This window comes from Dendrobates tinctorius, unplaced genomic scaffold (assembly GCF_039654945.1).
Source record: "Dendrobates tinctorius isolate UK_male_01 unplaced genomic scaffold, ASM3965494v1 ptg000010l, whole genome shotgun sequence".
Lineage (NCBI taxonomy): Eukaryota > Metazoa > Chordata > Amphibia > Anura > Dendrobatidae > Dendrobates > Dendrobates tinctorius.
In genome coordinates this window covers 14,891,940-14,963,800 of record NW_027361678.1, presented here as the reverse complement: position 1 = coordinate 14,963,800, position 71,861 = coordinate 14,891,940, and the positions used below count along the sequence as shown (strand labels likewise).

General features: G+C 49.1%; 4 protein-coding genes across 6 annotated transcripts; 2 read left to right on the top strand and 2 right to left on the bottom strand.

Moving 5' to 3' along the window:
- Positions 1-18,035: 18,035 nt before the first annotated feature.
- EIF2B2 (eukaryotic translation initiation factor 2B subunit beta) lies at positions 18,036-31,170 on the top strand. The gene is made up of 8 exons (XM_073587684.1): positions 18,036-18,259; positions 27,664-27,784; positions 28,209-28,357; positions 29,656-29,819; positions 30,021-30,116; positions 30,191-30,328; positions 30,850-30,916; positions 30,988-31,170. Exons 1-8 carry the CDS (start codon positions 18,097-18,099, stop codon positions 31,143-31,145), a joined length of 1,056 nt encoding a protein of 351 aa, XP_073443785.1. The 5' UTR covers positions 18,036-18,096; the 3' UTR covers positions 31,146-31,170.
- Positions 31,169-47,558, bottom strand: MLH3 (mutL homolog 3). 2 transcript variants are annotated; one of them, XM_073587673.1, is made up of 12 exons: positions 43,580-47,558; positions 43,379-43,471; positions 43,250-43,314; positions 42,584-42,688; positions 42,320-42,386; positions 42,131-42,202; positions 41,952-42,057; positions 41,723-41,882; positions 40,775-40,798; positions 31,661-31,739; positions 31,326-31,477; positions 31,169-31,249 (listed from the first exon to the last, which is right to left on the bottom strand). In XM_073587673.1, exons 1-12 carry the CDS (start codon positions 47,514-47,516, stop codon positions 31,184-31,186), a joined length of 4,926 nt encoding a protein of 1,641 aa, XP_073443774.1. In that variant the 5' UTR covers positions 47,517-47,558; the 3' UTR covers positions 31,169-31,183. The 2 variants fall into 2 exon arrangements, with proteins under 2 accessions (XP_073443774.1, XP_073443764.1); XM_073587663.1 differs by having other exon boundaries at positions 31,326-31,739.
- A 13,431-nt stretch (positions 47,559-60,989) lies between these two features.
- On the bottom strand, positions 60,990-63,956 carry ACYP1 (acylphosphatase 1). 2 transcript variants are annotated; one of them, XM_073587649.1, is made up of 3 exons: positions 63,820-63,956; positions 61,615-61,748; positions 60,990-61,516 (listed from the first exon to the last, which is right to left on the bottom strand). In XM_073587649.1, exons 2-3 carry the CDS (start codon positions 61,693-61,695, stop codon positions 61,301-61,303), a joined length of 297 nt encoding a protein of 98 aa, XP_073443750.1. In that variant the 5' UTR covers positions 61,696-61,748; positions 63,820-63,956; the 3' UTR covers positions 60,990-61,300. The 2 variants fall into 2 exon arrangements, with proteins under 2 accessions (XP_073443750.1, XP_073443756.1); XM_073587655.1 differs by lacking the exon at positions 63,820-63,956 and adding an exon at positions 63,708-63,813.
- ZC2HC1C (zinc finger C2HC-type containing 1C) lies at positions 63,867-67,766 on the top strand. The gene is made up of 3 exons (XM_073587639.1): positions 63,867-64,000; positions 64,265-65,504; positions 67,320-67,766. Exons 2-3 carry the CDS (start codon positions 64,266-64,268, stop codon positions 67,572-67,574), a joined length of 1,494 nt encoding a protein of 497 aa, XP_073443740.1. The 5' UTR covers positions 63,867-64,000; position 64,265; the 3' UTR covers positions 67,575-67,766.
- Positions 67,767-71,861: the final 4,095 nt, after the last annotated feature.

Genomic DNA, 71,861 nt, shown 5'->3' with positions numbered 1-71,861 from the left:
ACTGAGAATGCCACCTATCCATCACTAGAAATCAGAGGTGACATCACTGAGAATGCCTCCTATCCATCACTAGAGATCAGCAGTGACATCACTGAGAATGTCTCCTATGCATCCCCAGAGATCAGCGGTGACATCACTGAGAATGCCTTCTATCCATCACTAAATCTCAACGATGACATAACTGAGAATGCATCCTATCTATCAAAACAGATCAGCAGTGACATCACTGAGAATGCCACCTACATCCCTAGAGATCAGCAGTGACATCACTTGAGAATGCCTCCTATTCATCACTAGATATCAGACGTGACATCACTGAGAATGCCTCCTATCCATCACTGGAGCTCAGCAGTGACATCACTGAGAATGTCTCCTATGCATCCCCAGAGATCAGCGGTGACATCACTGAGAATGCCTTCTATCCATCACTAAATCTCAACGATGACATCACTGAGAATGCATCCTATCTATCAATAGAGATCAGCAGTGACATCACTGAGAATGCCACCTACATCACTAGAGATCAGCAGTGACATCACTTGAGAATGCCTCCTATTCATCACTAGATATCAGACGTGACATCACTGAGAATGCCTACTATCCATCACTGGAGCTCAGCAGTGACATCACTGAGAATGCCTCCTATTCATCACTAGAGATCAGAGGTGACATCACTGAGAATGCCTCCTATCTATCACTAGAGATCAGCAGTGACATCACTGAGAATGCCACCTATCCATCACTTGAGATCAGCGGTGACATCACTGAGAATGCCTGCTATCCATCACTAGAGATCAGCGGTGACATCACTGAGAATGCCTCCTATCCGTCACTAGAGATCAGCAGTGACATCACTGAGAATGCATCCTATCTATCACTAGAGATCAGCAGTGACATCACTGAGAATGCCTCCTATTCTTCACTAGAGATCAGAGGTGACATCACTGAGAAATCCTCCTATCCATCACCAGAGATCAGCGGTGACATCACTGAGAATGCCTCCTATCCATCACTAGAGATCAGCGGTGACATCACTGAGAATGCCTCCTATCCATCACTAGAGATCAGAGGTGACATCACTGAGAATGCCTCCTATCCATCACTAGAGATCAGAGGTGACATCACTGAGAATGCCTCCTATCCATCACTAGAGATCAGATGTGACATCACTGAGAATGCCAACTATCTATCACTAGAGATCAGCAGTGACATCACTGAGAATGCCTCCTATCCATCACTAGAGATCAGCGGTGACATCACTGAGAATGCCTCCTATCCATCACTAGAGATCAGCAGTGACATCACTGAGAATGCCTCCTATCCATCACTAGAGATCAGCGGTGACTTCACTGAGAATGCCTCCTATCCATTACTAGATATCAGCGGTGACATCACTGAGAATGCCTCCTATCCATTACTAGATATCAGCGGTGACATCACTGAGAATGCCTCCTATCCATCACTAGAGATCAGCGGTGACATCACTGTGAATGTGTCCTATCCATCACTAGACATCAGCGGTGACATCACTGAGAATGCCTCCTATCCATCACTAGAGATCAGCGGTGACATCACTGAGAATGCCTCCTATCCATCACTAGAGATCAGCAGTGACATCACTGAGAATGCCTTCTATTCATCACTAGATATCAGACGTGACATCACTGAGAATGCCTCCTATTCATCACTAAAGATCAGCGATGACATCACTGAGAATGCCTCCTATCCATCACTAGAGCTCAGCGGTGACATCACTGAAAATGCCTCCTATCCATCACTAGAGCTCAGCGGTGACATCACTGAGAATACCTTCTATCCATCCACAGAAATCAGCGGTGACATCACTGAGAATGCCTCCTATCCATCACTAGAGAGCAGCGCTGACATCCCTGAGAATGCCATCTATCCATCACTAGAGATCAGCGGTGACATCACTGAGAATGCCTCCTATCCATCACTAGAGATCAGCAGTGACATCACTGAGAATGCCTCCTATCCATCACTAGAGATCAGCAGTGACATCACTGAGAATGCCTCCTATCCATCACTAGAGATCAGCAGTGACATCACTGGGAATGCCTCCTATCCATCACTAGAGATCAGTGGTGACATCACTGAGAATGCCTCCTATCTATCACTAGAGATCAGCAGTGACATCACTGAGAATGCCTCCTATCCATCACTAGAGATCAGCAGTGACATCACTGAGAATGTCTCCTATGCATCCCCAGAGATCAGCGGTGACATCACTGAGAATGCCTTCTATCCATCACTAAATCTCAACGATGACATCACTGAGAATGCCACCTATCCATCACTAGAGATCAGCAGTGACATCACTTGAGAATGCCTCCTATTCATCACTAGATATCAGACGTGACATCACTAAGAATGCCTCCTATCTATCACTAGAGATCAGCAGTGACATCACTGAGAATGCCTCCTATCCATCACTAGAGATCAGCAGTGACATCACTGAGAATGTCTCCTATGCATCCCCAGAGATCAGCGGTGACATCACTGAGAATGCCTTCTATCCATCACTAAATCTCAACGATGACATCACTGAGAATGCCACCTATCCATCACTAGAGATCAGCAGTGACATCACTTGAGAATGCCTCCTATTCATCACTAGATATCAGACGTGACATCACTGAGAATGCCTCCTATTCATCACTAGAGATCAGAGGTCACATCACTGAGAATGCCACCTATCCATCACTAGAGATCAGCGGTGACATCACTGAGAATGCCTCATATCCATCACTAGAGATCAGAGGTGACATCACTGAGATTGCCTCCTATCTATCACTAGAGATCAGTAGTGACATCACTGAGAATGCCACCTATCCATCACTTGAGATCAGCGGTGACATCAGTGAGAATGCCTCCTATCCATCACTAGAGATCAGAGGTGACATCACTGAGAATGCCTCCTATCCATCACTAGAGATCAGCGGTGACATCACTGAGAATGCCTCCTATCCGTCACTAGAGATCAGCAGTGACATCACTGAGAATGCATCCTATCACTAGAGATCAGCAGTGATATCACTGAGAATGCCTCCTATTCTTCACTAGAGATCAGAGGTGACATCACTGAGAATGCCATCTATCCATCACTAGACATCAGCAGTGACATCACTGAGAAAGCCTCCTATCCATCACCAGAGATCAGCGGTGACATCACTGAGAATGCCTCCTATCCATCACTAGAGATCAGCGGTGACATCACTGAGAATGCCTCCTATCTATCACTAGAGATCAGCGGTGACATTACTGAGAATGCCTCCTATCAATCACCAGAGAGCAGAGGTGACATCACTGAGAAAGCCTCCTATCCATCACTAGAGATCAGCGGTGACATCACTGAGAATGCCTCCTATCCGTCACTAGAGATCAGCAGTGACATCACTGAGAATGCATCCTATCTATCACTAGAGATCAGCAGTGACATCACTGAGAATGCCTCCTATTCTTCACTAGAGATCAGAGGTGACATCACTGAGAATGCCACCTATCCATCACTAGAGATCAGAGGTGACATCACTGAGAATGCCCCCTATCCATCACTAGAGATCAGAGGTTACATCACTGAGAATGCCACCTATCCATCACTAGACATCAGCAGTGACATCACTGAGAAAGCCTCCTATCCATCACCAGAGATCAGCGGTGACATCACTGAGAATGCCTCCTATCCATCACTAGAGATCAGCGGTGACATCACTGAGAATGCCTTCTATCCATCACCAGAGATCAGCGTTGACATCACTGAGAATGCCCCCTATCCATCATCAGAGATCAGCGGTGACATCACTGAGAATGCCTCCTATCCGTCACTAGAGATCAGCAGTGACATCACTGAGAATGCAACGTATCTATCACTAGAGATCAGCAGTGACATCACTGAGAATGCCTCCTATTCTTCACTAGAGATCAGAGGTGACATCACTGAGAATGCCTCCTATTCTTCACTAGAGATCAGAGGTGACATCACTGAGAATTCCTCCTATCCATCACTAGAGATCAGAGGTGACATCACTGAGAATGCCTCCTATCCATCACCAGAGATCAGCGGTGACATCACTGAGAATGCCTCCTATCCGTCACTAGAGATCAGCAGTGACATCACTGAGAATGCCTCCTATTCTTCACTAGAGATCAGAGGTGACATCACTGAGAATGCCTCCTATTCTTCACTAGAGATCAGAGGTGACATCACTGAGAATGCCACCTATCCATCACTAGACATCAGCAGTGACATCACTGAGAAAGCCTCCTATCCATCACCAGAGATCAGCGGTGACATCACTGAGAATGCCTCCTATCCATCACTAGAGATCAGCGGTGACATCACTGAGAATGCCACCTATCCATCACTAGAGATCAGCGGTGACATCACTGAGAATGCCTCCTATCCATCACTAGATATCAGCGGTGACATCACTGAGAATACCTCCTATCCATCCCCAGAAATCAGCGGTGACATCACTGAGAATGCCTCCTATCCATCACTAGAGATCAGCGGTGACATCACAGAGAATGCCACCTATCCATCACTAGAGATCAGCGGTGACATCACTGAGAATGCCACCTATCCATCACTAGAGATCAGAGGTGACATCACTGAAAATGCCTCCTATCCATCACTAGAGCTCAGCGGTGACATCACTGAGAATACCTCGTATCCATCCCCAGAAATCAGCGATGACATCACTGAGAATGCCTCCTATCCATCACTAGAGATCAGCAGTGACATCACTGAGAATGCCTCCTATCCATCACTAGAGATCAGCAGTGACATCACTGAGAAAGCCTCCTATCCATCACTAGAGATCAGCAGTGACATCACTGAGAATGCCTCCTATCCATCACCAGAGATCAGAGGTGACATCACTGAGAATACCTCCTATCCATCACTAGAGATCAGCAGTGACATTACTGAGAAAGCCTCCTATCCATCACTAGAGATCAGCAGTGACATTACTGAGAATGCCTCCTATCCATCACTAGAGATCAGCGGTGACATCACTGAGAATGCCTCCTATCCATCACTATAGATCAGCAGTGACATCACTGAGAATGCCTCCTATGCATCACTCATGATCAGAGGTGACATCACTGAGAATGCCTCCTATCCATCACTAGAGATCAGAGGTGACATCACTGAGAAAGCCTCCTATCCATCACTAGAGATCAGCAGTGACATTACTGAGAATGCCTCCTATCCATCACTAGAGATCAGCGGTGACATCACTGAGAATGCCTCCTATCCATCACTATAGATCAGCAGTGACATCACTGAGAATGCCTCCTATCCATCAGTAGAGATCAGAGGTGACAGTATTGAGAATGCCTCCTATCCATCACTAGAGATCAGAGGTGACATCACTGAGAATGCCTCCTATCCATCACTAGAGATCAGAGGTGACATCACTGAGAATGCCTCCTATCCATCACTAGAGATCAGCAGTGACATCACTGAGAATGCCTCCTATCCATCACTAGAGATCAGCAGTGACATCACTGAGAATGCCTCCTGTCCATCACTAGAGATCAGCGGTGACATCACTGAGAATGCCGCCTATCCATCACTAGAGATCAGCAGTGACATCACTGAGAATGCCTCCTATCCATCACTGGTGACATCACTGAGAATGCCTCCTATCCATCACTAGAGATCAGCGGTGACATCACTGAGAATGCCTCCAATCCATCACTAGAGATCAGCAGTGACATCACTGAGAATGCCTCCTATCCATCACTAGAGATCAGCGGTGACATCACTGAGAATTCCTCCTATTCATCACTAGAGATCAGCGGTGACATCACTGAGAATGCCTCCTATCCATCACTAGAGATCAGCAGTGACATCACTGAGAATGCCGCCTATCCATCACTAGAGATCAGAGGTGACATCACTGAGAATGCCTCCTATCCATCACTAGAGATCAGCAGTGACATCACTGAGAATTCCTCCTATTCATCACTAGAGATCAGCGGTGACATCACTGAGAATGCCTCCTATCCATCACTAGAGATCAGCAGTGACATCACTGACAATGCCTCCTATCCATCACTAGAGATCAGCGGTGACATCACTGAGAATGCCGCCTATCCATCACCAGAGATCAGCGGTGACATCACTGAGAATGCCTCCTATCCATCACTAGAGATCAGCGGTGACATCAATGAGAATGCCTCCTATCCATCCCCAGAGATCAGCGATGACATCACTTAGAATGCCTCTTATCCATCACTAGAGATCAGCAGTGACATCACTGAGAATGCCTCCTATCCATCACTAGAGATCAGCGGTGACATCACTGAGAATGCTTCCTATCCATCACTAGAGATCAGCAGCGACATCACTGAGAATGCCTCCTGTCCATCACTAGAGATCAGCGGTGACATCACTGAGAATGCCTCCTATCCATCACTAGAGATCAGCGGTGACATCACTGAGAATGCCTCCTATCCATCACTAGAGATCAGCAGTGACATCACTGAGAATGCCTCCTATCCATCACTAGAGATCAGAGGTGACATCACTGAGAATGCCTCCTGTCCATCACTAGAGATCAGCGGTGACATCACTGAGAATGCCTCCTATCCATCACTAGAGATCAGCGGTGACATCACTGAGAATGCCTCCTATCCATCACTAGAGATCAGCAGTGACATCACTGAGAATTCCTCCTATTCATCACTAGAGATCAGCGGTGACATCACTGAGAATGCCTCCTATCCATCACTAGAGATCAGCAGTGACATCACTGACAATGCCTCCTATCCATCACTAGAGATCAGCGGTGACATCACTGAGAATGCCGCCTATCCATCACCAGAGATCAGCGGTGACATCACTGAGAATGCCTCCTATCCATCACTAGAGATCAGCGGCGACATCAATGAGAATGCCTCCTATCCATCCCCAGAGATCAGCGATGACATCACTTAGAATGCCTCTTATCCATCACTAGAGATCAGCAGTGACATCACTGAGAATGCCTCCTATCCATCACTAGAGATCAGCGGTGACATCACTGAGAATGCTTCCTATCCATCACTAGAGATCAGCAGCGACATCACTGAGAATGCCTCCTGTCCATCACTAGAGATCAGCGGTGACATCACTGAGAATGCCTCCTATCCATCACTAGAAATCAGCGGTGACAACACTGAGAATGCCTCCTATCCATCACTAGAGATCAGCAGTGACATCACTGAGAATGCCTCCTATCCATCACTAGAGATCAGAGGTGACATCACTGAGAATGCCTCCTGTCCATCACTAGAGATCAGTGGTGACATCACTGAGAATGCCTCCTATCCATCACTAGAGATCAGCGGTGACATCACTGAGAATGCCTCCTATCCATCACTAGAGATCAGCAGTGACATCACTGAGAATGCCTCCTGTCCATCACTAGAGATCAGCGGTGACATCACTGAGAATGCCTCCTATCCATCACTAGAGATCAGCGGTAACATCACTGAGAATGTCTCCTATCCATCACTAGAGATCAGCAGTGACATCACAGAGAATGCCTCCTATTCATCACTAGATATCAGACGTGACATCACTGAGAATGCCTCCTATCCATCACTAAAGATCAGCGATGACATCATTGAGAATGCCTCCTATTCATCACTAGAGATCAGCAGTGACATCACTGAGAATGCCTCCTATCCATCACTAGAGATCAGCGGTGACATCACTGAGAATGCCTCCTATCCATCACTAGAGATCAGCAGTGACATCACTGAGAATGCCTCCTATTCATCACTAGAGATCAGACGTGACATCACTGAGAATGCCGCCTATCCATCACTAGAGATCAGCAGTGACATCACTGAGAATGCCTCCTATCCATCACTAGAGATCAGCGGTGATATCACTGAGAATATCTCCTATCCATCACTAGAGATCAGCAGTGACATCACTGAGAATGCCTCCTATCCATCACCAGAGATCAGAGGTGACATCACTGAGAATGCCTCCTATCCATCACTAGAGATCAGCAGTGACATCACTGAGAATGCCTAATATCCATCACTAGAGATCAGCGGTGACATCACTGAGAATGCCTCCTATCCATCACCAGAGATCAGCGGTGACATCACTGAGAATGTCTCCTATCCATCACTAGAGATCAGCGGTGACATCACTGAGAATGCTTCCTATCCATCACTAGAGATCAGAGGTGACATCACTGCGAATGTCTCCTATCCATCACTAGAGATCAGCGGTGACATCACTGAGAATGCTTCCTATCAATCACTAGAGATCAGAGGTGACATCACTGAGAATATCTCCTATCCATCACTAGAGATCAGCAGTGACATCACTGAGAATGCCTCCTGTCCATCACTAGAGATCAGCGGTGACTTCACTGAGAATGCCGCCTATCCATCACTAGAGATCAGCAGTGACATCACTGAGAATGCCTCCTATCCATCACTGGTGACACCACTGAGAATGCCTCCTATCCATCACTAGAGATCAGCGGTGACATCACTGAGAATGCCTCCTATCCATCACTAGAGATCAGCAGTGACATCACTGAGAATGCCTCCTATCCATCACTAGAGATCAGCGGTGACATCACTGAGAATTCCTCCTATTCATCACTAGAGATCAGCGGTGACATCACTGAGAATGCCTCCTATCCATCACTAGAGATCAGCAGTGACATCACTGAGAATGCCGCCTATCCATCACTAGAGATCAGAGGTGACATCACTGAGAATGCCTCCTATCCATCACTAGAGATCAGCAGTGACATCACTGAGAATGCCTCCTATCCATCACTAGAGATCAGCGGTGACATCACTGAGAATTCCTCCTATTCATCACTAGAGATCAGCGGTGACATCACTGAGAATGCCTCCTATCCATCACTAGAGATCAGCAGTGACATCACTGAGAATGCCTCCTATCCATCACTAGAGATCAGCGGTGACATCACTGAGAATGCCTCCTATCCATCCCTAGAGATCAGCGGTGACATCACTGAGAATGCCTCCTATCCATCACTAGATATCAGAGGTGACATCACTGACAATGCCTCCTATCCATCACTAGAGATCAGCGGTGACATCACTGAGAATGCCGCCTATCCATCACCAGAGATCAGCGGTGACATCACTGAGAATGCCTCCTATCCATCACTAGAGATCAGCGGTGACATCACTGAGAATGCCTCCTATCCATCCCCAGAGATCAGCGATGACATCACTTAGAATGCCTCTTATCCATCACTAGAGATCAGCAGTGACATCACTGAGAATGCCTCCTATCCATCACTAGAGATCAGCGGTGACATCACTGAGAATGCTTCCTATCCATCACTAGAGATCAGAGGTGACATCACTGAGAATGCCTCCTATCCATCACTAGAGATCAGCAGTGACATCACTGAGAATGCCTCCTATCCATCACTAGAGATCAGCGGTGACATCACTGAGAATTCCTCCTATTCATCACTAGAGATCAGCGGTGACATCACTGAGAATGCCTCCTATCCATCACTAGAGATCAGCAGTGACATCACTGAGAATGCCTCCTATCCATCACTAGAGATCAGCGGTGACATCACTGAGAATGCCTCCTATCCATCCCTAGAGATCAGCGGTGACATCACTGAGAATGCCTCCTATCCATCACTAGAGATCAGAGGTGACATCACTGACAATGCCTCCTATCCATCACTAGAGATCAGCGGTGACATCACTGAGAATGCCGCCTATCCATCACCAGAGATCAGCGGTGACATCACTGAGAATGCCTCCTATCCATCACTAGAGATCAGCGGTGACATCACTGAGAATGCCTCCTATCCATCCCCAGAGATCAGCGATGACATCACTTAGAATGCCTCTTATCCATCACTAGAGATCAGCAGTGACATCACTGAGAATGCCTCCTATCCATCACTAGAGATCAGCCGTGACATCACTGAGAATGCTTCCTATCCATCACTAGAGATCAGCAGTGACATCACTGAGAATGCCTCCTGTCCATCACTAGAGATCAGCGGTGACATCACTGAGAATGCCTCCTATCCATCACTAGAGATCAGCGGTGACATCACTGAGAATGCCTCCTATCCATCACTAGAGATCAGCAGTGACATCACTGAGAATGCCTCCTATCCATCACTAGAGATCAGCGGTGACATCACTGAGAATGCCTCCTATCCATCACTAGAGATCAGAGGTGACATCACTGAGAATGCCTCCTATCCATCACTAGAGATCAGCGGTGACATCACTGAGAATGCCTCCTATACATCACTAGAGATCAGAGGTGACATCACTGAGAATGCCTCCTATCCATCACTAGAGATCAGAGGTGACATCACTGAGAATGCCTCCTATCCATCACTACAGATCAGAGGTGACATCACTGAGAATGCCTCCTGTCCATCACTAGAGATCAGCAGTGACATCACTGAGAATGCCTCCTATCCATCACTAGAGATCAGCGGTGACATCACTGAGAATGCCTCCTATCCATCCCTAGAGATCAGCGGTGACATCACTGAGAATGCCTCCTATCCATCACTAGAGATCAGAGGTGACATCACTGACAATGCCTCCTATCCATCACTAGAGATCAGCGGTGACATCACTGAGAATGCCTCCTATCCATCACTAGAGATCAGCGGTGACATCACTGAGAATGCCTCCTATCCATCCCCAGAGATCAGCGATGACATCACTTAGAATGCCTCTTATCCATCACTAGAGATCAGCAGTGACATCACTGAGAATGCCTCCTATCCATCACTAGAGATCAGCGGTGACATCACTGAGAATGCTTCCTATTCATCACTAGAGATCAGCGGTGACATCACTGAGAATGCCTCCTATCCATCACTAGAGATCAGCGGTGACATCACTGAGAATTCCTCCTATTCATCACTAGAGATCAGCGGTGACATCACTGAGAATGCCTCCTATCCATCACTAGAGATCAGCAGTGACATCACTGAGAATGCCTCCTATCCATCACTAGAGATCAGCGGTGACATCACTGAGAATGCCTCCTATCCATCCCTAGAGATCAGCGGTGACATCACTGAGAATGCCTCCTATCCATCACTAGAGATCAGAGGTGACATCACTGACAATGCCTCCTATCCATCACTAGAGATCAGCGGTGACATCACTGAGAATGCCGCCTATCCATCACCAGAGATCAGCGGTGACATCACTGAGAATGCCTCCTATCCATCACTAGAGATCAGCGGTGACATCACTGAGAATGCCTCCTATCCATCCCCAGAGATCAGCGATGACATCACTTAGAATGCCTCTTATCCATCACTAGAGATCAGCAGTGACATCACTGAGAATGCCTCCTATCCATCACTAGAGATCAGCGGTGACATCACTGAGAATGCTTCCTATCCATCACTAGAGATCAGCAGTGACATCACTGAGAATGCCTCCTGTCCATCACTAGAGATCAGCGGTGACATCACTGAGAATGCCTCCTATCCATCACTAGAGATCAGCGGTGACATCACTGAGAATGCCTCCTATCCATCACTAGAGATCAGCAGTGACATCACTGAGAATGCCTGCTATCCATCACTAGAGATCAGCGGTGACATCACTGAGAATGCCTCCTATCCATCACTAGAGATCAGAGGTGACATCACTGAGAATGCCTCCTATCCATCACTAGAGATCAGCGGTGACATCACTGAGAATGCCTCCTATACATCACTAGAGATCAGAGGTGACATCACTGAGAATGCCTCCTATCCATCACTAGAGATCAGAGGTGACATCACTGAGAATGCCTCCTATCCATCACTAGAGATCAGCAGTGACATCACTGAGAATGCCTCCTATCCATCACTACAGATCAGAGGTGACATCACTGAGAATGCCTCCTGTCCATCACTAGAGATCAGCAGTGACATCACTGAGAATGCCTCCTATCCATCACTAGAGATCAGCGGTGACATCACTGAGAATGCCTCCTGTCCATCACTAGAGATCAGCGGTGACATCACTGAGAATGCCTCCTATCCATCACTAGAGATCAGCGGTGACATCACTGAGAATGCCTCCTATCCATCACTAGAGATCAGCAGTGACATCACTGAGAATGCCTCCTATCCATCACTAGAGATCAGAGGTGACATCACTGAGAATGCCTCCTGTCCATCACTAGAGATCAGCAGTGACATCACTGAGAATGCCTCCTATCCATCACTAGAGATCAGCGGTGACATCACTGAGAATGCCTCCTGTCCATCACTAGAGATCAGCGGTGACATCACTGAGAATGCCTCCTATCCATCACTAGAGATCAGCGGTGACATCACTGAGAATGCCTCCTATCCATCACTAGAGATCAGCAGTGACATCACTGAGAATGCCTCCTGTCCATCACTAGAGATCAGCGGTGACATCACTGAGAATGCCTCCTGTCCATCACTAGAGATCAGCAGTGACATCACTGAGAATGCCTCCTATCCATCACTAGAGATCAGCGGTGACATCACTGAGAATGCCTCCTATCCATCACTAGAGATCAGCAGTGACATCACTGAGAATGCCTCCTATCCATCACTAGAGATCAGAGGTGACATCACTGAGAATGCCTCCTGTCCATCACTAGAGATCAGCAGTGACATCACTGAGAATGCCTCCTATCCATCACTAGAGATCAGCGGTGACATCACTGAGAATGCCTCCTGTCCATCACTAGAGATCAGCGGTGACATCACTGAGAATGCCTCCTATCCATCACTAGAGATCAGCGGTGACATCACTGAGAATGCCTCCTATCCATCACTAGAGATCAGCAGTGACATCACTGAGAATGCCTCCTGTCCATCACTAGAGATCAGCGGTGACATCACTGAGAATGCCTCCTGTCCATCACTAGAGATCAGCAGTGACATCACTGAGAATGCCTCCTATCCATCACTAGAGATCAGCGGTGACATCACTGAGAATGCCTCCTATCCATCACTAGAGATCAGCAGTGACATCACTGAGAATGCCTCCTATCCATCACTAGAGATCAGAGGTGACATCACTGAGAATGCCTCCTGTCCATCACTAGAGATCAGCAGTGACATCACTGAGAATGCCTCCTATCCATCACTAGAGATCAGCGGTGACATCACTGAGAATGCCTCCTGTCCATCACTAGAGATCAGCGGTGACATCACTGAGAATGCCTCCTATCCATCACTAGAGATCAGCGGTGACATCACTGAGAATGCCTCCTATCCATCACTAGAGATCAGCAGTGACATCACTGAGAATGCCGCCTATCCATCACCAGAGATCAGCGGTGACATCACTGAGAATGCCTCCTATCCATCACTAGAGATCAGCGGTGACATCACTGAGAATGCCTCCTATCCATCCCCAGAGATCAGCGATGACATCACTTAGAATGCCTCTTATCCATCACTAGAGATCAGCAGTGACATCACTGAGAATGCCTCCTATCCATCACTAGAGATCAGCCGTGACATCACTGAGAATGCTTCCTATCCATCACTAGAGATCAGCAGTGACATCACTGAGAATGCCTCCTGTCCATCACTAGAGATCAGCGGTGACATCACTGAGAATGCCTCCTATCCATCACTAGAGATCAGCGGTGACATCACTGAGAATGCCTCCTATCCATCACTAGAGATCAGCAGTGACATCACTGAGAATGCCTCCTATCCATCACTAGAGATCAGCGGTGACATCACTGAGAATGCCTCCTATCCATCACTAGAGATCAGAGGTGACATCACTGAGAATGCCTCCTATCCATCACTAGAGATCAGCGGTGACATCACTGAGAATGCCTCCTATACATCACTAGAGATCAGAGGTGACATCACTGAGAATGCCTCCTATCCATTACTAGAGATCAGAGGTGACATCACTGAGAATGCCTCCTATCCATCACTACAGATCAGAGGTGACATCACTGAGAATGCCTCCTGTCCATCACTAGAGATCAGCAGTGACATCACTGAGAATGCCTCCTATCCATCACTAGAGATCAGCGGTGACATCACTGAGAATGCCTCCTATCCATCCCTAGAGATCAGCGGTGACATCACTGAGAATCCCTCCTATCCATCACTAGAGATCAGAGGTGACATCACTGACAATGCCTCCTATCCATCACTAGAGATCAGCGGTGACATCACTGAGAATGCCGCCTATCCATCACCAGAGATCAGCGGTGACATCACTGAGAATGCCTCCTATCCATCACTAGAGATCAGCGGTGACATCACTGAGAATGCCTCCTATCCATCCCCAGAGATCAGCGATGACATCACTTAGAATGCCTCTTATCCATCACTAGAGATCAGCAGTGACATCACTGAGAATGCCTCCTATCCATCACTAGAGATCAGCGGTGACATCACTGAGAATGCTTCCTATTCATCACTAGAGATCAGCGGTGACATCACTGAGAATGCCTCCTATCCATCACTAGAGATCAGCGGTGACATCACTGAGAATTCCTCCTATTCATCACTAGAGATCAGCGGTGACATCACTGAGAATGCCTCCTATCCATCACTAGAGATCAGCAGTGACATCACTGAGAATGCCTCCTATCCATCACTAGAGATCAGCGGTGACATCACTGAGAATGCCTCCTATCCATCCCTAGAGATCAGCGGTGACATCACTGAGAATGCCTCCTATCCATCACTAGAGATCAGAGGTGACATCACTGACAATGCCTCCTATCCATCACTAGAGATCAGCGGTGACATCACTGAGAATGCCGCCTATCCATCACCAGAGATCAGCGGTGACATCACTGAGAATGCCTCCTATCCATCACTAGAGATCAGCGGTGACATCACTGAGAATGCCTCCTATCCATCCCCAGAGATCAGCGATGACATCACTTAGAATGCCTCTTATCCATCACTAGAGATCAGCAGTGACATCACTGAGAATGCCTCCTATCCATCACTAGAGATCAGCGGTGACATCACTGAGAATGCTTCCTATCCATCACTAGAGATCAGCAGTGACATCACTGAGAATGCCTCCTGTCCATCACTAGAGATCAGCGGTGACATCACTGAGAATGCCTCCTATCCATCACTAGAGATCAGCGGTGACATCACTGAGAATGCCTCCTATCCATCACTAGAGATCAGCAGTGACATCACTGAGAATGCCTGCTATCCATCACTAGAGATCAGCGGTGACATCACTGAGAATGCCTCCTATCCATCACTAGAGATCAGAGGTGACATCACTGAGAATGCCTCCTATCCATCACTAGAGATCAGCGGTGACATCACTGAGAATGCCTCCTATACATCACTAGAGATCAGAGGTGACATCACTGAGAATGCCTCCTATCCATCACTAGAGATCAGAGGTGACATCACTGAGAATGCCTCCTATCCATCACTAGAGATCAGCAGTGACATCACTGAGAATGCCTCCTATCCATCACTACAGATCAGAGGTGACATCACTGAGAATGCCTCCTGTCCATCACTAGAGATCAGCAGTGACATCACTGAGAATGCCTCCTATCCATCACTAGAGATCAGAGGTGACATCACTGAGAATGCCTCCTGTCCATCACTAGAGATCAGCGGTGACATCACTGAGAATGCCTCCTATCCATCACTAGAGATCAGCGGTGACATCACTGAGAATGCCTCCTATCCATCACTAGAGATCAGCAGTGACATCACTGAGAATGCCTCCTATCCATCACTAGAGATCAGAGGTGACATCACTGAGAATGCCTCCTGTCCATCACTAGAGATCAGCAGTGACATCACTGAGAATGCCTCCTATCCATCACTAGAGATCAGCGGTGACATCACTGAGAATGCCTCCTGTCCATCACTAGAGATCAGCGGTGACATCACTGAGAATGCCTCCTATCCATCACTAGAGATCAGCGGTGACATCACTGAGAATGCCTCCTATCCATCACTAGAGATCAGCAGTGACATCACTGAGAATGCCTCCTGTCCATCACTAGAGATCAGCGGTGACATCACTGAGAATGCCTCCTGTCCATCACTAGAGATCAGCAGTGACATCACTGAGAATGCCTCCTATCCATCACTAGAGATCAGCGGTGACATCACTGAGAATGCCTCCTATCCATCACTAGAGATCAGCAGTGACATCACTGAGAATGCCTCCTATCCATCACTAGAGATCAGAGGTGACATCACTGAGAATGCCTCCTGTCCATCACTAGAGATCAGCAGTGACATCACTGAGAATGCCTCCTATCCATCACTAGAGATCAGCGGTGACATCACTGAGAATGCCTCCTGTCCATCACTAGAGATCAGCGGTGACATCACTGAGAATGCCTCCTATCCATCACTAGAGATCAGCGGTGACATCACTGAGAATGCCTCCTATCCATCACTAGAGATCAGCAGTGACATCACTGAGAATGCCTCCTGTCCATCACTAGAGATCAGCGGTGACATCCCCTATCTTTATCACTGGGGACGCAGGCCGTGCGTAGTATGCATTTGGCGGCGCATACGTTCTTTTGACGGTGCGCCGAGCGCGGCCTGCGTCCCCAGTGATAAAGATAGGGGATACAGGACACATGCAGCGTCATGCACCCGCAGGCGGAGCTGCCGGAAGAGGCGCAGCAGGGGGTGGGGCTTAGTGGCAGCCGTGCGCAGGTCGTCGCTGCGCCCTGAAATGCTAATGTGAAACCACCCTTACAGGAGTTGTGCGGTGTTGGGGGGGATTGTGCGGTACTGGGGGCTGTCACACTACATTTAGGGACACATTGACTCTGCTGACATTACATTTTATGGCCCCATCAGTGTACATCGCTTTATGGGGGCTCTGATGTTTACCTCAACAGGACCACAAATGCCTCCTTAAAAAACCCGTGACAGACCCCAACACCGATCGCCCCCCCCAACACCAGGCAACATCCGCCAACATCAGACAGCACCCCCCTAAAAAACAAGAAAAATGGCACACGTGGGGAGGTTGAGCTGGATACGGTTCTGTCTGTAGTGGGAGACAGAGAGATTGACATAAGGTGTCATTTGGCAGTCTGCCCATCAGAGGTCACTGGAGAGCACTGACGGCAATTGTTATGTAACTGTCATAGGAAGGTTACATAACTGTCAGAGGTCAAGGTGACTCTGATTGGGCAAAGGTGACAGTGGGCGGGGCTACCTGAACTGGCTGAATAAATACTGAGGTAAGCTTCTAGAAGCTTCAGTCAGCCAGGGGAGCTCACAAAGAAGCAGGGTCTGTCACACAGAGGAGACCCCTCAGAGACTTTCTGACGGTAGAAAACGGTCACGGGGGGGTGACCTGACAGCACATTGGTCACAGGTAGAGACGGCCTGTGAGGGCCTGATGTACGGTGGACTTTGAAAGGTGAAACGCCATGGTGGATTGGCCTAGGGCAGCCACGGTGGATAGAGCCGCGAAGAAACGGAGACGGAGAAAGTGGACAAGTGAAGGTACCCGAGTCTGCAGGAGGATAACAGTGTGAAACATCTGTCATATATGGTGCGGGTCGTCGTGAGGACGGCCAATAAAAGCAAACCTGTTGAATACAATTCCTGCCTCTGTCTCGTGCCTGTCGACGTCAAGAAGCGGGTCACCCCCCCATTCCCATGAGTACAGCACACCTCCGCCGCCTACCAGCCATACCTCCTAAATACCACAGCACGCTACCCTCCTCCCTAGCCTGCCACCCGAAGCCCTACACACACACCTCTAACAGCAGGCAAGACCCCCTTTCCCCCCAACACCGGAACACCCCTGTAACTCAATACAATGCAGGCATTTCTTCACATCAGTACAAAATTGCAGTTTGCTCGCTTTGACGCCTGTTTTTATGCCGGTTCACACCAGATTCCGCGCTGCATTTTTTTTTTAATTGTCACTTAGTTGTTTAACTTCGAAAGAAGAGAGCAAAACAGAAAAACAAAACAACTGCTGCGGCCCGTGGCGCCGAGAGACGTGAGGCGGTGCGAGCATGACGTAACGCCCCACGTGCCCGCAGCTCCCACTCAGGTCGCAGGCGGCTGCTGCCATCTTCCTGCTCTCGATAACATGCCGGCCGCCAACGAGAAGGAGACGGAGCTGTCAGAGCGGATAGAGACCTTCATCACAGGCCTGAAGCGGGGAGGCGGGCGGCAGAGCTCGGAGGAGACGGCGCGGGAAACGGTGTCACTACTGCGCAGAATCATCGCCCAGGCCAGATGGGGAAATGCCGGTGAGCAAGACGCACGTGACCAAGGGCGCGCAGCCCGTGCACATTAGTGTGTATACACCGCACAGTACCACCGCTCCAGCATACATACACCGCACAGTACCACCGCTCCAGCATACATACACCGCACAGTACCACCGCTCCAGCATACATACACCGCACAGTACCACCGCTCCAGCATACATACACCGCACAGTACCACCGCTCCAGCATACATACACCGCACAGTACCACCGCTCCAGCATACATACACCGCACAGTACCACCGCTCCAGCATACATACACCGTACAGTACCACCGCTCCAGCATACATACACCGCACAGTACCACCGCTCCAGCATACATACACCGCACAGTACCACCGCTCCAGCATACATACACCGCACAGTACCACCGCTCCAGCATACATACACCGCACAGTACCACCGCTCCAGCATACATACACCGCACAGTACCACCGCTCCAGCATACATACACCGCACGGTACCACCGCTCCAGCATACATACACCGCACAGTACCACCGCTCCAGCATACATACACCGCACAGTACCACCGCTCCAGCATACATACACCGCACAGTACCATCGCTCCAGCATACATACACCGCACAGTACCACCGCTCCAGCATACATACACCGCACAGTACCACCGCTCCAGCATACATACACCGTACAGTACCACCGCTCCAGTATACATACACCGCACAGTACCACCGCTCCAGCATACATACACCGCACAGTACCACCGCTCCAGCATACATACACCGTACAGTACCACCGCTCCAGCATACATACACCGCACAGTACCACCGCTCCAGCATACATACACCGCACAGTACCACCGCTCCAGCATACATACACCGCACAGTACCACCGCTCCAGCATACATACACCGCACAGTACCACCGCTCCAGCATACATACACCGCACAGTACCACCGCTCCAGCATACATACACCGTACAGTACCACCGCTCCTGTATATATACACCGCACAGTACCACCGCTCCTGTATATATACACCGCACAGTACCACCGCTCCAGCATACATACACCGCACAGTACCACCGCTCCAGCATACATACACCGCACAGTACCACCGCTCCAGCATACATACACCGCACAGTACCACCGCTCCTATATATATACCGCACAGTACCACCGCTCCAGCATACATACACCGCACAGTACCACCGCTCCTGTATATATACACCGCACAGTACCACTGCTCCTGTGTATATACACCGCACAGTACCACCGCTCCAGCATACATACACCGCACAGTACCACCGTTCCTGTATATATGCACCGCTCTTGTATATATACACCGCACAGTACCACCGCTCCTGTATATATACACCGCACGGTACCACTGCTCCTGTATATATGCACTGCACGGTACCACCGCTCCTGTATATATGCACCGCACGGTACCACCGCTCCTGTATATATACACCGCACGGTACCACCGCTCCTGTATATATACACCGCACGGTACCACCGCTCCTGTATATATACACCGCACGGTACCACCGCTCCTGTATATATACACTGCACGGTACCACCGCTCCTGTATATATACACCGCACGGTACCACCGCTCCTGTATATATGCACCGCTCCTGTATACAGTGCCTACAAGTAGTGTTCAACCCCCTGCAGATTTAGCAGGTTTACACATTCGGAATTAACTTGGCATTGTGACATTTGGACTGTAGATCAGCCTGGAAGTGTGAAATGCACTGCAGCAAAAAAGAATGTTATTTATTTTATTTATTTATTTTTTTTAAATTGTGAAAAGTTTATTCAGAGGGTCATTTATTATTCAACCCCTCAAACCACAAGAATTCTGTTTGGTTCCCCTAAAGTATTAAGAAGTATTTCAGGCACAAAGAACAATGAGCTTCACATGTTTGGATTAATTATCTCTTTTTCCAGCCTTTTCTGACTAATTAAGACCCTCCCCAAACTTGTGAACAGCACTCATACTTGGTCAACATGGGAAAGACAAAGGAGCATTCCAAGGCCATCAGAGACAAGATCGTGGAGGGTCACAAGGCTGGCAAGGGGTACAAAACCCTTTCCAAGGAGTTGGGCCTACCTGTCTCCACTGTTGGGAGCATCATCTGGAAGTGGAAGGCTTATGGAACTACTGTTAGCCTTCCACGGCCTGGACAGCCTTTGAAAGTTTCCACCCGTGCCGAGGCCAGGCTTGTCCGAAGAGTCAAGGCTAAGCCAAGGACAACAAGGAAGGAGCTCCGGGACGATCTCATGGCAGTGGGGACATTGGTTTCAGTCAATACCATAAGTAACGTACTCCACCGCAATGGTCTCCGTTCCAGACGAGCCCGTAAGGTACTTTTACTTTCAAAGCGTCATGTCAAGGCTCGTCTACAGTTTGCTCATGATCACTTGGAGGACTCTGAGACAGACTGGTTCTAGGTTCTCTGGTCTGATGAGACCAAGATCGAGATCTTTGGTGCCAACCACACACGTGACGTTTAGAGACTGGATGGCACTGCATACGACCCCAAGAATACCATCCCTACAGTCAAGCATGGTGGTGGCAGCATCATGCTGTGGGGCTGTTTCTCAGCCAAGGGGCCTGGCCATCTTGTCCGCATCCATGGGAAGATGGATAGCACGGCCTACCTGGAGATTTTGGCCAAGAACCTCCGCACCTCCATCATGGATCTTAAGATGGGTCGTCATTTCATCTTCCAACAAGACGACCCAAAGCACACAGCCAAGAAAACCAAGGCCTGGTTCCAGAGGGAAAAAATCAAGGTGTTGCAGTGGCCTAGTCAGTCTCCTGACCTTAACCCAATTGAAAACTTGTGGAAGGAGCTCAAGATTAAAGTCCACATGAGACACCCAAAGAACCTAGATAACTTGGAGAAGATCTGCATGGAGGAGTGGGCCAAGATAACTCCAGAGACCTGTGCCGGCCTGATCAGGTCTTATAAAAGACGATTATTAGCTGTAATTGCAAACAAGGGTTATTCCACAAAATATTAAACCTAGGGGTTGAATAATAATTGACCCACACTTTTATGTTGAAAATTTCTTAAAATTTAACTGAGCAACATAACTTGTTGGTTTGTAAGATTTATGCATCTGTTAATAAATCCTGCTTTTGTTTGAAGTTTGCAGACTCTAACTTATTTGCATCTTATCAAACCTGCTAAATCTGCAGGGGGTTGAATACTACTTGTAGACACTGTATATACACCGCACAGTGCCGCCGCACCTGTATATATACACCGCACAGTGCCGCCGCACCTGTATATATACACCGCACAGTGCCGCCGCACCTGTATATATACACCGCACAGTGCCGCCGCACCTGTATATATACACCGCACAGTGCCGCCGCACCTGTATATATACACCGCACAGTGCCGCCGCACCTGTATATATACACCGCACAGTGCCGCCGCACCTGTATATATACACCGCACGGTGCCGCCGCACCTGTATATATGCACCGCACAGTACCGCCGCTCCTGTATATATGCACCGCACAGTACCGCCGCTCCTGTATATATACACTGCACAGTACCGCTGCTTCTTTATATATACACCGCACAGTACCGCCGCACCTGTCCTGTATATATACACTGCACAGTACCACTCCTGTCCTGTATATATACACTGCACAGTACCCCTCCTCCTGTCCTGTATATATACACTGCACAGTACCCCTCCTCCTGTCCTGTATATATACACTGCACAGTACCACTCCTCCTTTCCTGTATATATACACTGCACAGTACCACTCCTCCTTTCCTGTATATATACACTGCACAGTACCACTCCTCCTATCCTGTATATATACACTGCACAGCACCACGCCTGTCCTGTATATATACACTGCATAGTACCAATCCTCCTGTCCTGTATATATACACTGCACAGTACCACTCCTCCTGTCCTGTATATACACACTGCACAGTACCACTTCTCCTGTCCTTTATATATACACTGCACAGTACCACTCCTCCTGTCCTGTATATATACACTGCACAGTACCACTTCTCCTGTCCTTTATATATACACTGTACAGTACCATTCTCCTGTCCTGTATATATACACTGTACAGTACCACTCCTCCTGTCCTGTATACACTGCACAGTACCACTCCTGTCCTGTATATATACACTGCACTGTACTACTCCTCCTGTCCTGTATATATACACTGCACTGTACCACTCCTCCTGTCCTGTATATATACACTGCACTGTACCACTCCTCCTATCCTGTATATATACACTGCACTGTACCACTCCTCCTATCCTGTATATATACACTGCACAGTTCCACTCCTCCTGTCCTGTATATATACACTGTAGAGTACCACTCCTCCTGTCCTGTATATATACACTGTAGAGTACCACTCCACCTGTCCTGTATATATACACTGTAGAGTACCACTCCACCTGTCCTGTATATATACACTGCACAGTACCACTCCTCCTGTCCTGTATATATACACTGCACAGTACCACTCCTCCTGTCCTGTATATATACACTGCACAGTACCACTCCTCCTGTCCTGTATATATACACTGCACAGTATAACTTCTCCTGTCCTTTATATATACACTGCACAGTACCACTTCTCCGGTCTTTTATATATACACTGCATAGTACCACCGCTCCTGTATATATACACTGCACAGTATCACCGCTTCTGTACGTATACCCTGCACAGTACCACCACTCCTGTATATATACACTGCACTGTACCACTCCTCCTGTCCTGTATATATACACTGCACTGTACCACTCCTCCTATCCTGTATATATACACTGCACTGTACCACTCCTCCTATCCTGTATATATACACTGCACAGTGCCACTCCTCCTGTTCTGTATATATACACTGCACAGTACCCCTCCTCCTGTCCTGTATATATACACTGCACAGTACCCCTCCTCCTGTCCTGTATATATATACACTGCACAGTACCCCTCCTCCTGTCCTGTATATATATATATATACACTGTACAGTACCCCTCCTCCTGTCCTGTATATATACACTGTACAGTACCACTCCTCCTGTCCTGTATATATACACTGCACAGTACCACTCCTGTCCTGTATATATACACTGCACTGTACTACTCCTCCTGTCCTGTATATATACACTGCACAGTACCACTCCTCCTATCCTGTATATATACACTGCACAGTGCCACTCCTCCTGTCCTGTATATATACACTGCACAGTGCCACTCCTCCTGTCCTGTATATATACACTGCACAGTACCACTCCTCCTGTCCTGTATATATACACTGCACAGTACCCCTCCTCCTGTCCTGTATATATATACACTGCACAGTACCCCTCCTCCTGTCCTGTATATATATACACTGTACAGTACCCCTCCTCCTGTCCTGTATATATACACTGTACAGTACCACTCCTCCTGTCCTGTATATATACACTGCACAGTACCACTCCTGTCCTGTATATATACACTGCACTGTACTACTCCTCCTGTCCTGTATATATACACTGCACAGTACCACTCCTCCTATCCTGTATATATACACTGCACAGTGCCACTCCTCCTGTCCTGTATATATACACTGCACAGTGCCACTCCTCCTGTCCTGTATATATACACTGCACAGTACCACTCCTCCTGTCCTGTATATATACACTGCACAGTTCCACTCCTCCTGTCCTGTATATATACACTGTAGAGTACCACTCCTCCTGTCCTGTATATATACACTGTAGAGTACCACTCCTCCTGTCCTGTATATATACACTGCACAGTACCACTCCTCCTGTCCTGTATATACACACTGCACAGTATAACTTCTCCTGTCCTTTATATATACACTGCACAGTATAACTTCTCCTGTCCTTTATATATACACTGCACAGTACCACTTCTCCGGTCCTTTATATATACACTGCACAGTACCACCGCTCTTGTATATATACACTGCACAGTATCACCGCTTCTGTACGTATACCCTGCACAGCAGGGCTGTGGAGTCGGTAAGCCAAACCTGCGACTCCGACTCCTCAATTTCCCTTTCTCCGACTCCGACTCCACGACTCCGACTCCCACACATATTGCTTATATTTAAGTGAAAAATTTATTGTAGTACAATGTGAACCTCAGACATTTAATCATTTCTATGATACAATAATCATGACATTTAGATAGAACAGAATATATATTGGTGTACTACCCGATTTTCATTCTTTTTGGTACAGATACGATATGGATAGACAGATATGGATAAATGGATAGAGCAGATTTCTAATCTGCTTTTGCTATTGAAAACATTATCTATGAGCTCAAAAACCTTTCAGGTGATGCAGTTTTTTAAAAAGATGATCAGCTTTTGCAGCTGAAAAACGTATCCTCAAAAAACACAGGAAAAACGCTGTGTGTGAATGTAGCCTTAGATCAGGAATAGAACAGCCATTTATAGGACATTTCATAACTTTCCCAAACTCCTATGAAAAAATATTCAGCACATCCTGCATTGAATTACTGTACCCAATTTATTATATATTTTAGGAGTCGGTCCATTTTATACCGACTCCGACTCCACCAAAATGAGCTCCGACTCCGACTCCACGACTCCGACTCCACAGCCCTGCTGCACAGTACCACCGCTCCTGTATAAACTGCACAGTACCACCTCTCCTGTATGTATACACTGCACAGTATCACCGCTCCTGTGTATGTACACTGCACAGTTTCACCGCACCTGTATAAAGTGGGTACGGAAAGTATTCACATCCCTTTTAATTTTTCACTTCTCATTGCAGCCATTTGGTAAATTCAAAAAAGTTCATTTTTTTCTCATTAATGCACACTCTTCACCCCATCTTGACTGAGAAAATAAACAGAAATGTAGAAAATTTTGCAAATTTATTAAAAAAGAAAAACTGAAATATCACATGGTCATAAGTATTCAGACCCTTTGCTCAGACACTCATATTTAAGTCACATGCTGTCCATTTCCTTGTGATCCTCCTTGAGATGGTTCTACTCCTTCATTGGAGTCCAGTTGTGTTTAATTAAACTGATAGGACTTGATTTGTAAAGGCACACACCTGTCTATATAAGACCTCACAGTGCATGTCAGACCAAATGAGAATCATGAGGTCAAAGGAACTGGCCAAGGAGCTCAGAGACAGAATTGTGGCAAGGTACACATCTGGCCAAGGTTACAAAAGAATTTCTGCAGTACTCAAGGGTCCTAAGAGCATAGTGGCCTCCATAATCCTTAAATGGTAGTTTGGGACCACCTGAAGTCTTCCTAGATCTGGCCATCCAGCCAAACTGAGCAATCATGGGAGAAGAGCTTTGGTGAGAGAAGTAAAGAAGAATCCCAATGTCATGTACCAACTTCTCAACACGTGACTTGGGGTTGCACCTGCAGGGGTTGCGCCTGCAAGGGTTAGTCTACTCTCGCTTAGTCCAGTATTCAACCTCTGTAGTATGCTGCAGTGGGAGCATAAATGACACCCCCAACACAGACCACATACCCCATTTCATACAATCTGCCACCACTCACCGAACACACAGGCAATGAATCACGGAAATACTACTACTACTGTCTGCCAATCACCAGGATCACACTCTCTAAGGCTATGGATTCTTTAGAGCATACATGGTTCAAACTTATTAACGTTTTAAGCTTTAATAGAAAAGGTACAGTGCTTACAATAAAAGGATAGAAAAAATATGGAAATAAAAAGTGACATACAATATGCAAAATGGTTATAAAAAAAAGTGAGAAACTTACAGAAATATCTAAACTTGGCAGTCTGGCATTCTGCTCCCTGAGGGGGGGAATGCATATGGAATAGGTCACAGCAGCTTGGCTGTCCCTCAGTTTGTGAACATCTTTTTATGTGTAAAGGCCCAATTTATAGATTTAACCTGGAGATCAGATTTCTAGACCAGCTTCTTAGGTTAATATTCTAATTCCTGGTTTGTGACTGGACTGTGGTTACTTTGCCAATGAATACATTATTTTTCTCTGAACGCTGTTTGTATAACTTTTCTTTCTCATAGTAAATAGTGTCAGGCTGTAATTTGGCGTCTCCCTATCAAAGACACTAGTAGGTGTGAAATATTTTCAATTCTGTGTGTGTTCTCAGGAAGCCCCCTGGGGTTGAGACCAGGAAAACTGTATTTTTCTCAGGATAACATAGGTCATGACCTTTTGTGTAGAGCTGCAGCCTAGAACGGATGCTAAGTTACTTCTGGTCATACATCCATACAAATACATATTTCACTACACCCAAGATCACTGTGGCTGAGCTCCACATATGCAGTATGGAGATGGGACAAAGTTCCACAAAGTCAACTATCACTGCAGCCCTCCACCAGTCGGGCCTTTACGGCAGAGTGGCCCGACGGAAGCCTCTCCTCAGTGCCAGACGTATGAAAGCCCGTATAGAGTTTGCTAAAAAAAAAAACACATGAAGGACTCCCAGACTATGAGAAATAAGATTCTCTGGTCTGATGAGACAAAGATAGAACTTTTTGGTGATAATTCTAAGCGGTATGTGTGGAGAAAACCAGGCACTGCTCATCACCTGCCCAATACAATCCCAACAGTGAAACGTGGTGGCAGCATCATACTATGGGGGTATTTTCAGCTGCAGGGACAAGACGACTGGTTGCAATTGAAGGAAACATGAATGCGGCCAAGTTCAGAGATATCCTGGATGAAAACCTCTTCCAGGGTGCTCTGGACCTCAGACTTGGCCGAAGGTTCACCTTCCAACAAGACAATGCACACAGCTAAAATAACAAAGGAGTGGCTTCAGAACAACTCTGTGACCATTCTTGTCTGGCCCAGCCAGAGCCCTGACCTAAACCCAATTAAGCGTCTCTGGAGAGACCTGAAAATGGCTGTCCACCAACGTTGACCATCCAACCTGACGGAACTGGAGAGGATCTGAAAGGAAGAATAGAAGAGGATCCCCAAATCCAGGTGTGAAAAACTTGTTGCATCATTCCCAAGAAGACTCCTGGCTGTACTAGCTCAAAAGGTGCTTCTACTCAATAGTGAGCAAAGGGTCTGAATACTTAAGACCATGTGATATTTCAGTTTTCCTTTTTTAATAAATTTGCAAAAATTTACACTGCACATTACCTCCTGTCCTGTACACTTGGTGTTCGGCCACGTTCACACATTTTGTATTTTACATTAGTATCTATAAGCCAAAATCAAGAGTGGAACAATCAGGAAAAGTCTAATATAAAAACATTACCACTTTGTATTTATCAAGCTGATATGTAAGTGCCGTGGGCGCAGGGATATCACAGCCTGGAGGCAACATGCTGTCTTGTTACACTTCTGTACTGGGTTGATATATTTGGGGGGTCCATATGATGGCAATTTCCCATCTTCCAGGTGAATTGATGGACATTATCCGTAGAGAGGGCAGGAGAATGACTGCAGCTCAACCATCTGAGACCACAGTGGGCAACATGGTGCGACGCGTCCTGAAGCTGATACGCGAGGAATACAGTAGGTGAGGGTGGCCGAGCAAATGGTCCCTTCCATGACTTTGTCTGCCTCCTCTCCCTCTGGCCCCGTCCCCCCCCCCCCCCCCCCCATGGATCCTTTGTTCTCTATACCTTTTTTTCACGGGACCTCATTCCCCCCCATGATTCCACTGTCTGTCTCCCGCCTCGGGTCCCCACTGACTTTCTCCCCACTAATCCTCTCCCATGGCTCCCAGGGTTGGTCTCTTCACCCGCCCTGCCTCCCCAGGGTTGGTCTCTTGTAGGTACTTCTCCCATTTGTGGATATAAGAGTACAGAGAGGGGAACGTCTCCTCCAGCATATGATTGTAGCTACTCTACTCCCTCCCCAGGGTTGGTCTCTGCAACCCTTCCCTCACCTCCCTCCCCAGGGTTGATCTTTGCCCTCCTGGTGCCATGTTCTCTGTGCAGGTTACGAGGATGCAGTGAGGAGAATGAGCAGCAGGAGTCTCTGCACAAGCTGGTGATGGCTGAGGGGCCAAATGATGACTTTAACACCCCATTCTCACTGCTGAAGGCCAACGTGATCGAGGTGGTGAACGAGCTGCTGATTGAACTGGGTAATTATGACGCAGTCACCAGATCATGCATTGGGGCACCTGTACACCGCCACCTGCCTGAGGCTGCGGGGTTTGTACCTGTCTGTCAGCTGTGGCCGCCTGCCCCGCGCGCCTGTCTGTCAGCTGTGGCCGCCTGCCCCGCGCGCCTGTCTGTCTGCTGTGGCCGTCTGCCCCGCGCGCCTGTCTGTCTGCTGTGGCCGCCTGCCTCGCGCGCCTGTCTGTCTGCTGTGGCTGCCTGCCCCGCGCGCCTGTCTGTCTGCTGTGGCCGCCTGCCCCGCGCGCCTGTCTGTCTGCTGTGGCCGCCTGCCCCGCGCGCCTGTCTGTCTGCTGTGGCCGCCTGCCCCGCGCGCCTGTCTGTCTGCTGTGGCCGCCTGCCCCGCGCGCCTGTCTGTCTGCTGTGGCCGCCTGCCCCGCGCGCCTGTCTGTCTGCTGTGGCCGCCTGCCCCGCGCGCCTGTCTGTCTGCTGTGGCCGCCTGCCCCGCGCGCCTGTCTGTCTGCTGTGGCCGCCTGCCCCGCGCGCCTGTCTGTCTGCTGTGGCCGCCTGCCCCGCGCGCCTGTCTGCTGTGGCCGCCTGCCCCGCGCGCCTGTCTGTCTGCTGTGGCCGCCTGCCCCGCGCGCCTGTCTGTCTGCTGTGGCCGCCTGCCCCGCGCGCCTGTCTGTCTGCTGTGGCCGCCTGCCCCGCTCGCCTGTCTGTCTGCTGTGGCCGCCTGCCCCGCGCGCCTGTCTGTCTGCTGTGGCCGCCTGCCCCGCGCGCCTGTCTGTCTGCTGTGGCCGCCTGCCCCGCGCGCCTGTCTGTCTGCTGTGGCCGCCTGCCCCGCGCGCCTGTCTGTCTGCTGTGGCCGCCTGCCCCGCGCGCCTGTCTGTCTGCTGTGGCCGCCTGCCCCGCGCGCCTGTCTGTCTGCTGTGGCCGCCTGCCCCGCGCGCCTGTCTGTCTGCTGTGGCCGCCTGCCCCGCGCGCCTGTCTGTCTGCTGTGGCCGCCTGCCCCGCGCGCCTGTCTGTCTGCTGCGGCCGCCTGCCCCGCGCGCCTGTCTCTGTCTGCTGTGGCAGCCTGCCCCGCGCGCCTGTCTCTGTCTGCTGTGGCCGCCTGCCCCGCGCGCCTGTCTGTCTGTCTGCTGTGGCCGCCTGCCCCGCGCGCCTGTCTGTCTGTCTGCTGTGGCCGCCTGCCCCGCGCGCCTGTCTGTCTGCTGTGGCCGCCTGCCCCGCGCGCCTGTCAGCTAGGTCCGCCTGCCCCATGCGCCTGGCAGTCAGCTGTGGCCACGGCTCATCTCCTCTACTCACTACATTATTTCTGCAACAGAAGGGACAACGGACAACATCGCAGCTCAGGCCAAAGAACACATTCACTCCAACGAGGTGATCATGACCCTCGGGTGCTCACGAACCGTACAACTCTTCCTGGAAGAAGCTGCGCAGAAGCGCAAGTTTCATGTCATTGTGGCTGAGTGTGCCCCCTTCTGTCAGGTATGTGTCACTTAATGGTAGCAGTCTGCACCTTTTTTTGGGCGACTTATCTTGGTGGCAGAAGTGGCCATCTTTTGTCAGATAAGTGCACCCCCTTCTAGCGAGTACGTGATGTGTCTTGGCCGAGGGCGCCCATTTCTGGCGAGTGTACTTCATAGCGCTACCAGGAGTCCCTTCACTTCGGCTAAATTCTCCTTCCAGGGCCATGACATGGCGATCAGTTTATCCAAGGCAGGAATAGAGACCACAGTCATCACGGACGCCGCTATTTTTGCTGTCATGTCACGTGTAAATAAGGTGAGTGATGGAGTTAGCAGGGGCCGCCGTCTTGTCTCTCACCACAGTCCTTCATGTGTGTTCCTCATTTCTAGGTCATCATAGGGACTAAGACCATCCTGGCAAATGGTTCCCTGCGGGCCGTGTCTGGAACACACACCCTCGCCCTGGCGGCAAAGCATCACTCCACCCCCCTCATAGTGTGCGCCCCCATGTTCAAGCTGTCGCCTCAGGTACCCCCTTATTCCTGTAGTGCAGAATGGGACGGTGCAATGTCATTAAGGGGCGCTCGCTGGGAGCAGGGATAGTTTGCTGGGAGGAGGTGGTGCGTGGAGGTCTCCCGCTAGGAGGAAGGGGTAGTGTCGGGGGGGGGGGGGCGTAGTGTCAAGAGGGGGCGTAGTGTCGGGGGGGCCCCCTCTCTGGGAGGAGGGGGCGTAGTGTCCGGGTGGCCCTCTCTGGGGGGAAGGGGGCGTAGTGTCGGGAGGGGGGGGGCAGTGTCGGGGGGGACCCTCTGGAAGGAGGAGCGCAGTGTGGGGGGGACCCTCTCTCTGGAAGGAGGGGGCGTAGTGTCGGGGGGGACTCACTGGCAGGAGGGGGCTCGGAGGAGGCAGTGTCGTGGGGGGGACTTTTGCTGGGAGGAGGGGGCGCAGCGTGGGGAGTGGGCTGGAGTGCAGTGTTGGGGGGCTCTCTCACTAGGAGTGGCTGTGTGCAGTGTCAGAGGGGGTGCAGCCTTTGATTTTTGTTATCTTCACAGTTTCCTAACGAAGAAGATTCCTTCCACAAATTTGTGTCTCCACAAGAAGTCCTTCCCTTCTCAGAGGGTGAGTGTTGGGTGACTATGCCAGGGTGGGTGGTGCGGGAAAGACCCATATTTATGCTCAGTTTCCTGCAGGGGAGATCCTGGCGGAGGTCAGCGCTCACTGCCCCATCTTCGATCATGTTCCGGCAGAGCTCATCACCCTCTTCATATCCAATATTGGGGGGAACGCCCCCTCCTATATCTACCGGCTGATGAGCGAGCTTTACCACCCTGCCGACCACGAGCTGTGATGTAATAAACACATGCCAGGCTGCCGCTGTTTGTGCCTTTATTTTGTCAGCTGCCACCTCAGGAGCCGCTGCCTCAGACGACGCAGGTTTGGGGATGGAGAAACCTGGGGGAATATAGACATGAATACAGGAAGGTGGAGGGAGCGGTAGTTGCCTCAGCAGGACATGGTGGGGACTCACCTCTGGCTCAGGGGCCACATGCTGCAGGTCTGCCAGGGGCAGGATTGATGGTCGTCCGTGCGCACACTGGAACGGAAGAGCGCACTGGGCCAGAGAGCGCATTAACTGGCAGCACTCGACCACTGTCAGGGGATGGTTAAACTTGACTGCCCCTGTGATCAGAGTGCATGGAAATACAGCTGTGAGAGCAGGACCTGCTGCCAGAAATAAGCGCACCTTGCTGCTGCTTGGGTAGGGGCTAGAGACTGATGACATCATGGAAAGAGCTACGATCCTGCACTCTGCCGAGACAGTAGCTGGACATAAAAGGCAGATTAATGAGATGCCCAACTTACCATGACAGGCCTGCGACGCCAGCACCCGAAGCACCGTTCCCGGCACTGCCACGTTTCCTGCACCGGTCACCTGCAATAACTAAGGAGAAAGGCCACAATCAGAACAGTGCCCCACTCCCCCATTTTTGACTAACAACTGGGTACTGGTATTTTCAGACTGGGAAGGGGGCTTGGATATTCCCTCCCTGTCTATCTATTAGCTGCGCCAATACTGGCGCTTTATCCGGTTCTTCCAAGTTGTCCTGGTGCGGTGGCAAGTAGGGTAATGGGTTGATGTCAGCTGTTTTATGGCCCCAGACATCAAGCCGAGGGCTTAGTAATGGAGAGGCATCTATAAGACACCCCCATTACTAACCCCATAGTTACATTATAAGAAACACACAACCAGAATAAAGTCCTTTTTTAAATATAACTCCCCACCCCAGTTTACCTATTTAGTCATAAAAAAGCAAAGTTACTCAACTTTCTGATAATAATCCGTCGATGCCCATGTCCCACTCTAAAAGTCAAACAATAATAAAACACTGCATTCCTGACCTATCTGATGATAACCCATTAAGGTTAGTTTCACACTAGCATATGTCAGAGCTGTGGAGGGATGCAGACTTCCTCCGTTCAGCTCCGCCTACATCTGCATGCGGCCTGCGTACCCCTATCTTTAGCATTGGGTACGCAGGCCATGCCGATGTATGCGGATCCCTCCGTATGCGTAGTTTTGACGGTGCGGAAACCTGCGCCGAACGCAACATGTTGAATTTTGTTGCGGTTGCCGCACCGTCAAAACGACGCATGCGGAGGCATCCGCATACATCGGCATGGCCTGCGTACCCAATGCTAAAGATAGGGTACGTAGGGGGCGCGGCCGTGGGCGGAGCTTCACAGAGGACATCTGCATCCCTCCGCAGCTCTGCCATACGCTAGTGTGAAACTAGCCTAATAGACATGTCCCACGATAATTCAGATGAGTTGGTAATGGTCACATCAGTGATGTGACTGCTCAGCACGCCTGCCGTAACACACAGGAGCGTGATTGCGCTTCTCCAGTGTGTAGTGCTGATGTGAGAAAGGTCAACGAAGTTCATAGCGGATGAACCCCCGTTACCTCACTGACGTCACCGCTCGCTGCATGAGAACTTTACAGTTGCCCAGCTCATACACCTGTAAATTAGGCGGGCTCTCATCACTATAAAAATGCCATTTACTTTTTACGCCGTTCCTCGTGTGGTGCAAGTGATATGGCGACTTTATTCTTCGGTTTGGTGCATTACCAGATTTATATCGGGTTTTTATGTTTGGCTGCTGTCACACAGTAAAAGACGCTTTTCATTGCAAAAACTAGTTTTTGCATCACCATGTTTTGAGAGCTTTAATTTTTCCATATTTTGGCCCACAAAGTCATGTGAGGGCTTGTTTTTTTGCAGGACGAGGCGACGTTTTTATTAGTACCATGTTGGGGCCCATAACATTTTTTGATCGCTTTCTATTCCGATTGGGAGGCAGAATGAGCAACAAACAGCAATTCAGGAAGTTTTTTTTATTTTTAATACCGTTCCGCGTGTGGTAAAATTTTTAGTTTTATTCTTCGTGGCAGTACGATTACAGCGATACCACATTTATATGTTTTTATTTAAGCTGTAGAGCTTTTACACCATAAAAACTTATAAAAAATTGTTTTGCATCACTTTATTCTGAGAGTGATAACTTATTTTTCTGCTGATGGAGCTGTATGGCGGCTTATTTTTTGTGGGACAAGATGACTTTTTTAGAGGTACCATCTTTATTTACATTAGTCTTTTTGACAGGTAGTATGATGATAAAAAATAAGGCAAAAAACTGCTTTATTTTTCTATGGTGTTCACTGAAGGAATTAACTAGTGGGACAGTTTTATAAAGCGAGTCGTTCTGGACGCGGCAATACCATATATGTGTTTGGTTTTTTTTACATAAATGTATTTATTGAATTCATATTTTATTGTTCTTTATTTATTTTTTTAACATTTTTTACACGTGTGTGTGTGTGTGTACAGAAAGTATTCAGACCCCTTTAAATTTTTCACTCTTTGTTAGTGAATTCAAGAAAATTATTTTTTTTTCTCATTAATGTACACTCTGCACCCCATCTTGACTAAAAAAAAAAGTAGACATTTTTGCAAATTTATTAAAAAAGAAAAAATGAAATATCACATGGTCGTAAGTATTCAGACCCTTTGCTCAGACACTCATATTTAAAAGTACTGTCACACTTAGCGATGCACCAGCGATATGACGTGGTCAGGATCATCGCTAAGTGGTCGCTAGTGAGCTGCCACACAGGCAAATCTCACCAGCGACATCGCAGGGGTCGCTACTTACCTGTCAGATGAGGCGATCCTGACGTCCTCCCGCCCGCGTCCACGCGTCGCTCGTCTCCACAGCAGGAAGCCGACGAGAAGCGGTCTAGGACGTTCTCGCGCGATCGGCGATAACCAGCGGGGGAGCGGTCGGAGGTAAGTATCAGACATAGCGATATCGCTAGCAATAATCGCTATAACGTCACAAAAACCAGTGACATAGCGATATTGCTAGCGATATCGCTTAGTGTGACAGGCCCCTAAGTCACATGCTGTCTATTACCTTGTAATCCTTGAGATGGTTCTCCTTCATTGGAGTCCAGCTGTGTTTAATTAAACTGATAGGACTTGATTTGTAAAGGCACACACCTGTCTATATAAGACCTCACAGTGCATGTCAGACCAAATGAGAATCATGAGGTCAAAGGAACTGTGGCAAGGAGCTCAGAAACAGAATTGTGGCCAGGCACACATCTGGCCAAGGTTACAAAAGAATTTCTGCAGTACTCAAGGTTCCTAAGAGCACAGTGGCCTCCATAATCCTTAAATGGAAGACGTTTGGGACCACCAGAAGTCTTACTAGACCTGGTCGTCCAGCCAAACTGAGCAATCATGGGAGAAGAGCCTTGGTGAGAAAGGTAAAGAAGAACCTCAAGATTACTGTGGCTGAGCTCCACAGATGTAGGGAGATGGGAGAAAGTTCCACAAAGTCAACTATCACTGCAGCCCTCCACCAGTCGGGCCTTTATGGCTGAGTGGCCTGACGGAATCCTCCCCTCAGTGCCAGACATATGGAAGCTCGCATAGAGTTTGATAAAAAAAACAAGGACTCCCAGACTATGAGAAATAAGATTCTCGGTCTGATGAGATGAAGATAGAAATTTTTGGTGATAATTCTGAGCGGTATGTGTGGAGAAAACCAGGCACAGCTTAGGCCGGTTTAACATTTGCGTTTAGGGCCGCAGCGTCGGCCTGCGCACGGCTGCTGCTAAGCCCCGCCCCCTGCCACGCCTCCGCCGATAGCTCCGCCTCCGGGCGCATGACGCTGCATGCGTCATGCGTCCCCTATCTTTATCACTGAGGACGCAGGCCGTGCACAGTATGTGTTTTGGCGGCGCCTGCGTCCTTTTGACGGTGCGCCAAACGCAACCTGTTGCAATTTGGTTGCGCTCGGCACACCGTCAAAAGGACGCAGGTGCCGCCAAACGCATACTGCGCACGGCCTGCGTCCTCAGTGATTAAGATAGGGGATGCATTCAGCGTCATGCGCCCGGAGGCGGAGCTACCGGCGGAGGCGCGGCAGGGGGTGGGGCTTAGCGGCGGCCGTGCGCAGGCCGACGCTGCGGCCCTAAACGCAAATGTGAAACCGGCCTAATCACAAGCCCAATACAATCCCAACAGTAAAACGTGGTGGCAGCATCATGCTATGGGGGTGTTTTTTAGCTGCAGGGATAGGACGACAAGTTATAATTGAAGGAAACATGAATGCACGCAAGTACAGAGAGATCCTGGATGAAAACCTCTTTCAGAGTGCTCTGGACCTCAGACTTGGCTGAAGGTTCACCTTCCAACAAGACAATGACCCTAAGCACACAGCTAAAATAACTAATATTTCTCCACTCTTCCTCCAGACTCTGACACCTTGATTTGCAAGGTCTAGTGTGAAGTATCCACAATCAATAATGGTTTCAGGAGCCATGTCATCTGCTGGTGTAAGTCCACTGTGTTTAATCAAGACAAAATTCATTGCAGCCGTCTACCAGGAAATTTTAGAGCACTTCATGCTTCCCTTTGCCGACAAGCTTTTTAGAGATGGACATTTCATTCTCCAGCAGGAGTTGGCACCTGTCCACACTGCCAAAAGTACCAATACCAGGTTTAAAAACAACAGTATCACTGTGCTTGATTGGCCAGCAAACTCGACTGACCTTAATCCCATAGAGAAGAAGATGAGAGACACCAGACCCAACAATTCGGACAAGCTGGAGGCTGTTATCAAAGCAACCTGGGGATTCCATAACATCTCAGCAGTGCCACAGGCTGATCGCCTCCATGCCACGTCGCATTGATGCAGTAATTGATGCAAAAGAAGCCCCGACCAAGTATTGAGTGCATTTACTCAATATACTTTTCAGTAGGCCAACATTTTGGATTTTAAAATATTTTTTCCAAGCTGGTGTTCTAACATATTCTAATTTACTGAGATAATGACTTTAGGGTTTTCATTGGCTGTAAGCCATAATTAACAGAAATAAACACTTTAAATAGATCACTTTGCTTGTAATGACTATATAAGACTAGTCTTAACTGTCCATCCTGTCCTACCTCTTTCTTCAACTTTGATGCTAGGCAAATGTCCCATTAACTGCAATCTGTTAATTCCCCCCTGCTGTGAACCGTCCTCCAGCCCCCTTCTCCTCCCTCCCTCACCTAGCTTCATTTCATGGACATTTGAATGGTATAAAGGGGCCTTTACACATAGCGATATCGCTAGCGCGTCACCGATTTTGTGACGCAGCAGCGATATTGCTATGTGTGATACTTACCTCCAACCGGCTCCCCCGCTGTCTGTCGCTGATCGTGCGAGATCGTGCAGCTCTATGATCGTGCGAGATCGTGCAGCTCCATTTCTCGTCGGGCGCTTCCTGCTGGCGCCGACGCGGGCGGGAGGACGTCAGGATCGCCGCATCTGAAAGGTAAGTAACGACTGCTGCTGCGTCGCTACATCGCTGTGAGATCTGCATATGTTCACTAGCGACCATTTAGCGATGCACCAGCGATCCTGACCGGGTCGTATCGTTGTCGGGATCTCTGGTGCATCGCTAAATGTAAAGGGGCCTTTAGTTGAAGAGAGCAGGTCAGATATGACCTTGGTCAGATGTGACATCATAAAGTGATACATGAGAAATATTACCAGAAATCGGTCAGACGGTAAGACTAACCACTGCTTTCTTCCTTTACTTTTTTTTTTCCCCTCCTCTTTAAGCATGCTCACATTTGCAATCACCGTTTTTGCTCCACTAGTCTTCACTCTCCTTCGCTATCCCCAAACCCCTGCACCCTTAATCCAAATAACTATCTCCCCCTCCCTGTTACCCCCCCACCTCACTTTATCTGCAGACATACTCCTTAACCTCAGAACTCTCCTACTAACATACAATATAAGACGATCACTCTCCTTCACCCACCTGCTTTCCCTTTCTCTGCTTCTTCTCACTGCTGGTGACATATCCCCCAATCCTGGCCCCCCCTGCCTCATACATCCCACTAATTCTCACCCCTATCTTTCTCACACTAAGAAACTACAGCAATCCCTCACACTTAAAACCCGTGCCACTGACCCCCTCCCGCACCCTCTTTCTGGAGCACTTTGGAATGCTCGCTCCATCTGCAACAAGCTCCACGTGATCCACGACCTCTTTACCTCCCGCAACCTTTCCTTCCTGGCCCTCACTGAGACCTGGCTGACACCCCCTGACATGGCCTCCCCGGCCGCACTGAGTTATGGCGGCCTCCACTTTACCCACACTCCTCGCCCTGGCAACAGACCTGGTGGAGGAGTGGGTTTCCTCCTTTCTAAAAACTGCTCCTTCAACCCTATCCAACCCCCACCCTCCTTTATCCTCCCTTCTTTCGAGGTTCACTCTGTCCGTATCTACTCTCCCTCTAATCTCCAAATGGCTGTCATATACCGACCACCGGGCTCAGCCACTACCTTCATTGACCAATTTTCCACCTGGCTCCTCCACTTTCTCTCTGCTGACATCCCCACCATCATCATGGGGGACTTCAACATCCCCATTGACACCCACCAACCAGCAGCCTCCAAACTCCTGTCACCTCATCCTTTGGACTTACTCAGTGGTCCTCCACAGCCATCCACACAGATGGACATACATTAGACCTCATCTTCACCCACCTCTGTTCCCTATCTAATCTCACAACCTCTCCCTTCCCCCTATCTGACCACCATCTACTCACCTTCTCATCCTTGTCCTTCTCACCTGCCCCCCATGTCCAGCCACTAGCACATCCTCGCAGAAACCTCGCACACCTAGACATTCACAGACTCTCTTCTACCTCTGTCCTCCATATCTTCACTCCACAACACAGTGCCACCGCTTTCTACAACGCCACCCTCACATCAGCCATAGACTCAGTCGCTCCTCTCATGCATGGCAAAGTGCGACAAACCAATAGGCAACCCTGGCCCAACAACCTCACCAAAAAACTTCGACAAGCATCCAGGGTCGCAGAGCGGCGTTGGAAGAAAACACGCCTGCCAGACGACTTCACTGCTTTCAAACAAACTACACTTGCCTTTAAATCAGCCCTCACCTCTGCTAAACAGACCTATTTCACAAACCTTATATCTTCACTATCCCACAACCCAAAACAACTGTTCAGCACATTCAACTCTCTCCTCCGCCCACCACTGCCACCTCCAACTCCCCTCATCTCTGCTGAGGACTTTGGTCAATCTTGTTTTTGAAGTAGGTGGCAAACAAGGCAAACCTTTACAGTTCCACCACCCCAAACGCTCCACATACCAGACCTCTGCCCTTCCCTAATAACTTCCCTCTCCAACATCACTGAAGGAGAGCTTACTCATCTCCTTTCCAAATCACGCCTCACCACCTGTGCACTTGACCCCACCCCTTCCCACCTGCTCCCCAACCTCACTAACATGATCATTTCAGCCCTAACCCATCTCTTCAACCTATCCCTAACTTCTGGTACCTTCCCCTCTGCCTTCAAACATACCACCATAACACCCATCCTCAAAAAATCAAACCTTGACCCAACTGCTATGGCCCGATATCACTGCTCCCGTTTGCTTCCATGCTCAACTCTCCCCCCATCTCTCATCTAACTCCCTCCTTGACATCCTGCAATCTGGCTTCCGCCCCCACCACTCCACTGAAACTGCCCTGACCAAAATTACTAGGTCCTGTGTGCGGCAAGGTCCTGTGATGACGTGGTCTCGCGAGATCGCTATAGTAACGCGAGACCAACGTCATCAAAGGTCTCGCAAGGCATTACTGGGAACGCTGAGGCCCGGGATGACAGAGCGGGACGTCGGAAGGTAAATATACCCCGATTTTTTTTTTTTTTTTTTACAGGGGTATGGTACCCAGGGCCTGAAGGACAGTCTCCTCTCCACACCGTGGGTACCAACCGCACATGAGACGCTTAACTTCCCGCATGGTGGGCATAGCCACATGCGGGAAGTAAGCGGTTCTCATGCATTCCTATGGGTGCGGAATGGCGGCAATTCTTTGCGATTCCGCACAAAAGAATGATCATGCTGCGATTTTTTTCGCAATGCGATTCTGCCGCGGAAAAAAGCGCAGCATTAGCACAGCATGTGCGGAATGCCATAGGAATGCATGGGGGGCATTCTATACACGATTTTTAAACGTTTTCGCAGCGTTTTCGAGCCGAAAATCGGGGCAAAAACGCTTAAAAATCGCATCGTGGGCACACAGCCTTAAAGGGAATCTTTCACCAGGTTTCGCCAATATAAGATGCGGCCACTGCCTTTCAGGGTTTATCTACAGCATTCTATATTGCTGTAGATAAGCCCCCCGGTCTGATCTGCAAGAGAAGAAAAATAACTTCTATTATACTCACCCTGGGGGGGGCGGTCTGATCCGATGGGTGTCTCAGGTCCGGGTTCTCCCATCTTCCTGCGATGCCGCCCTCCTGCTTGCTTCACCGGCTACCTTGCATCGCGCTCTTGCGCAGGCGTACTTATCTGCCCTGTTGTGGCAGAGCAAATTCCTGCAGAGTGCGCAGGCGCTGGGCCTTTCTGACCTTTCCCGGCACCTGCGCACTGCAGTACTTTGTTCTGATTTCAACAGGGCAGATAAGTACGCCTGCACAGGAGCGTGATGCCGGTGAGCCATGAAGCAAGCAGGAGGGCGGCAACACAAGATGGGAGGCGCCGGACCTGGACCTGCGACACCCATCGGACCGAACTGCCCCCCCTGGTGTGTATAATAAATCTTATTTTTCTTATCTTTCAGATCGGTCTGGGGGCTTATCTACAGCATTATAGAATGCTGTAGATAAGCCCTGAAAGGCAGTGGCCGAATCTTAGGGCCCCGTCACATATAGCGACACACCAACGATCCCGACAACGATATAAACTTGTCAGGATCGCTGGTGTCGCTACATGATCGCTGGTGAGCTGTCAAACAGGCAGCTTCACCAGCGACGCCGAGCGGGCGCATCGCTATGTACGTTAGTTACCAGCGCGCTGATGCAGGGAGCTGGTAACCAAGGGACACATCGGGTTTCTAAGCGGCGCGCGCCGCTTAGAAACCCGACGTTTACCTTGGTTACCAGCTAGCTGATCGCTGGTCGTTGCTCTCCCGCCTGCCACACGCAGTGATGCGTGCTGGCCAGCGGGAGACCAACGACCCAAAAAAAGTCCTGACCTTTCATGAACGATCAGTGATACCCGTCAGCGGGGCTGGTCGCTGATAGCTGTCACACACAGCGATCTCACTGGTGAGAACGCTGTTGCGTCACAAAACTTGTGACTCAGCTGCGATCTCGCTAGCGAGATCGCTGTGTGTAACGGGGCTTTAGATCATCCAAAACTGCTGACAGGTTCGCTTTAAGTGTGATAAACATACAAAAGAATAGGAAATCAAGAAGGGGGCAAACAGTTTTCACACAACTGTATATGGTGAAGTGCTTTATGTTCCGCTATAAACCCCTGACCGTGCTCCAACAGCGAGGGCGTCCTGGACACAACCAGAGACTGTGCTCTTACCTGCACCTGTTCCTGCAGATACTCCTGTGGAAGAAAAACAATAAAATGTTGGTTCAGCGGTCAGTCCCGCAGGGCACACAGCACGTTCTGCTCTCCTCCTCCCTCTCCTGCAGAGCTTATACCACAAATGTTTCACTCTCCTCCCACAGGGCACATTTCACACACGCTCCACTCTCCTCCTCCATGCTCCTGGACACCAGCCTCCTCCCTCACCTGCAAAGCACGCATGCTCCACTGCTCATCCTCCAGAGCACACCCCACACACGCTCCGTTCTCCTGCAGAGCACACGCTCCGCTCTCTTGCGGAGCACACCCCACACAAGCTCCGCTCTCTTGCGGAGCACACCCCACACAAGCTCCGCTCTCTTGCGGAGCACACCCCACACAAGCTCCGCTCTCTTGCGGAGCACACCCCACACAAGCTCCGCTCTCTTGCGGAGCACACCCCACACACGCTCCGCTCTCCTGCGGAGCACACCCCACACACGCTCCGCTCTCCTTCGGTGCACACCCCACACACGCTCCGCTCTACTTCGGTGCACACCCCACACACGCTCTGCTCTCCTTCGGCGCACCTCTCACACGCTCCTCTCTCTTGCAGAGCACACACTACGCTCTCCTGCGGAGCACACACCACACATGCGTCGCTCTCCTGCACAGCACACCCAACACATGCTCCGCTCACCTGCGGAGCACATCTCATACATGCTCCTCTCTCCTGCACAGCACATCCCACACATGCTCCGCTCTCCTGCAGAGCACACCTCACACACGCTCCGCTCTCCTGCGGAGCACACCCCAGACACGCTCCATTCTCCTGCAGAGCACACGCCACAAACGCTTCGCTCTCCTGTGGAGCACACCTCATAACACTCCTCTCTCCTGCAGAGCACACACCAAACATGCTCCGCTCTCCTGCGGAGCACATCTCACACATGGTCCGCTCACCTCCACGATACTCCTGAGTACCGGCCTCCTCCCTCTCTGGGTCTCATTGGCCTCCCTCTCTAGGAAACATAAGGGGATCTCACTGACCAATATCCGAGGGCTCCCGGTGTCGGGGAATGAAAGACTCAGGCCTAGTCTCCCCAGCGATCCGGGTCGTGTCCTGCAGGAGAAGCAGCAGTCATGACGCAACGTGCCACCCAGAGGTGACACTGGCAGACGTGGCAATTACCTAAGTATGCGATATTCTTCCTCCGACACGTGAATCTCTAGAGCTGGATCCACCACAGAAACCTTCAGCCGCCGCTCACAGAATTCAGAGGAGCCCTGAAAAGAGTCTACAAGAGCAGTGACAGACATGAGACCAAAGTGTGCGCCAGCAGCAACCGTCCCCAGTGTGCGTGCATGTACCTGTGATCAGCTGCTCCAGGCGCACACGCTCATGTGCAGCATGCTGGTCCACTAATACCAGGAGCTGGCCACCTGTATAGGAGACGTGGCACACAACAGATCACTGACCGGCACATACAGACCCTTATATGAGTCTGATCCATCCATCATTACTGCATCGCCTGATCTCAGCAGGCACTCTGCCTTTACCTGACGCCGTGGTGAGCCCGGCCTCCATCACACAAGCGATAAACTTACTGTCCACCTGCTGCAGTACCTGGAACAAGAGGACTGGAACAATCAGTGGGGAGGTGGCGGCTCAGAAGCAAGTGAACAAGGTGGCGGCTCAGCAGCGAGGGGGGGAGGTGGCGGCTATACAGCGAGGGGGGGGAGGTGGCGGCTCTGCAGTGAAGGGGGGTGGCAGCTCTGCAGCTAGGGCCAGTTGGATCCTCCACAAGAGCGCCGCACTCTTACCTTCATGCTGTGCACCATCTCCTTGGTGAAGCGATACGGACACAGAATATTGTGGATCTTCACTGATAAAACATCCGAATGTTCCCGGCTCACATCCACTGCAAGCTGAGAATGCAGAGAGATAAGCAGCAGTCAGATCATTATAGTGTGGAGTCTGGTGTACGGTACATACGTGTATGCGGTCTTGTGTGGGGTCCAGTGTACAGAACATACTGTATGTGTACGGTGTCCTGTGTGGGGTCCGGTGTACGGTACATACGTGTATGCGGTCTTGTGTGGGGTCCAGTGTACAGAACATACTGTATGTGTACGGTGTCCTGTGTGGGGTCCGGTGTACGGTACATACGTGTATGCGGTCTTGTGTGGGGTCCAGTGTACAGAACATACTGTATGTGTACGGTGTCCTGTGTGGGGTCCGGTGTACGGTACATACGTGTATGCGGTCTTGTGTGGGGTCCAGTGTACAGAACATACTGTATGTGTACGGTGTCCTGTGTGGGGTCCGGTGTACGGTACATACGTGTATGCGATCTTGTGTGGAGTCTGGTGTGCTGCACATATGTGTATGGTGTACTGTCAGGGAGGAGCAGATTTTCGTGTAGCTGGGTACATGTGTAGTCAGAATGTAGCACGGACGCCATTGGTGGCCACCACACTACTACTCACCGCTGGATGGCGCTCATACACCGGGTTGGTCCATTCCGTGTAGAGCGAGGACAGGGCGCCATCTTCTGCAGGAGACAGCACCGTTACTATAATGTCTATAAGAGTGACGCAGCGGTCAGCCATAACTACCTGTCTGTTCTGCTGTGTCTCTCTCATGCCGGGGTCTGGGTAGGAAAGGTAAAAGGGCCTGACTCTTAAAAGGATGACACGGATACTGGAAGCCTAATGAAATGAGAGCAGAGATGACGGGAGGGAGACGCTGCAGCAACACACCCTGAGTACAACGATTCATTGGGTTCCTCTACACCCAATACTGGTATATATACGTACCGCCACTGCAGACCACATTCACCGCCATGTTGGAGAAGTCCTTGGTGCAGGCAGCTGGCGTGTCCATGGTGGGGGCGCTATAACTGCTGAGCCCTGTCGCAGTGTTAATGAAGACACTTTTACCTAGAGACTCTTGGTAACAGTGCAGCCATTCATGAGACTTGGGCCCGTCTAGGGAATCGTCAGCCGATTGCCCCCCATGGCTCTGTGCTGATTGCTGTTCGCAGGACATCGGATTGGCACCGTTGCCACAGATGACCGAGCCGTGGGGTGCACTTAGGGCAGGTTTACCCATACCCCACCACGCCTCGCTCTTGTTTTTTAGCCGGCACAGTTTGGTGGTTAATGTTGGGGAACATTCTGGATGAGGAGATTCTCTTTGTTTTATGCCCACATAGTCTAGCGGTCCTGGCGGGGTGGTCCGTACTGCACAGGGGGGGATATCTGTGCCAACACAACTAATAAGATTGATGGCTTCACTCTTCCCAGGGCTTTTGGGGGGTTGTTGTTCCTGGTGATCCTTGTCCGCAGGACAAGTCTTTCCATAGCGTCTTTTGAACTTGTCTAGGGTCCCCCCCAGGCTGGAGGTCACACTGAGCTGGATATTCGTGGGTTCTGAACCATGTCTCTGATTTATATTCTTTGCCCTTTTGGTTGCTCGGCCTTTTTGTCTTTCCTTTGGCAATGGATATGGAGCAGATATCGGTGTAGAAACAGCAAATTTACTAATGTCCTTCTGTAGAGGCTTAGATTCAGTCCCAGGACATCTGGGGTAAGTGGCAGTGTGGGGTACAGATGAGTTGGTCTTCTCACTCGTGACACAGGACAGAGCAGTGGAGGCAGATCCAATACTGCTACATCTATTGTTAGGGGGTACAGATGAGTCGTTCAGAGTGGTGGAGACAGATCCAGTCCCAGGACATCTAGGGTTAGGGGGTACAGATGAGGTGGTCTTCTCACTTGGGGCACAGGACAGAGCGGTGGAGGCAGATTCAGTCCCAGGACATCTAAGGTTAGGGGGATTTTGGGGTTCACATGAGGTGGTCTTCTCACTCATGGAACAGGACACAGCAGTGGAGGAAGATCCAATACTGCTACATCTAGGGTTAGGGGGTATAGATGAGTTGGTCGTCTCACTCCTGGCACAGTTCAGAGTGGTGGAGACAGATCCAGTCCCAGGACATCTAGAGTTAGGGGGTACAGATGAGGTGTTCTTCTCACTCGGGGCATAGGACAGAGCAGTGGAAGCAGATCCAATTCTGCTACATCTAGGGTTAGGAGGTACAGATGAGGTGGTCTTCTCACTCGTGGCACAAGACAGAGCGGTGGAGGCAGATCCAATACTGCTACATGTAGGGTTAGGGAGTACAGATGAGGTGGTTGTCTCACTCCTGGCACAATACAGAGCGGTGGAGACAGATCCAGTCCCAGGACATCTAGGGTTAGGGGGTACAGATGAGGTGGTCTTCTCACTTGGGGCACAGGACAGAGCGGTGGAGGCAGATTCAGTCCCAGGACATCTAAGGTTAGGGGGATTTTGGGGTACATATGAGGTGGTCTTTTCACTCGTGACACAGGACAGAGCGGTGGAGGCAGATCCAATACTGCTACATCTAGGGTTAGGGGGTACAGATGACATGGTCGTCTCACTCGTGGCACAGTACAGAGCGGTGGAGACAGATCCAGGACATCTAGGGTTAGGGGGTACAAATGAGATGGTCTTCTCACTTGGGGCACAGGACAGAGCGGTGGAGGCAGATTCAGTCCCAGGACATCTAAGGTTAGGGAAATTTTGGGGTACACATGAGGTGGTCTTCTCACTCGTGGGACAGGACAGAGCAGTGGAGGCAGATCCAGTCCTAAGACATCTAAGGTTATGGGGATTTTGGGGTACACATGAGGTGGTCTTCTCACTCGTGACACAGGACAAAGCAGTGGAGGCAGATCCAGTACTGCTACATCTAGGGTTAGGGGGTACAGATGAGGTGGTCTTCTCACTGGTGACACAGGACAGAGTGGTAGAGGCAGATCCAGTACCAGGACATCTAAGGTTAGGGGGGTTTTGGGGTACAGATGAGGTGGTCTTCTCACCCGTGACACAGGACAGAGCGATGGAGGCATATTCAGTCCCAGGACATCTGTTAGGGGGATTTTGGGGTACAGATAAGGTGGTCTTCTCATTCGTGACAAAGGACAGAGCGATGGAGGTAGATACAGTACTGCTATATCTAGGGTTAGGGGGTACAGATAAAGCAGTGTTCTCACTCGTAGCACAGGACAGAGCAGTGGAGGCAGATTCAGTACTGCTACACCTTGGGTTAGGGGGATTTTGAGGCACAAATGAGGTGGTCTTTACACTAGTGGCACAAGACAGAGCAGTGGAGGCAGATCCAGTACTGCTACATCTACGGTTAGTGGGGTGTTGGGGTACAAATGAGTTGGTCTTCTCACTCGTGACCCTGGATAGAGCTGTGGAGGCAGATCCAGTACTGGTACAGCTAGGTTTAGGGGGGGGTTGGGGTACAGATGAGGTGGTCTCACTCATGGCACAAGACAGAGCAGTGGTGAACACTGTCTTGTGTATTGTGCAGGTATGAAGAGAAGGCAGGGGGCTTCTATCATGGTTCACCACGACCTCATGACCATCACACACTTTCCTGCCCTCGTGTGTAACCATGAGTGTCTGGGAGACTTTACTGGGGAGCTGGTGGTCCTCCTGGGCCCCTACTTCTGTCACATCACTGCTCCTATTTACACACTTGGATCTCAGATGAGCTGAATCTGATTGGTGCGATTTCCAGGGGTCATTGGGTGGGCTGGACCACTCACCCTCCCCACAGGAGGAATTAGACCTATGGTTTTGGCCAGACGCGGCCATGGCTTCTTTTGATGGCTCTAGGAGCAGATTCTCCCTCTTCAGAAAAATCTTGAGTCCCCGCTCAGTGCAGCTCATTACTGCGTCCCAGTCCTGGAACTGGATCAATGTCTTGTCCGGCTGAAAGCAGATGTCATAGCCTGACGCCGGACATTGAATATTAACTATGAAGATGCCGTAGAGATCAGTGGCAGAGCGCGGGCGGCTGCTCGCTCTGCAAATAGAGCTCTCCTTCCTGATGATGGAGTCCATGAGTTTATGTAGGCTTGTTTTCAGGACCAGCCGCTGGTTGACGTATAGGAACTGCATGGTCCTGTTGTAGTGCCCCTCGCGGCTGATGAGTCCTTGCATTGTGAATGTGCCGTGTGTGTGCTGCGCCTCCCTCAGGCCTCGGCTTCTGGACAAGCCATAGATCTGGCAGAAGCGAGAGTATAGGTCCTTGGTTTTTGGTAACTGGAGCAGCATAGAATGAACGGCGTCATTTTTCAAGGAGAAGGAGACACACGGCCTCAGCAGAGAGACGGCCTCCACCCTGTGACGGATCCGCTCCAACTCCATGGCCGGGTCCAGACACCTTCTGCGGACAGGCAGACTGAAGAACAAGTTGTAGATGGTGACGGTGGTCCCAGCGCTGGGTCGGGTGCTTTCTACCTCCAGGACCTCCAGTGGCTTACCATTCTGGAAGAGTCTGCTGAACGTCTGCTGAGAGTCTCTGTGCTTGGAGTAGATTTCCACCACGCTGGATGTGTCCACCATACTCGCTATAGCTTCTCCCCGAAAACCATAAAACCGCAGCTCCTCCAGGTCCTCGACAGAGTGACATTTACTTGTAAAGTACCTCCTGCCCACGCGCTCCATGTCTTCACGGCACAGTCCACACCCATTGTCCACAACCTGCACCTTGAAGGTTTCCAGGTCCACACGCACGGCGATGCACGAGGCCCCTGCATCCACGCTGTTCAGAACCAGCTCTTCCACACACTGCGCCACCGATGTGACAGCCACTGCCGAGCGCAGCCGACACCTCACATCTTCTTCCAAAGCTCGGAGCATGGAGAACATCAGGTCACGGCCTCACCGCTGCAGAACAAGGACAAAGAGTTACTATATAACACAGCTTCTTAAACATGCCAGATTACTGCTCCGAGCTACACCACTACTACAACCATCATCTACATCTATTATCACAAACAACCAGCCTGTAAACATGTGTGGGAGGCTGTCTGTCCTACCCCCTGGTGGTGACAACAATAATTACCAAAAGATAAGACGTTTTCTCCTCTATACTGTGAACATGTAGACGAGGGGCTCGTACAGGACCCCCTCTATAATGTGACATGTAGACGAGGGGCTCGTACAGGACCCCCTCTATAATGTGACATGTAGACGAGGGGCTCGTACAGGAACCCCCCCCCCATACTGTGACATGTAGACGTGAGGCTCGTACAGGTCCCCCCTCTATACTGTGACATGTAGACGTGGGCTCTTCCAGGACCACCCTATACTGTGACACGTAGACGTGGAGGCTCATACAGGACCCCTCTATACTGTGACAAGTAGACGTGGGGCTCGTACAGGACCCTCCTATACTGTGACACATAGACGTGGGGCTCGTACAGAAACCCCCTAAACTGTGACACATAGACGTGGGGCTCGTACAGGACTCCCTCTATACGGTGACATGCAGACGAGGGGCTTGTACAGGACGCCCTCTATACTGTGACATGTAGACGAGGGGCTCGTACAGGACCCCCTCTATACTGTGACAGGTAGACGGGGGGCTCGTACAGGACGCCCTCCATAATGTGACATGTAGACGTGGGGTTCTTACAGGACCCCCCTATACTGTGACACGTTGACGTGGGGGCTCATACAGGACCCCCCTATACTGTGACATGGAGACGTGGGGCTCGTACAAGACCACCGTATACTGTAATCAAAAAAAGAGAAAGCAAGACCACTATATGAAGTGCACACCACCAATACATTATAAAAGGGAAAAAGCTTTATTGACAACATGAATAAAAACAATCAAACAACCCGCATAAACCCTGCTTCCACACCTTGTGCAGGCATATATATATATAGATATATACCATATGTTAATAGATCAATATACAATATGGTCACATGTAAACAATTACATCTAGCCTCAATTAATCCTAAAATAGTACTCAAAGTGGAGAACTACAAAAGAGGCACACTCTGACAGAAGAATCCCAAATACAGTGCCTTGCGAAAGTATTCAGCCCCCTGGAACTTTTCAACCTTTTCCCACATATTATGCTTCAAACATAAAGATACCAAAATGTAAATTTTTGGTGAAGAATCAACAACAAGTGGAACACAATTGTGAAGAATAAACAACAAGTGGAACACAATTGTGAAGAATAAAGAACAAGTGGGACACAATTGTGAAGTTGAACGAAATTTGTTGGTTATTTTAATTTTTTGTGGAAATTCAAAAACTGAAAAGTGGGGCGTGCAATATTATTCGGCCCCTTTACTTTCAGTGCAGCAAACTCACTCCAGAAGTTCATTGTGGATCTCTGAATGATCCAATGTTGTCCTAAATGACTAATGATGATAAATATAATCCACCTGTGTGTAATCAAGTCTCCATATAAATGCACCTGCTCTGTGATAGTCTCAGGGTACTGTTTCAAGCACAGAGAGCATCACAAAGACCAAGGAACACAACATGCAGGTCCGTGACACTGTTGTGGAGAAGTTTAAAGCCTGATTTGGATACAAAATGATTTCCAAGACTTTAAACATCCCAAGGAGCACTGTGCAAGCGATCATATTGAAATGGAAGGAGTATCATACCACTGCAAATCTACCAAGACCCGGCCGTCCCTCTAAACTTTCATCTCAAACAAGGAGAAGACTGATCAGAGTTGCAGCCAAGAACCCCATGATCACTCTGGATGAACTGCAGAGATCTACAGCTGAGGTGTGACAGTCTGTCCATAGGACAACAATCAGTCGTACACTGCTCAAATCTGGCCTTTATGGAAGACTGGCAAGAAGAAAGCCATTTCTCAAAGATAGCCATAAAAAGTGTAATTTAAAGTTTGCAACAAGCCACCTGGGAGACACACCAAACATGTGGAAGAAGGTGCACTGGTCAGATGAAACCAAAATCGAACTTTTTGGCAACAATGCCAAATGATATGTTTGGCGTAAAGGCAACACAGCTCATCACCCTGAACACACCATCTCCACTGTCAAACATGGTGGTGGCAGCATCATGGTTTGGGCCTGCTTTTCTTCAGCAGTGACAGGGAAGATGGTTAAAATTGACGGGAAGATGGATGGAGCCAAATACAGGACCATTCTTGAAGAAAACCTGTTGGAGTCTGCAAAAGACCTGAGACTGGTACGGAGATTTGGCTTCCAACAAGACAATGATCCCAAACATAAAGCAAAATCTACAATGGAATGGTTCACAAATAAACGTATCCAGGTGTTAGAAGGGCCAAGTCAAAGTCCAGACCTGAATCCAATCGAGAATCTGTGGAAAGAGCTGAAAACTGCTGTTCACAAGTGATCTCCATCAAACCTCACTGAGCTCGAGCTGTTTGCCAAGGAAGAATGGGCAAGAATTTCAGTCTCTCAATGTACATAACTGATAGAGACATACCCCAAGCGACTTGCAGCTGTAATCGCAGCAAAAGGTGGCGCAACAAAGTATTAAGTCAAAGGGGCCGAATAATTCAGTTTTTGAATTTCCACAAAAATTTAAAATAACCAATACATTTCGTCCAACTTCACAATTGTGTCCCACTTGTTGTTGATTCTTCACCAAAAATTTACATTTTGTATCTTTATGTTTGAAGCATGATATGTGGGAAAAGGTTGAAAAGTTCCAGGGGGCCGAATACTTTCGCAAGGCACTGTATATGTATAGAGTGTGGAATCCACAGGATATATTCACTGGGAAAAAAAAAACCCATGAGAAAAGTAAACTGTCACAATATGGCGCACTGCACCCTATCCCAATCACATATGCACCCTGATAACAACTATATATGTGTATAAACCACTAGCTGATGAGAGGCAAATACACTGTCATGAGTAGTAAAATGAATACAAAGTCAGTGCTTCAAATGGACACACAATAAAGCCCTGGAGCAAATTAGAAATAAAGCACTGGTGGCAAAAGCAAGAAGACTGCATGACGATAGCAGCACATGGGTATCCCAATGGGCAAATGCCTGTATGTGATGCTATATATCAGGAAGGGTATATAAAAATCACCCCATAAGAATGAAGAAAAGGCAAATGCCTATATGTAATGCTGTAGGATGGTTCCCCGGATTCATGAAAGAATCCACTCGCATATCTACCAGGGAGTAATCAAAAGTCCAACCAGTCCCCTGATGAAGCTGTTCTTGTAACGGCGACATCCGTTGGGCTACCCACCTCTATGCCCCGCTTCCTCCATCTTGGCCTCCCTCTATACTGTGACATGTAGATGAGGGCTCATACAGGTCCCTGTAGCACCGGCGCCTCGGTTTACCTCCCCGGCAGGGCTGTGGAGTCGGAGTCGTGGAGTCGGAGCTCATTTTGGTGGAGTCGGAGTCGGTATAAAATGGTCCGACTCCTAAAATATATCATAAATTGGGTACAGTAGTACAATGCAGAATATGCTGAATATTTTTTCATAGGAATTTGGGAAAGTTATGAAATGTCCTATAAATGACTGTTCTATTCCTGATCTAAGGCTACATTCACACACAGTGTTTTTGCTGCGTTTTTTGAGGATACGTTTTTCAGCTGCCAAAGCAGATCAGCGTTTTAAAAAACCGCAGCACCTGAAAGGTTTTTGAGCTATGGATAATGGATAATGTTTTCAATAGCAAAAGCAGATTAGAAATCTGCTCTATCTATCCATTTATCCATATCTGTCTATCCATATCTTATCTGTACCAAAATGAATGAAAGCCGGGTAGCACACAGACTAACACTCCTTTTTTTTTAGCACCAGTCAGTTACACCTCATAGCTGCCCAAAATGACGCCCAGGACAGGCATTGCTCGTCTTCAGTAACACAACAACATCAATTGATAGTTGGAATAAATAGACTGCATTCACCACATCTTAAGGTGCAGGCTTTATTTTCAAGTGTAGGGGTGTGCAGTATAAGGTTCTGCAGCAGCTGAGGTGTGCAGTATGAGATTATGCGGAACAGTATGAGGTTCTGCCCCCCCCCAGTTTTGATCCTGGCTAAAACCGTTTCTTATAGATATGGCGAACCCTCAGGTAACCCAAAATGAAGGTCAATCGACACAGGTGGCTGAATTGAAGGAATTGCTTAATCACCTATTTACCGTGACTAAAAAATTACAAGCTGAGGATTTAACTCCTGGCATTTTCATAAGGGAGTGGAAGAACTTGCTATTTTGCCTGTCCCACAGAGGATATTTAATCGCAGATGGCATTTCTGCTTCAATGAAACGGAGAGAGACACAGCTATTGGAAAATAAAAATTTTCTGGCAGCTGTTTATGTGGACCCAAGTCATCGTATACTGCTTGATGATCAACAGCTTACTAAAGGAAAAGAAGCTCTGACTGAGGTAGCAGTTAGGATGAGGAGTTTGACTTTGACAAGTATTTGGATGATATGGAGCAGGCAAAGCGTTGCTGCAAGGAAAAAGATTTCACTCTGTCTCCTATAGCAAGCAGATTGACCATATTTCAGCAAAATTTTTCACTTGCTCTCAAAGAAAAAGAAAAATTCAACCGTTCATCAAAACTGACTGTGCATGAGGCAATTCCTTTATACCCGGAAATTGTTAGAGATGTTGCCCATGTGGTTACGGCTTTGCCTCCAACGCAAGTTAGGCCTCTTTCACACTTCAGTTTTTTGCATCAGTCAAAATCCGTTTTAGTACTGATGACAACGGATGCCACCTGTCTGGTTTTTTTTGAGAGAGAGAGAGAGAGAGAGAGATTTTTTTTGTCCGGCACCCAGAAAGAATTTCGGGTTAAATGAGTGTCTGGAGGATCCGCCAGAGAAAAAAACGTTGCAAGCTCCGTTTTGAAATCTTTGAGGATGGTGACGGACAGCAACTTTTGGCGGATCCTCAAAAAAACGCATGCAACGGACGGCAATCCGTCACAATCCGCCATTAATGGAAGTCAATGGGGAAAAAAAACGGATCCTCAAAAGAAAATTGAGGATCCGTTTTTTTCAAAATCTGGCGGATTGTGACTGATTGTAAAAAACTGAAAGTGTGAAAGAGGCCTTAGTGTAGAGAGGTTGTTCTCTGGCCTTAAAATTATTAGGTCAGATTTTAGGTCATCTATGAAGGAGGATCTGATGGAGGCAATTCTATTTCTTAGAACAAATTCATAGACTGCACAAATGTTATTTAGTATGTTTTTGTTGAAAACTGTTTTCTGCCACTTACAAAGTTTATTACATAGTGTTATATATACACTCACTGGCCACTTTATTAGGTACACCTGTCCAACTGTGTGTTAAGACTTAATTTCTAATCAGCCAATCACATGGCGGCAACTCAGTGCATTTAGGCATGTAGACATGGTCAAGACAATCTCCTGCAGTTCAAACCGAGCATCAGTATGGGGAAGAAAGGTGATTTGAGTGCCTTTGAACGTGGCATGATTGTTGGTGCCAGAAGGGCTGGTCTGAGAATTTCAGAAACTGCTGATCTACTGGGATTTTCACGCACAACCATCTCTAGGGTTTACAGAGAATGGTCCGAAAAAAAAAAAAAATCCAGTGAGCGGCAGTTCTGTGGCCGGAAATGCCATGTTGATGCCAGAGGTCAGAGGAGAATGGGCAGACTGGTTCGAGCTGATAGAAAGGCAACAGTGACTCAAATTGCCACCCGTTACAACCAAGGTAGGCAGAAGAGCATCCCTGAACGCACAGTGCGTCGAACTTTGAGGCAGATGGGCTACAGCAGCAGAAGACCACACTGGGTACCACTCCTCTCAGCTAAGAACAGGAAACTGAGGCTACAATTTGCACAAGCTCATCGAAATTGGACAGTAGAAGATTGGAAAAACGTTGCCTGGTCTGATGAGTCTCGATTTCTGCTGCGACATTCGGATGGTAGGGTCAGAATTTGGCGTAAACAACATGAAAGCATGGATCCATCCTGCCTTGTATCAACGGTTCAGGCTGGTGGTGGTGGTGTCATGGTGTGGGGAATTTTTTCTGGGCACTCTTTGGGCCCCTTGGTACCAATTGAGCATCGTTGCAACGCCACAGCCTACCTGAGTATTGTTGCTGACCATGTCCATCCCTTTATGACCACAATGTACCCAACATCTGAAGGCTACTTTCAGCAGGATAATGCGCCATGTCATAAAGCTCGAATCATCTCAGATTGGTTTCTTGAACATGACAATGAGTTTACTGTACTCAAATGGCCTCCTCAGTCACCAGATCTCAATCCAATAGAGCATCTTTGGGATGTGGTGGAACGGGAGATTCGCATCAGGGATGTGCAGCCGACAAATCTGCGCCAACTGTGTGATGCCATCATGTCAATATGGTCCAAAATCTCTGAGGAATGCTTCCAGCACCTTGTTGAATCTCTGCCACGAAGAATTGAGGCAGTTCTGAAGGCAAAAGGGGGTCCAACCCCTTACTAGCATGGTGTACCTAATAAAGTGGCCAGTGAGTGTATATATATATATATATATATATATATATATATATATATATATATATATACATATATACATACACACACACACTGTATAAATATATATATGTAATCGATATTACATAGTGTATTACATATTTACAATTTATTACAGTTTTTTGTGTTCTAAAGTTGTATTCCAATAAATATATATTATGTTCTATCTAAATGTCTTGATTATTGTATCATAAAAATGATTAAATGTCTGATGTTCACATTGTACTACAATAAATTTTTCACTTAAATATAAGCAATATATGTCGGAGTCGGTGGAAGGGAAATTGAGGAGTTGGAGTCGCAGGTTTGGCTTACCGACTCCACGCTTTACGGCATGCGTCACGATGCGCCCGACAATGGGGCTCAATGGCAGCGTTAACGGACAGCGTTACACCGCGTTATAGTGCGGTGTAACGCAGTCCGTCTAATGGATTGCCTAAACACAGTGTGACCCCGGCCTAACTCAGGTTTGTCTCCTCAGAGTGTCTGTCGAGTCTCACATCACTTCGGACTACGCCAGTACCTCCTGTACCAGTACCTGCCAACTGCTGCCTGTTACCTGCTCCCGCCGTCTGCCTTCTACCAAGTTCCACGCCGCCTGCAGTTCCTGCCAGCCTGCCTGTCCCGTTGGGTCAGCTTCCACTTGTTCGAGGTCTAACTGGAGGTAGCACCTTGCATCCCTTGGGCATTCCAACCTGGCCCTGTTTGAGGGGTCTTTCTACGGGTGTCTGGGGTTCGCTTAGTCACGCCCCATTCGAAATCTCCCAGGACAGTGGTCCTGTTGTTCCATGAAAATTTCATTAAATGAATGTTCACTTCACCTTCTGTACCTCCATTTCCATTCATTACAGATTGCTTAGGACATGGAACCCGCTGGCTCCCAAGCACCTCCGGCCGCAGAGCTATGTCAAGAAGTCTCCCGTCTGAGAGACCAGCAGAAGTTCACGACCTATCTGCGCAACTTGTCAACACGCGTGGTCTAGGTAATATTCACGACTTCTTCCGTTTCTGCCCAGGCTGTGACCCCCTCAGCGGCTGGTTTCAGATTCCCAGTAATGCGTCAGGTAAAGAACTGCGTCTGGCGGCTCCCATCCGGTTCTACAGCGATCCCGTCCAGTGTCGGGGGTTCATTAATCAGTGCACGCCGAACTATGAACTCCTGGGTCATCTGTTTGCATCCGATCGGGCCAAGGTAGCCTTCATTATGTCTCACCTGGCTGGAGAGGCTCTCACTTGGTTGAATCCGTTATGGGAGAGAGGGGATCTTCTGGTCAATGACCACCAGTCTTTCCTTGGGGCGTTCTGCAGGACTTTTGATGAGCCCGGTCATACTTCTTCGACAGCTTCCGCCCTCACGGTGGCCCAGTATGCTGTTCGGTTCCGCACTCTCTCTTCCGAGTCGCCCTAGAATGACGAGGCGTTGGTGGCGGCCTTCTGGGAGGGTCTGTCTGGTAGAATAAAAGACGAGCTGGCCGGATGGGATGTTCCTACGTCTCTGAATGACCTGATATCGCTCTCATCCGCCCAGTTTGCCTTCCTGTATCGCCATCTGCCTTGCCAGGATTACCATCCTCCTACTGGTCATTTTACAACGTCTTCAATAAGAAAGAAGCGGAGATGCTGCCTCCTCACAGGTCGTATGACGGCCCTATTGACTTGCTCCCTGGGTTGTCTCCTCCTCAAGGTCGCATCTATCTGCTCTCTCAGGCAGAGACCCAAGCCATGTCAGAATATATCAAGGAGAACCTAGCTAGGGGATTCATTCAGAAGTCTCCTTCTCCGGCAGGCGCAGGCTTCATCTTTGTCAAGAAGGATGGATCTCTACGTCCATGTATTAATTATAGGGGCCTAATCAGATCACTGTAAAGAACAAATATCCTTTGCCACTTATTTTGGAGCTGTTTGACTGTCTCAGGGGAGCCAAGGTCTTTACCAAGCTGGATCTCAGAGGAGCCTATAACCTGATCCACATACGCGGGGGAGACGAGTGGAAGAAGGCCTTCAATACCTGAGATGGTCATTACGAGTCATGCCGTTCGGGCTCAGTAACGCTCCTGCGGTTTTCCAGAAATTTGTTACCGACATTTTTAGGGATCTTCTCTATTCTTGCGTTGTCGTCTACCTGGATAACATCCTGATCTACTCTCCAAACTAGGCTTTGCATCGGAGGAGTGTCCGTCAGGTCCTACAGAGACTCAAGAAGAACAGAATTTATGCTAAGTTTGAGAAGTGTCTCTTCAAGCAATCCTCTCTCCCCTTCCTTGGCTATATTGTCTTGTCCAGAGGTCTGAAGATGGATCCGGAGAAGTTAGCCTCCCTCCTCAAGTGGCCTTGCCCGACCAGGGTTAAGGCGATACAACGGTTCTTGGGATTTGCTAACTACTTCCCATCTCGGGTGGCTCCCATCTCGGCTCTGATCCGAAAAGGCGCCAATTCTAAGGATTGGTCTGAGGCAGACAAGGCTTTTACTTCGCTAAAGAAAGCTTTCTATTCTGCGCCTGTGCTACATCAACCTGACACAGATAAACAATTCTTCCTGGAGGTGGATGCTTCTTTCACAGATGCTGGGTTGGTTCTCTCACAGAAGTCCTCCACCAGACGGATGGTTTCCTGCGGCTTCTTCTCGAAGATCTTTTCCACGTCCGAAAAAAATTATTCCATCAGGGATCGAGAACTGCAGGCAATCAAGTTAGCTTTGCAGGAGTGGCGGCATCTACTCGAAGGAGCAGACCATCAGGTCGTTATTTTCATGGACAAAAAGATCCTAGCCTACCTCCAGTCTGCACAGAGGCTGGATCCTCGCCAGGCCAGGTGGTCCTTGTTTTTCGCATGACTAGACTTCATTCTTCACTTTTGCCTGGCCAGCAAGATCAAGGCTGACCCACTTTTCTAGGGCATTTCTGCCTCCCGAATTGGAAGAAGAACCCCAGCACATCATTGAGGAGTCCAGAATAGTGACTGAGGCCTCAGTCGATATATCTCGGGTTCCTCCCGGCAAGATGTTGGTATTCAGTTCAGACCGGAGGCGAGTTCTTCAATGAGGCCGCTCTTCCAAGTTGGCCGGTCATGCCAGGCAGAGGAAGATGTTGCAACTCATTTCCCGTCATTACTGGTAGCCTACCATGGGGAAGGACATCTTGAGGTACGTCTCAGCTTGTCCCTACTGTGCTCAAAACAAACACGCTAAGCACCTACCATCCGGACATCTTCTGCCACTTCTCATCCCTTCAGTTCCCTGGCAACACATTGCTATGGATTTCATTACAAATCTCCCGGTCTCCCCTGGCTGCTCCATCATCTGGGTAGTGGTGGATCGTTTTTTCCAAAAGGGCTCACTTTATTCCTCTGTCATGTCTTCCTTCTGCTCCTGAACTTGCAGACTACTTAATTCAACATATTTTTTGCCTCCATGGCTTTCCTCTCTATGTTGTGTCTGGCAGGGGTGTCCAGTTCACTTCTAAAGTTTTGGAGGGCAACTTGTAAACTTATGAATGTGGACCCAAGTTTATCTTCTGCTTATCATCCCCAGTCCAATGGTCAAGTGGAGAGGATCAATCAGATTGTGCCCGGGTCCCTGCATCACTTCGTCAATGTGCATCATAATGACTGGGTCAAGGCACTACCGTGTTAGATAAAAACACGGTCAAAGGAGCGCTAGAAACACCAAGACAAGGATATTTTGTTTCAGTCCACAACGCGTTTCGACAGTAGCACAGTCTTCATCACGTGGCAGTTTATTAATGACAGACAGAAAGGGGTATTTAACCATCAAGGTACTACCGTGGGCAGAGTTCTGCTATAACAACCAGGTAAGTGAATCATCTGCTAAGTTCCCCTTCCAGATTGTGTTTGGTCTCCAATCCGGAATTTCTCTTCCTATCTTGGGGTCTTCGGGCATTCCGGCTGCGGAAGCTCTTACTGAGGACTTCTCGAAAGTGTGGAAAGACACCAAGACCACTCTTGAGAAAGCATCGCAGCGTATGAAGAAACATGTTGACAAACGACGTCTGGATGATCCGACCTATCAGCCCGGGGATAAAGTGTGACTCTCCGCTAAGTACATCCGTCTGAAAATGCCATCTTACAAGTTGGGACCTCGCTTCATTGGTCACTTCGAGGTCTTGATTCTACTCCTGATCCCGTCAGCGAGGAAGATGTCTCAGAGGAAGAGAATGTTTTGGCCATGAAGAGGGTAAGAGGAAAGACCTTTTTCTTGGTAGATTGGAAGGGCTACGGTCCTGAGGAGAGGTCGTGGGAACCCAAGGAGAATATTCTGGCCCCTCTCCTACTAGAGAGATTTTTTGCAGGCTTGAAGAAGAGGGGGCATAAAGGGGGGGTACTGTAGCACCGGCCCCCGGAGGCCTCTGCCCCATGTTCCGCACTGTCTTCTTCTGCTGCCGCTTTCTGGTCCCAGCATGTGGCCTGCAGGTCTCCGGGCACAGTTCTAAGGGCACGGGCACGCTCCCGATCTCTTAAAGAGACATGACACCATTCCCTGAATTAGGTCTTAATCAACAGGTGAGTGTCCGGTTTGTCCCCTCAAAGTGCCGGCTGAGTTTCACCACATCTCTTCGGACTACGCCAGTACCTCCTGTACCAGTACCTGCCAGCTGCTGCCTGTTACCCGCACCCGCCGTCTGCTTTCTACCAAGTTCCACGCCGCCTGCAGTTCCAGCCAGCCTGCCTGTCGGGTTAGCTTCCACTTGTTTGGGTCTAACTGGAGGTAGCACCTTGCGTCCCTTGGGCATTCCAACCTGGCCCTGTTTGAGGGGTCTTGCTACAGGTGTCTGGGGTTCACTTAGTCGAGCCCCCTTCGGAGCTCCCTCGGACAGTGCTCCTGTGGTTCCATGAAAATTTCATTAAACGAATGTTCACTTCACCATCTGTGCCTCCGTTTCCATTTGTTGCACCACCACTATACTGTGACATGTAAATGTGGGGCTCGTACAGGTGCCCCCTCTATACTGTGACATGTAGACAAGGGGCTCATACAGAACCCCCTCTATACTGTGACATGTAAGACAAGGGGCGCGTACAGGACCTCTCTGTACTGTGACAAACTGTGTTCCAAATTATTATGCAAAAAGAGTTTAGGCGTGATAAGGTTAGAATTTTTCTGTTTGTCATTTAAACTCAATGATGGTGATGTGTGTCAGGGCTCTTTATATCACTGCAGATACCTGTGCAAATTAGTTTGGCAGGTGTGTCCAAATAAAGGCAAGACTACTTAAGAAGGCTGTTCCACATTATTAAGCAGCCTACATTTTTTGCCAAAATGGGAAAGAAAAAGGATGTGTCGGAGGCTGAGAAGCAACAAATTGTGGAGTATTTAGGTCAAGGCATGACTACAATCAACATTGCCAAGACACTTCATCGTGATCATCGCACAATCAAGAAGTATGTAGCTGATTCCCAGCACACACGTGTGCGTGCTGATAAGGAAAAATTGAGGACTCTTTCCAACAGGCAATTGCGTCAGGTTAAAAGAGCAGCTGCAAAAATGCCTTGTCATAGCAGCAGACAAGTTTTTGCAGCTGCTGGTGCCTCCAACGTCCCCCGAACAACAAGATGCAGGGTCCTTCAGAGGTTTGCAGCTGTGCGTAAGCCATCCTGTCGACCACCTCTATCCACTGCACACAAGCAGAAACGGCTCCAGTGGGCCAAACGATACATGAAGACTGACTTCCAAACGGTTTTGTTCACCGATGAGTGCCGTGCAACGCTCGATGGTCCAGAGGATGGAGTGGAGGATGGCTGGTTGATGGACACCCCATGAAAACAAGGCTAAGGCGCCAACAAGGAGGAGGTGGAGTAACGTTTTGGGCTGGAATCATGGGGAGAGAGATTGCGGCCCCTTTAGGATCCCTGAAGGGGTAAAGATGAACTCCATAATCTATGCGGAGTTTCTAAAACAGCACTTCCTGCCATGGTTCAAGAGGAAGAACCGTGCTTTCCGCAGCAAGATCATTTTCATGCATGATAATGCACCGTCTCATGCTGCAAATAACACATCTGCATCTCTGGCTGCTATGGGCATAAAAGAGGACAAACTTATGGTGTGGCCACCATCTTCCCCTGACTTCAACCCCATTGAGAACCTCTGGAGCATCATCAAAAGGAGTGTCTATGATGGCGGGAGGCAGTTCACATCTAAGCAACAGCTCTGGGAGGGTATTCTGTCCACATGCAAAACAAGTGAAGCACAAACCATCCAAAAACTGACAAATTCAATGGACGAGAGAGTTCAGAAGCTTCTTTCCAACAAGGGGACCTATGTGACAATGTAACATCACCTAGAATAAAGTTTAGACTTGAAAACTGTTTGATTTCATTTTGTAATAAGCTGATAATGCTTATAATTTCACAACTGACCATTTTTTGGTTCAAAATAAAAATAAAAAGGTTGAAAACTCTGCTGTGCATAATAATTTGGAACATGCATTTTGAGTGTTTCTTATTTTTAAAAATATACTGTTTTCATAGGCAGTTTGTTCAAAAACATTGCAATTATACTAGAATATTAGATGACTGGAAAATAACAATGGCTGCAATTCATATAGGTAATTTAGAGAAAATATGAGGAAATATTTTTTGCATAATAATTTGGAACAGTGTATAGACGTGGGGCTCGTACAAGACCCCCCTATACTGTGACATGTAGACGTGTGGCTCGTACAGGACCCCCTCTCTATACTGTGTATACTGTGACATGTAGACAAAAGGATCGCAGAGGACCCCCCTCTACTCTGACACACGCATTGTTATAAGCATGTCTGTATTACGGACAGCTGAGAATATCTTCTGTATTGGACACTGTGAGGCGTAAAGAGACGAGGACCACCAGTAGTCTAGCCAGTAAAAGACAAACACTTTAATGTCGGAGTGGGTAGAGGCGGCAGACACCGTTCACTTGTAGGACATCACATACATGGTGGGGTGCTCACTATATATTGAAAAGGGTCTGACGGACACAAAGCTGAGGCCGCAAGTTCATGCACGCAATATTTGTCTTTGCAGACCCTCGTGGTAGCTGGCTGAAGGGCCCATAGGCCGTGGGACTGAGCACATTAGGGCACATGGAGAGGCACGGCCTACTCTATGCAGTAAGAGCCGTCCTATGGGTCATGCCACTACGATAGCTGTGACGCCCGTAGATACTATCACTTGTGGATCTGGAAGCTGGCATGTTCCAGATGCTGGATCTTCTTTTCATTGTGGAATTGGGCCCTTGTGATTCTGGACTTTGGGCTCCCTGTTTTCTGCAGCCATTGCTGCATTTCCCGCATTTTGGCCACAGGACCTTGTAAGTGACCTCTGACCGTTCCATGTTCTGTATTCTGCACCCATCCGACCAGACCCAGACGAGTCCCCTCTGCCTGCAACAGTGGAAACACAAACACTGCATCACACAAGGGTCCCCAAACAGGAGGGTGGTCATCACTGCTGGTGCACCACATGCCGGACCCTCGGTTACCTGTGTGTGCTTGCGAAAGAAAACACCTTGAACCTTCCCAAACACCTCATAGTCCAGACAGATTAAGGTGTCGCCCTCCATTATGATCCTGGAGGTGGAGCAGACGGGCACAGTCTACAAACACACAGTGGCACCTGAAAATGATAGAAAACACAAGGGACTGACGGTGGGTCACACAGATGTGCTGCCACCACTCCCGTGTGCGCATACACACAGCACACAAGGTATGCAGATGTTAGAAACCTTATGAAAAATTAAGTACACCCTTACTGCTTCCATTAAAAGGGCAAATAGTAGCCAGATCCTGCTAATGAAATGTCCTCTGTAAGGGCTCACGCCGCCGTATACATCGGACCGGTGCTATCAGACTCTTTTTTTCGGATGTCACTCGTTATTCAGTGTGGCAGTGGTAAAGACCGACTTTTATTATGCTTGTGCTTTTTTATGCGGCCTATGAGCAGAAGTTCTGGCAGTTTGCTGGTGTGAAGCATTCAGGAGGGTGATAACACAATACCAAGAAGGAAAGACATCGGCAAGGATTCCAGAGAAACGATTGTTGCTGCCAATCAATCTCAGGAGGGTTATAAGGCCAAATCCAGACAGGCAATCTGGAGTCCCTCATTACAGAGGTTTTTTTCATGCAATAGATGTGCCAAGAAATTCAACCCAAGGTCAATTCAACCATGCAATGCTCAGAGAAACTGCAGGAAACCCAAGAGCTACAGCTCAGGCTCTAAAGGCCTCAGTTAGCACTTTACATGCTCAAGTTCATGACAGCACAAAAAGAAAACTACGTAAACAGGTTGCTACTACCAGGCCAACCACTTCTCAATCTGAATGTGGGCCCCCTTTAAATTAAAAAAACACATACACCTAGCTCCCGTGCGGGCGCCATTCCAGTGGTGTCACCACTCACGTTCCCGGGGTTCAGTGCGGTTGTTACGACACGTGAGCCCAACGACAAAGCCCTCACTTCCTCTTGATTACTTGTATGTCCGAAGGCGTGACCAGAGAAGCTAATTCTGATTGGGTGCAGGGCTCATGTGTCATTACAACCGCACGTGAATGGCACGGGAGCCGAGTATAGGCGTTTTTATTTTAAAGGTGATCCTCATTCAGATTGAGAAGGGGTTGGTCTAGTACTGGACACCCTTTAACAGGTAAGGTTTTGTATGGGCTACCAGGAGCTCCTCTGCATCAGGCAAAAAACAGGGAGGGGGGCTGGCTTCCCCGTACAGGGAGGTCAAAAGGGGGCTGGCCCCCTCGTACAGGGAGGTCAAAAGGGGGCTGGCCCCCTCGTACAGGGAGGTCAAAAGGGGGCTGGCCCCCTCGTACAGGGAGGTCGGAAGGGGGCTGGCCTCCCCGTACAAGGAGGTCGGAAGGGGGCTGGCCTCCCCGTACAAGGAGGTCGGAAGGGGGCTGGCCTCCTCATAAAAGGAGGTCGGAAGGGGGCTGGCCTCCCCATAAAAGGAGGTCGGAAGGGGGCTGGCCTCCCCATAAAAGGAGGTCGGAAGGGGGCTGGCCTCCCCGTACAAGGAGGTCAGAAGGGGGCTGGCTTCCCGTACAAGGAGGTCGGAAGGGGGCTGGCCTCCCCGTACAAGGAGGTCGGAAGGGGGCTGGCCTCCCCGTACAGGGAGGTCGGAAGGGGACTGGCCCACTCCTACAGGGAGGTTGGAAGGGGGCTGGCCTCCCCGTACAGGGAGGTCGGAAGGGGGCTGGCCTCCCCGTACAGGGAGGTCGGAAGGGGGCTGGCTTCCCGTACAAGGAGGTCGGAAGGGGGCTGACTTCCCGTACAAGGATGTCGGAAGGGGGCTGACTTCCCGTACAAGGAGGTCGGAAGGGGGCTGGCCTCCCCGTACAAGGAGGTCGGAAGGGGGCTGGCCTCCCCGTACAAGGAGGTCGGAAGGGGGCTGACCTCCCCGTACAGGGAGGTCGGAAGGGGACTGGCCCACTCCTACAGGGAGGTTGGAAGGAGGCTGGCCTCCCCGTACAAGGAGGTCAGAGGGGGGGGGGCTGTCCTCCTTGTGCATTTGTCCTCCTTGTGCAGGGGGGGTAAGGGGCTGTTCTCCATGTGCAGGGGGGTGGGGGCTGACCTCCTTGTGCAGGGGGGGTGGAGGTGTTGTCCTCGTGCATTAGTCCTCCTTGGGGGGGGGCGCAGTCCTATCATCATCGCTCCATACACAGACGCGGTTCCCAGTCACGTACCTGCAGACCGCCGGCTGTTCCTATGACAACAGATCCGATCGGCAGGCGCCTGATGATGACGCCATCAGCACCTTTCCCCCTCCCCCGTTCACGTCACGTCACTACACGTAGTTGCCTGGAAACGAGCACAACAGAACTGAGTTTCCGAGCTTAGCGTTTCCAGTGGCTCCTAATGAGTGCGGTAAGAGCCCACAGATCTCCAGCATTTGTCGGGGGGAGCAGGGTTCCAGGGGCGGCCTGTGTAGTGTGGAACCGGGGGGAGGCGGCCCGTGCAATTTGGAGCGGGGTCCTGGGGGAGAGGGAGCTAGTGGCGGCCCGTGTAGTGGGGGTGTCTGGTTCTGGGGGCCGCCCGTGTAGTGTGAAGCTGGATCTGACCTTACCCACTCACTTATGGATGGTTGCTCTATATAGTGACTTTTCTCTGTCCTTTCCTTCTTCCTTCCAGGATGGCGAGACTAACGCTGGCTTGCTACACGTCTGCTGAGGGCCTGGGTGAATGTCAGCTGTCACCCCTCTGTCCAAGACAAGGTCCCCAACTTCTCTCTAAACTGGAGCTGTTAAAGAATGAATACCAGGAGCGAGCGCTGCGGGAGAAAGAGCAGAAGATGCTAAAACTGCTGACGCATCAACAAGAGCGCATCTCCCAGCGGATCACTGGCTCCAGAACCCAGCAGCCTCCTGATGAGAAGGTTTGGGCTTCAAACTGGACTGTGACCAAAAGGACAGCAGGTGTAGACAGAGCGCACCTGCTAAAGCCCGTGTATCCCCACAGGCAACCCAAAGTTTACCGCTGTCCATCAGCCAGTGCTGCCAGCATCAAACCCTCACTGCCGCATGTCCGCTCCAAGTCAGGACCAAGTCGCCCTGATCAATGGCAAGAACTCGAGAAAAGTGAGATGATTCTGGAGGCTGAAATTCGCAGGAAAGAGGCTCTACTGCGAGAAAAGCTGCGCAGAACAGAGGAAGAACTGCGGCGCATCCAGAAGGAAAAGGAAGAGTCAGAATGGAAGGAAAGGAAGGCTCGAGAGGTCCAAGACACCAAGACGAAGTCTAGAAGAACCAAACTGGAGGAAGGAGACAGCGGAGGCATGAAAAGGGCCACCAAAGACAGAACAGAGAAGGCCACAAAAATCAACCCCCTCTCTATAGAACATTACAAGGGGGGCAGGGAGAGGGCCACGAAAGACAGTTATCCACCCATAGACCTGTATAGTGGAAGCAGGGAGCGGGCCACAACGCACAGTGCCCACTCCATAAACAAGTACAGCTTGGGCAGGATGAAGGCTGAGGAGGACAGTGGCCTCTCCATAGTAGAGTCCCGTCAGCAGTATGGTGGGGGCAGAGGCGTGAGCCATCCTGCTGTCACACAAGTTGAAGATACATTTCATCAGCTGAGACTGGAGGCTCCTGGAGTGCAGGACATAGGACGTCCATCATCTGGTCTTGTAGATGAGGAGATATTGCTTTATGGAAGCTTCCCTGAGAACACGGGCCAGCCACTTGTCCAATGTCAGCTGTGTGGCCGACGCTTCATGTCGCATCGTCTGCAGAAGCATGCTGCGGTATGCCAGAAGACACACGGCTCCAGCAGGAAAGTGTTTGACTCCTCCAAGGCCCGAGCCAAAGGAACAGATCTAGAGCCGTATCTGCACAAAAAAGGGAATCGAACTTCCCCGATGCCCCAGGTCAGCCCCCTCGGTCCTTATCTCTTACATCTTTGCATCTCTCCTCCTTTTCACCTCCTGTACAGTCATGGCCAAAAGGTTTGAGAATGACACAAATATATTTTCACATGATCTGCTGGCCTCTGGTTTTTATGTGTGTTTGTCAGATGTTTTTATCACATACAGAAATATAATTGCAATCATATTATGAGTAACAAAAGGTTATATTGACAGTTAGAATGAGTTAATGCAGCAAGTCAATATTTGCAGTGTTGACCCTTCTTCTTCAGGACCTCAGCAATTCTCCCTGGCATGCTCTCAATCAACTTCTGGATCAAATCCTGACTGATAGCAGACCATTCTTGCAAAATCAATGCTTTTATTTTGTCTGAATTTGAAGGTTTTTGTTTGTCCACCCGTCTCTTGATGATTGACCACAAGTTCTCAATGGGATTAAGATCTGGGGAGTTTCCAGGCCACGGTCCCAAAATCTCTATGTTTTGTTCCCTGAGCCATTTAGTTATCACCTTTGCTTTATGGCAAGGTGCTCCATCATGTTGAAAAAGGTATTGTTGATCGCCAAACTGCTCTTGGACGGTTGGGAGAAGTTGCTCTTGGAGGACATTCTGGTACCATTCTTTATTCATGGCTGTGTTTTTAGGCAAGACTGAGAGAGAGCCCATTCCCTTGGCTGAGAAGCAACCCCACACATGAATGGTTTCAGGATGCTTGACAGTTGGCATGAGACAAGACTGGTGGTAGAGCTCACCTGGTCTTCTCCGAATAAGCCGTTTTCCAGATGTCCCAAACAATCGAAAAGGGGATTTATCAGAGAAAATGACTTTACCCCAGTCCTCAGCAGTCCACTCCCTGTATCTCTTGCAGAATATCAGTCTGTCCATGATGTTTTTCCTGGAGAGAAGTGGCTTCTTTGCTGCCCTCCTTAAGACCAGGCCTTGCTCCAAGAGTCTCCGCCTCACAGCGCGTGCAGATGCACTCACACCTGCCTGCTGCCATTCCTGAGCAAGCTCTGCACTGCTGGTAGCCCGATCCCGCAGCTGAAACACTTTTAAGAGACAGTCCTGGCGCTTGCTGGTCTTTCTTGGGCGCCCTGGAGCCTTTTTGGCAACAAGGGAACCTCTCTCCTTGAAGTTCTTGATGATGCGATAGATTGTTGACTGAGGTGCAATCTTTCTAGCTGCGATACTCTTCCCTATTAGGCCATTTTTGTGCAGTGCAATGATGACTGCATGTGTTTCTTTAGAGATAACCATGGTTAACAGAAGAGAAACAATGATGCCAAGCACCAGCCTCCTTTTAAAGTGTCCAGTGGTGTCATTCTTACTTAATCATGACAGATCTCCAGCCCTGTCCTCATCAACACCCACACCTGTGTTAATGGAGCAATCACTGAAACGATGTTAGCTGGTCCTTTTAAGGCAGGGCTGCAATGATGTTGAAATGTGTTTTGGGGGATAAAGTTCATTTTCTAGGCAAATATTGACTTTGCAAGTAATTGCTGTTAAGCTGATCACTCTTTATAACATTCTGGAGTATATGCAAATTGCCATTAGAAAAAATGAAGCAGTAGACTTTGTAAAAATTAATATTTGTGTCATTCTCAAAACTTTTGGCCATGACTGTATTTCATCTACTCAACTCCTTACTTTCTTGCACCTTCTTTCCTTGTCTACTCATCTCTTGCATCTCCCCTCTTCACCTCCTGCATTCTCTTTTTCTTGCACCTTCTCTCCTTGACCTATTAATTCCTGACAGCTCACTAGTCTCATATTTGCCTTTTCACCTCCTCCTATGTCCATGTTTCTCTTTTCACAGGTGAGGGATAACTCTTGGCGCCAGAAGCACGAGTCTTTCCTGAGGACAATCCGTCAGGCACGGGTAGTGCAGGATGTTATTGCCAAAGGTGGAAGGATATCTGACCTTCCTCCTCCTCCTCCCGAGGAGAACCCCGATTATGTGTCGTGTCCTCACTGCAGCCGGCGCTTTGCTCCACGTGCAGCTGAACGACATATTCCCAAGTGTGAGACAATTAGAAGCAAACCTCGGCCTCCACCATCCCGCCGCCTCTGACACAGGTACGAGGAGAGCGAGGCCGCCTGGAGTAGGCTGTATAGTATCAGTTACTTTCTCAGGACTGTAGAGGGCATCACACAGCATCCAGACAAGGCTCTGTCATGTCCAGCAGCCGCGGTGCATCTACTGAGCAGTGGCTGCAGTTCCTGAACGTCTTCAGACTAGAGTTGAGCGACTTTAGTCGGATTGGGTTTCATGAAACAAAATTCGTTTCAGATGAAACTGGTCCGACTAGGGCAAAAAAAGTCGGAGTTTCGTCCAAAATCCGACCCCAATGCAAGTCAGTGGGGAATAAACGTCGGCATTGAGTGGATGAATGTCATCCGCTCAATGCTGACTTTTATTTCCCATTGACTTGCATTGGGGTTGGATTTCGGACGAAACTCCGACTTTTTTTGCCCTAGTCGGACCAGTTTTGTCTGAAACGAATTTTGTTTCATGAAACCCGATCCGACTAAAGTCGCTCAACTCTACTTCAGACTTCTAGCAGTATGTCTTTTTTTCAATGTAACACATGGTGCGACCTGTGTTTGGAGCTGAGGAGTGATAGTCGACCTGTACAGAACATCACACTGCTGTTAGAAGCGGGCAGCGCTCACGCAGGAGACGTTGGGTAGTGCAAGGTGCCAAACCCCACTTGTCCATGTAAAGCGTGACTGTATCTGCTACTCCAGCAAGACCCCACCAAAGCCAATAAGGCCGCAGTCCCTCAGCTTTTTTTTTTTTTTAAAAATTGACTTTACCCCACTTTACCCTGCTCCCGGTGACTGGCATTGTCTCAGCGATACAGCAAATCAGTTAGCTCATCAACACAGAGCTGTTTAGCTCACCGATTGGCTGCAGCGCCGAGACAATACCAGCTAAGGCAAGGTTTCCTTTTTTTTTTTTAATAAAAACTGCAGCCGAGTGACAGGGGTCTAAGGCCGGGGCTATGCAAGCAGTATAGGTTTTATTTATCGTCTCTGTGCAGTGCCATAGCTGAATCTATGCAATACTTCGCCTGCCGAACGGGTGAGAAGCTGGTTCCAATGGTCAGACACCATGTCCTGTAAGAAGTGATGATTAGCTGCAGCTGAGACACACTGGTGGTTACTAGACCTCCATGTTAGGCTGGGTATGTGCAGGTGTACTGTGGTCCAGGGCAAGCTGAGGTTTAGTATACTGGGCACAACCACAGCGTGCCGCACAAATCAACCCTCACTAATGCGGCCGATCAAAACGTCTGCGGAAGCCCTGCTGCTACCCCGACCCATTGCGTCCGATCATAGCATCTGGAGGAGCCCGACCGCGATCCCGACCCATGCGTCCGATCATAGCATCTGCAGGAGCACGGCTGCGATCCCGACCCATGCGGCTGATCATAGCATCTGCAGGAGCTCGGCTGCGACCCTGACCAATGCGATCATAGCATGCATTTCTTTGTCCTGTGCTCTGTTGCATAGAATGGAGAACATGGGGGGCACTTACTTTCTGTACACTATGGAGCGCAGGGTGTACAATAGTGCTGTTGCTTGCTGTCTTCTGCAACATATTCAAATGGTACAACTTCTCACCTCTGATTGCTGTCTCATCTGTTGCAGTAGACTGTTATGGTAAAAATTCCCACCTCTGCTTGCTGTCTGCTGTGTCATCTGCTGCTTTACCATCTAGAAACATATTTTAATGTGTCTGCTAATTCAGGCTAAGTGCACACGTTGCGGATTCCGCTGCGTTTTTTTCCGCGCGGAAACGCAGGTAAAGTGACCTGCGGTTTTGCCCTGCGGTTTGGTCTGCGGTTTCACACCTCTATGGTAGAGGTATGAAAACGCTGCGGAAACAGCACAAACAATTGACATGCTGCGGTTTGTAAACCGCAGCAAAACCGCGCGGAAAAAAACGCACCGTCAGCACAGCGTTTTTGAAGCCCCATAGGGTTTCATTGTACTGTACTTGGTCAGCGGAACTGCTGCGTTTCCGCAGGGGCAAAACCGCTGCGGAAACGCAGCAGAAACCGCACCGTGTGCACACAGCCTCATTGTTATAAATCATTTGGTGCATTGTACTTAAAACTCACTGTTGCATAACCATGACTGGGATCAGTGTAGATCTTATCTGGTGGAGGTGTTAAAATAGATGTTGCCAGGCTGAATGTCTTTGGCTGGTTTCACACTTGCGTTTTTTTTGCGCTGTATTTTAGCGCTAAAAAACGCATGCGTTTTTTTCCCCTATGTTTTGCATGGGATGCGCTTATGTGCGCATACGTGTTTGTATGCGTTTTACGCGCATGCGTTTTTTTGTGGTGTGCGCTCGGGCGCACAAAATGCATCCTGTTGCATTTTTTGGGTGTCCGACTTGCCTCAAAAAAACGCATGCGTGCGCAATGCGTTTTTTTACAGCAAGACACCCATTATAAGTCTATGGGTGCGCATATATGCGCATTGGCATGCTCATGTATGCGTCTTTTTGCGCATGCGTTTTTTGGTTGACCATTAGACAATGGAAATTAGGGGTTTGGGTTAGAGTTGGGGGTTAGGGTATGGTTTGGTTAAGGGTTAGGGTTAGTAGGGTTTGGTTAGGGTTAGTATAGTTTGGTTAAGGGTTAGGGTATGGTTTGGTTAAGGGTTTGGGTTAGTGTGAGGGGCCAACTAATGCTGGAAAAAAACGCAAACGCGGTAAAAACGCATAAAAACGCTGCGTTTTTTTCATGCATGCTCATAAAAAACGCAGCATTTGTATGCGTTTTTTTGCGGGAAAAACGCGCTGCAAAACAAAGCAAGTGTGAAAGTAGCCTTTGATCATCCAAAAAAGAAAAACCCTGGTGTGCTGACCCCAGCTGGCAAATTATCCTCAACCTGTTCCCACAATCCATCTCTTCTGACCCTGCAGTCTGGACTATAAATTTAGAACCATCCTTAGGGGTGCACGCATCACAGAAGCAAAGCGTCACGAAGATAAGCGTCGTGATACAGCAGTTATTACATGGCAGTTAGTCAGGGCAGGAGTCAGGTAACCCACACTCTGCTGTCCCTTATATCCATGTGCTTTATTCCTATCCTCCTATGTTCTCTTGCAATCCACTTTCACCAACCAATCCCCCCTCCATCACGACTCATATACATCAGCTCCTCTCTCTTTCCTTCTCCCATGTACAGCTCCCATGCACTTCTCACCTTCTTGAAAAACCTCAGCCCATCTTGCCCAAACAATCTTCATACAATTCCATAAACTACTTGCTCATTATCTTCCTGCTCCTACTGATTTCAGGGGACATCTCCCCCAACCTCAATCCCTACCCTACCTCACATCGAAACCTTAATAATCTTACTAATATTATTTGCACTCCTTCATCTCCTTTTTTTAATTGTGCCCTTTGGAATCCACGGTCTGTATGCAACAAGCTTCATTTCCTACACAATTACTTTCTGAAAAACTCTATGAATCTGTTGGCCCTCACGGAAACCTGGATTCAGGATTCTGACACTGTCTCTCCTGCTGCCATTTCCCATGGTGGCTTACAATTCTTCCATTCCCCGAGACCGACAAACAGACCTGGTGGTGGAGTCGGCATACTCATGTCCCCACAATGCACTTTCCAGGTCATCCCCCAAGTACCATCACTCTCATTCCCTTCTTTTCAAGTCCACACCATCAGGCTCTTTTGTCCCCTCTCCCTCAGAGTAGCGGTCATATACCGACCCCCAGGCTCACCCACCCACTTCCTGGACCATTTCTCTGCCTGGCTGCCGCACTTCATGTCCTCAGAACTACCATCCCTTATCCTGGGAGACTTCAACATCCCCATTGAGGCTGAGTGCAGACGGAGTTTTGAGCCCTGCGGATTTTTCCGTGCAGAATGGAAGAAAACCGCAGGTCAAATGACCTGCATTTTTCCTGCGGATTTCTTCCATTTTTCACGCGGTTTTCATGCGGTTTTTGTGCGGTTTTCCATTGCGGTCTTCCCCCTGCGGATTTGGTAACAGGGGAGATAGAAAACCGCACAAAAGTAACATGCTGCGGATTTTGTACCGCAGGAAAACCGCGCGGAAAAATCTGCAGCGTCTGCACAGCGTTTTTTTTTTTTCATTCATTTTAAAGGTACTGTACATCACAATGCGGATATGCAACGTTTCTGCGCGGTAAAATCCGCTGCGGAAACGCTGCAAATCTGCATCGTGTGCACATGGCCTAACAGCCCCACTTCCACATCTGCATCCCAGCTTCTATCACTAACCACTTCTCTAGGCCTCTCACAGCTCCCAACCTCTGAAACACACAAAGACGGTAACACCCTGGACCTGGTTTTCG

What these genes read in the sequence shown, in the direction of transcription:
- EIF2B2 (XM_073587684.1), top strand. Translation starts at nt 18,097, where the DNA reads ATGCCGGCCGCCAACGAGAAGGAGACGGAGCTGTCAGAGCGGATAGAG. An exon ending in GGCCAGATGGGGAAATGCCG is followed by an intron (nt 18,260 to 27,663) that starts GTGAGCAAGACG and finishes CCCATCTTCCAG; the next exon opens with GTGAATTGATGGACATTATC. An exon ending in TCATGTCACGTGTAAATAAG is followed by an intron (nt 30,117 to 30,190) that starts GTGAGTGATGGA and finishes CCTCATTTCTAG; the next exon opens with GTCATCATAGGGACTAAGAC.
- ACYP1 (XM_073587649.1), bottom strand. Translation starts at nt 61,695, where the DNA reads ATGGAGGGCGACACCTTAATCTGTCTGGACTATGAGGTGTTTGGGAAG. An exon ending in TCTTTCGCAAGCACACACAG is followed by an intron (nt 61,517 to 61,614) that starts GTAACCGAGGGT and finishes CCACTGTTGCAG; the next exon opens with GCAGAGGGGACTCGTCTGGG.
- ZC2HC1C (XM_073587639.1), top strand. Translation starts at nt 64,266, where the DNA reads ATGGCGAGACTAACGCTGGCTTGCTACACGTCTGCTGAGGGCCTGGGT. An exon ending in GAACTTCCCCGATGCCCCAG is followed by an intron (nt 65,505 to 67,319) that starts GTCAGCCCCCTC and finishes CTCTTTTCACAG; the next exon opens with GTGAGGGATAACTCTTGGCG.
- MLH3 (XM_073587663.1), bottom strand. Translation starts at nt 47,516, where the DNA reads ATGTTCTCCATGCTCCGAGCTTTGGAAGAAGATGTGAGGTGTCGGCTG. An exon ending in TACTCAGGAGTATCGTGGAG is followed by an intron (nt 40,799 to 41,722) that starts GTGAGCGGACCA and finishes TTTCTTCCACAG; the next exon opens with GAGTATCTGCAGGAACAGGT. An exon ending in ATGTGGCCCCTGAGCCAGAG is followed by an intron (nt 31,250 to 31,325) that starts GTGAGTCCCCAC and finishes ATATTCCCCCAG; the next exon opens with GTTTCTCCATCCCCAAACCT.